Genomic DNA, 72,089 nt, shown 5'->3' with positions numbered 1-72,089 from the left:
ATGACCCCCCCCCCCCTTTTTTCTGATCATTTTTATTTCTCTTCGGACAGAAGTTCGTAGGGGATGCAAGGGCCGGTCTCTGCAAGTTGTACCATTTCCAATATACGACTAGTTGATTTATTTGTAATGTGCAACAACTAAGCAATGCCATGATATTGGCGTTAAGAATGCAACTACTTTATAAAAGCTCGGAACGTATAAAAAGTTGTTGCTGAGGTTCACACCGCTGCTTTCAAGTAAAACATTGCTTCTCTCAGAACACCTGGCGCTGATTGAGAACTTTTTAATACTGGGAACATATATCTACTGATGCGCTTAAGCTGCCAGCACTAATTTTTCACCAAGCCTACTCAGCATTCTGAATCAACTAACGTGAACGCGACGGGAAGGTTTCTGGCACAATATGTATAGCACTAAAGCCCAAGCCTCAGTGAGAGCCCCGTCATTCTCTACAAATGAAACACATCAGTCCTCCTAATGTAAGCGGATAAACTGCGCAGGCATTCACTTTTTTCTCTAATGGAAACTTCTCCTGTATTCTGAGCTCACTTAGGTTGCAATATGCTTTCTAGTAGGATACCTGCCGATAAAGATGAATGTCCTTTCGCTGAAAAAAATGCACAAGGATTTTCCCAGTGTAAGGAACGGCGGTCGCTACCGTCCAAAAGAGTGCACCTCCAGAAATCGGGTTGCTATCATTGCACCGTATCGAGATCACGCAGATAATTTCTAAGTGTTCATCGACAACATGCACCGATTTCTGTCGATGCAGCAGATCGACTATAGTATTTTCATTGCCGAGCAGGTAAGTTGCCTTTCTTGCTCATACTTTAGGATTTCACCTAAGCAAAGAGGAGCTTCAGCTTTTTAATTCGGCCCATCCTAATAACACCTTACGTACTGCTTCTATTAGAGCGTATTTGGTGCGAAAAAGTTGCCCGGAAATAAAAAGTCACAGTTTTTGCTTGACCCGCAGAACTGGTTGAACCTTAAGAAATTAGGAGAATACAGATGAAGTTTCTGTTCGGACAAATAAAAAGGTGGCCTCAAAACTTAATGCGCCCGCCCACACCACTTGAAAAGTCTCGAAAAAAAATAGAAGACAAAGATTTATTTCCCGATGAGCTTCGCACTTAGGCGCTATATAAAGATAGAAGTGTCAAATCCTTACTTCAGCATCATGACGCTTGCGGGCACAGTGAAAGTCTAGTTAGTCGCTTGACGGGGGCAGCGCAATCGGTATATGGCAATGTAAGGAGGCGAACCTTAGTGCTTGGATGTTTAATAATGCAAAAAGCAAGCAAAGCCAGCAAGCCGTTTGCAAAGGTTTGAAAAATAACAGATCTAATATGTACAAGAGCACTTACCATACCATACTTTTGAGTACATAGTTTCATTCGTTTTCTAAAATCGAGAACATATATACATGATTCGCAAGTTCAAACTAAAAACGAGAGCTTCAAAAATAAATGTTCAGAAAGTAAGAAGGAAAAAAAACATATGGAATAACATATTGATCTCTAAGAAATTGATACCACGGTGGCATAGATGCTTGAGCATCCACCTTGCATGCGGAGGGTGCAGTGTTCGATCCCCAGTGCAGCCGGTTTCTAATCGATGATACAATGGGTACAAGCTTTCGCTCGGGCTGGCGCTCAGCTTATCAGGGATGAAATGCTTCAAAAATGGGTCTTTAATACCACCTTGTGACAACGTACATACCTTGGGCCATGGCTATCTTCGGCCAATGATGACCTTGCACCATAAAAATTAATTTTCGTCTGTAAGAGATGATTTGCCGTGTGAGGTGAGCGTGATGAACTGGTAATATTCCGGTTCATCATGTGACGATTTTGATACCGAAGCACCAGTTTGCCGTAATCAGTGAGAGTACGGGGCACGCACCATAATTATTTCGTACCAACTGTGCAACAATTAATTTTTAAGGTCAATTCAGTCAGTACATGATACCGCATGATACATTAAGATACCGACGCAATAATATTTCATGTTATGATTTCCATGGTGGCTGTATTTGGAGTGCGCAGAAGATATGTCCGGAGTGAGTGTTAACAAGTAGTTCAGTAATAACACGAACCGCTTATTTTGTAATTCTTGCAATTTATCATGGCTTGTGAATGTGATGGTAACCCATACTAGGCGACAGCAAACAATGTGAGAAACGAATCGCCAGTTATAAATTATCTGTTTAATAGGAACGGGCACCAAAGAGTGAAATTTTGACAGCATTCCAATGGAGCTTGAAGGTAAACTGCAGAGATTATTGGCACAAAAATCTCAAGGCGTATTTTCTCGTATTATGACTCCAAGGCTTTAATACTGGCGGAATTATTTCTACTTTTTGCTGTAAACTGAACTGACTAAGCATTTTTTTTTCTTTATTTTTAGTAGCAAAGCTATACTGCGCACAATTATCCCTTCCAGATCCTCATTTGATATAGCGTTGATTGCGAAGCAAATCTTGTACAGAAAATAGGCTGCTATCATCCGCATAAATTAAAAATGTAGAACTGTGGCTAGTTCGTACTGTCGACGGAGCTCGTTGCGTTTATTGGTGGTCGGGCATCCCGTGAGGGGGGCCGCACCATTGGGCAATCTTGACTCCTTCCCTGTCCTGGCCAGGCCGGCCAGCAATGGAGTCGAGACATTCGAAGGATCAGAGCGAAAAATTCGCTGTCCCCATTCCCATCCCCATTCCCATCCCAATTCCCATAGCCCTATTTACCCATCCTCTCCGCTACGTCCAAAGGGAGATCAGGGGAGTCTCCCCGGGCCCACTCCCCCGGCTGTGGGTCGTAATGCAGCTCGCCCCCCCCCCCCCCCTCATTTTTTCCATTTTTCCATCCTGCGGGCGGTAAAATTACCATTGCCTTCGGGCCTTTTCATTTATTTTCAAATTGAATTAAGCCTGTTATACGTAAGTGGTGCAGGCAGGGGCCAATTATTTTTTAATCTTTTAGGTTGCCCCAACCTGATATTTTTCATTTGTGTATTTAGTGGCACTTTGTTTTTCATTCTTTTTACAGACCCACAATAATTTTTGTCATTTGTGTATAGGTTAAACGAATGCTGGCCTTAGATGCTCCCCTCAGGAACACCAGAAAATATTAGGGATATATCTAACAAATAATCATTAACAACCTCATTTTGCCATCGATGTTCTGATTAATGCTTCAGAATTGCAATAAAATTATTCTGAAATCATATTTATGAAGTTTCTGCAGTAAATGTTTATAATGAATCTCATCGAAATTTTTTCAAATTTCGGTTTCGTAAAGATGCTTCTGTTGACATACCTTTCAGAAAACCAAACTTAGAGTATACTATTCTGTAAACTGAATAACAAAACTACTCACGCCTTAGTTTTTAAGTTTTCAAAACACCGACTGCCTAAATATGATTGGCTTCGTTGTAGAAAGCATAAATTACGTGCGTACTCAGATATCCTACGCCATTACTCGTCGTTCTGGTGGACGGCGTATAAGCCAACCACAGCGAAATTATGGAGCAACAGTGCGTTTACTAAGAACGCAGGGTGCTAAATGGCAGCGGAAACACGAAGTAGGAGGCATGCATTCCGGCCGTGGGGTTGGCCAGGCACCACAACTTTTGAAGCGAAAAGCTTCACTACACTAGTCAACACTGCGCTTCGCGCGAGCCGGCGTATGTCGGAGCGCGAGTGACGTCACGCACGGCGCAGGTGGCCGCCGCCGACTCCGTCGCCTGACCTTTCGCCGCTGCCGCGCGTGACGTCACGCATGGCGCAGGTGGCCACTGCCGCGCGCTATGCGTCATCTTTCTCTCTCTCTCGCTCCCTAGTCACTACTGCGCATGCGCCACTAGTAGCACCGAGCCACAGGTGTTCCGCCGTTGCGTAGCGCCGCGCCTTTCCTCAAAATCCAAATTTCATTTTAATAATAATAATTGGTTTTGGGGGGAAAGGAAATGGCGCAGTATCTGTCTCATATATCGTTGGACACCTGAACAGCGCCGTAAGGGAAAGGTAAAGGAGGGAGTGAAAGAAGAAAGGAAGAGAGAGGTGCCGTAGTGGAGGGCTCCGGAATAATTTCGACCACCTGGGGATCTTTAACGTGCACTGACATCGCACAGCACACGGGCGCCTTAGCGTTTTTCCTCCATAAAAACGCAGCCGCCGCGGTGGGGTTCGAACCCGGGAACTCCGGATCAGTAGTCGAGCGCCCTAACCACTGAGCCATCCGCGGCGGGGCCCAAATTTCATTTTCAGCGGGTTCGAACCCGACCGCGGCGGCTGCGTTTTTATGGAGGAAAAACGTTAAGGCGCCCGTGTGCTGTGCGATGTCAGTGCACGTTAAAGATCCCCAGGTGGTCGAAATTATTCCGGAGCCCTCCACTACGGCACACCTCTCTTCCTTTCTTCTTTCACTCCCACCTTTACCCTTCCCTTACGGCGCGGTTCAGGTGTCCAACGATATATGAGACAGATACTGCGCCATTTCCTTTCCCTCCAAAACCAATTATTATTCTCTCTTTCCTCTTTCCCTCCCTCCTTTATCCCTTCCTTTACGGCGCGGTTCGGGATTCCACCGAAATATGTGAGACGGTTACTGTGCCATTTCCTTTCCTCAAAAACCGCAAAGACCGTTCATTTTTTACGAAAGGAAAGGCGCACAACCAGCCCCATGGGTCCGTGGAGACCTATATCTCGATTTCGCTTTGTATATCCTGGATTAGCTGGGCTAATAAAAACAAGTACCATTTTTTGAAGCTTGCTAATGGGCTTCTATATTGTCATTAAATATAATGGTGATAGGAGCACAGTCATTCATTCCTTAAAAGTAGCCGCCGCGGTGGCTGAGTGGTTATGGCGCTCGGCTGCTGGCCCGAAAGACGCGGGTTCGATCCCGGCCGCGGCGGTCGAATTTCGATGGAGGCGAAATTCTAGAGGCCCGTGTACTGTGCGATGTCAGTGCCCGTTAAAGAACACCAGGTAGTCGAAATTCCCGGAGCCCTTCACTACGGCGTCCCCCATAGTCTGAGTCGCTTTGGGACGTTAAACCACCATAAACCAACCATTCATTCCTCAATAGAAAAAAAAAAGGTTTTAGTTTCGCTTTCTCCGCAAGATTAGTCCGAAACAAACCTAAAAGCCTTTAAGATGTAATATTTAAAATAGAATATAAATTGTGCGAATACAGTACTTCAGAAAGAGACGTAACCGTAGAACATTATCGAGTGAAGTTCATAACGTTTAAAAAAGTATATAGTGAATGAAGACTAATTTAGAAACTATCTTTAGGCACTGGGAAGGTGTGGTGGTCATATATGAAAGAGGGACTATTAAGTAGAACAAATCATCTGTGGTGTAATATTTGAAAATGGAACACGGCGTTATTGAAGCGCGGCCGCCTCAAATTTGTTTCTTGGTTTAATCGGCTTGAAGGTAGGAAGACGAAACCTTTTGAGCGGAAAATAGCCTTGGCTAACAACTGGCTTCTTGCTTTATATATATATATATATATATATATATATATATATATATATATATATATATATATATATATATATATATATATATATATATATATAAACTACCATTAGTGTAGTACTAGGAAACCGTACTTCTGAATGAACTTTTCTCTTGGCAGCATTTATTTCCCCGGGATATTCGGCAGTGTGAGCACCCTTACAAAGAAACACATGTTGCGAGTGAACGGCTTCTCAAATACTTACTGGGGATGGGGAGGTGAGGACGACGATATGTCTCTTCACTGAGTGCTTGTTTTAAGCGTGACCCAGTAAATGGCCATTGACAGTCGTGCCCATACAACGAGCAGCAGTAATCCGCGTTTTCATCTCAAAAGAAAACAACATGCAAGCTTTTTCTATGGAAATAATTATAGTGTATTCTGGACGGTAATGGTCCAATTTGCATGCTGCATAAATGTGCTTCAGTATATTTAAACGTTTACATCTAGCGATGTCTTATTATCTTTGGAACCAATGAAAAGTATTCCTCTGAGACCGGTGTAACGCACCAACTCGTAGGTCTTTATCCCTGCTGATGTCGACATACATCAAGTAAATTAAATTCAGTGATATGCTCTAAACTTAGCGGCATTACCTTTTCAGTAGCCAAAAAAACAAACCTTTTTTAATTTCCGAACTTATTACTAATTGGAAAGCGATAGAACTTCGTTAATATTTTAACATCTGTCTTCTTCCAACCTTAGGCTCCAAAGAGTGGGTTTGAGAATCTCCAGGCGGTCTCCAGATATTGCACGATACGTCTCGCTGCCCCATGGCAGAACTGAGAGGGGCAGCGAAACAAAGTAAGCCATTGAAAAGCAGAGTATTATACTGCACAGCAATATTATAAAATGTTTGTCTGATATGATAAAAAATTTCCTCAACCTCGAAAATGTTATGAAAGAACCTCAAATCAGCGGTAGACAAAATATGAGCGAAAGATTCTCTTGGGACTGGCAGAGGTAACAAGCCAGAGAATTCTTAGTATTGTGGTGCTATAAAACAATGTAGTTATTTGCCTCATTCGCACAATCCTCGCTGTTTGTCCTATTGCTGGCATGATATGCTTATTGGCAGATTACTGCTGGATAGTTCGAGACAGTTGTCAGGTTTGAAAAAAAAGAGAGTTCGTACATGTGCACCATTTTGGTGCGGCAGCTGGCGTCTATGAAAAGCTGTAACATTAGAGGCAAGTGGTAGTTTACAGATGACACTTACTGAAAAAAGTGCTGCCGGTAATTGTCCCCATCATTGATTCCTACAAGAGCAGAATGCTATTCCCACTTATGTTCTTTTCTGGCGCAGCGTAAGGCCTTTGCCAGACTAAGATCTGTAGGCATCTATTTTTGATTCCGGCACCTTCGTTATGAGGCTGTGTGTATTCAAATATGAGATGATAAGTGAGCGTTTAGGCGCACTTTGGGCATAGAAATTCCATTGGCAGTGTAGGTTAACCAGTCAGAATTCCTTCATTTTATTCCTTTACTCCGAAGGAGCGGCTCACCTCCTTGTAAGCACGTTTCTGGTGCTCTTCGTGCATTTTAATAAACTGCACATCTTTAACCAAAAACTTTAATCTAAAACCCAACGTTTCGAAGGCGACTCGGCTCCTTCATCAGGGGTGACTGAGAGCAGTAGCTGGCATCTTTAAGTATAGAGGGGAGGAGGAGAGGGGTCAAATGAAAAGCTGGGATGCGAAAGGCGTGAGGGAGGGTGAGGTTTCAGTGTAACGGTGAAAATTCAAGCAAAAATAAAGCAACATACTTTGCACGTTTGAACAAGTGAGTAAGCTTTCTACGCTTCTCAAAACCTTTCATATCTAAAGAACAAGAAGCGGTAGTTATTAAATAAATAAATATATAAATAAAGTTGACTAATTAATTAATTAGTAGTTTATTTATGTATACTGCAACCCATTTTCTTTCTGGTTTATGCAGGAGAGGGTATACAGGTTTAAGGTATAAGTCTCCAGTCACCTACAAGGGAACACCAAAAAACGTTAACAAGCAAATGCCACAGCACGCAACACCAAAACACGCACGCAGACATTCAAACGGTCAACAAAATTATTTAGTGGAGTGCACGGTTGCTACCAGAAAGCGAGTCCCAGAAAGCGAGTCATCACAGCGAGGATGATGTGATTTTCCTGCAAATAAAAACTGACTGACTGACTGACTGAAAAAATCACGTATTGCTCGAAGGAAAATAAATAAGTTAGTCCGCGCGTAGAAATTTCCAATTTTTAGAGGGTGGTAGCTTCCTGATGAGGTTGATTGAGAGAACGTTAGCTAAGTCTTTTGCGAGAGTCGATAATGAGAAATAATAATGCAATGCAAACACTTTAAAAGTACAGTGCGGCGACATTCTGAGAGAGGAGCTAAATTTACTGATAAAAGTGTGGAAGAGGGAGAAAAATTAAGGTCATATCATCAAAACATGAAACGAACTGCTTGCCTCTGCATATCTTCAACCTTCCAGATTTCGGTTGCCAATTTCGGGCTCAAGATCACAGACGCATATCAAGGAGAGGGCGGACTACAGATTTGTACATGAGAAATTTTGTTACTTTAGCGGCCTGAGACAGCGTACGACGTAGATCCCCAAGTTTTTTCAAGGCGTAGATCGGATCAAGGTTTTCACCCCATGACATGTTATTCGTAAAAGTTACTCAACAGTACTTGAAATTTGAGACGCTGCTTAGTAACGAACGATTTAAACTGTAATTGAAAGCTGAAGGAGTCTGTTTGTTGGTGATAGAGAGAACATCAGTTTTCTGGAGGTTTACACTCATCTGCCTCTTGTAGCACCAAGCACAGAATTTTCAGAAAGAATCAGTAAGGTGGCAGTAGTCCTAATTGCAATGAATGGGACAACACGAGACGCAGTCATCGGCGTACAGACGAATTTGAGATGTGATTTTACACGGACGGTCGTTTATATAGAGAAAAAATAGTAGAGGGCCAATAACAGAGTTTTGGGGAACTCGGGAACTTATATCGATGGAAGAAGATATGACTGCCCAACGACAACAAGAGAGCGCTTGTTTCCGTGATTATGAGAACAATTTTGGGAATTGAATATTTAATAGATTAGTCATTCTGCAGTGGTCCAGGCATGGTTTATATTCATATAAAGGCGTCTGGACGTCTGCACTAGAGAAGTATGAGGCTTACGATTAAGACTAAGGGTTTTATTTTCAAACAGGAAACAAAGTTGCAAGGTAATGCTGTATTCTAAACGCACTCAGGGAGAAAGATGAACCAAAGCCACGGGCGCTTGATGCTGGCGTGAGTGCCTTCCAATGAAGTTAGAACTTACAGGGTTGGCCAATCCAACTTTAATGGCGAAGCGTTCAGAAAATCATGAGCGGCTCTGTGCGTCCATTAGAACACAAACAAAAATTAGTCGAGGCGTTTCTAGCTCTTATGCCGGTGTTTATCGTTGGTATGGTTAAGTTTGAGCAGCTGCACAGAGAAATCGATAGCATATTCTTGTCGTTCCGCCATTTCAGGTCAAGTTTTCCAACTACAGCCTTATATAATAAAATCATAAGCAAGAAAATACGATCATATGTCAAGGTTTGTTTAGCTCTCCAGAACGAGTAACGTTTGAACAGTTGTGAAATGGCAAAAAGCTCATTTCTGTGAGGCGTCCATGCGACAAAATATTATGGACGGATACGATTGTTACTCGTTCAGCGCAATCCCTGTCGCGGTACCTGAGAATGATCGAGGTGCCACGTGACAGCATCGTTCCCTTCGTGGCCCCCACTGTAGCTAAATTCTTTTCGTACTCTTCAGAAGGGAGTAGCGTGCTGGGGCGTTGGTGATATAACGCCGTCGTTTCGAGCGGAAGGCATAGGCGGAGTGAGTTATCTGAAAGCAGCGCAAAACTAATACCTGCTCTACGACACCACGTCTAGCGAGATGTACGGTAGAGCTCTGTACTGCCTACGCTATTATAGATATAGCTCACTCGAGCATCAAAATTGGCTGAACATGCTTTCTCTATGGGGATAATCTCTGCATGGTTGCCATACGCACTAATAAACTGCCTATTCATAGAACCGGTAAATTTTTGTTTTGCGCCCACCCATAGAGTGCAGGCTCTCCACTTTTTGATCGCTGCTTGAATAACAGAGACTTGCTAGGAACAGCACAGTAGGCATGTTGGCAGATGCGCCTGGCGCTATTATGAAGGAGAGAGTAAATCGAGGTAGGCTTGGAGGGTTCTGAAAAGGGGTGATTATAAAGTACAGGCTTCCTGGCTCCTCAGGAAGTTCGAGCGAGTGCTTTTGAAGCGTTTGAATTTCAGACTGGTGGGTTTTTCTGGAACGACGGCATACAATTCAGGACTGAAGAATCGTGATTACACTACAAATAAAACAAAGCTTGGCGAGAGTTTTCATAGGTGCTGAATAAACTTAAGAAACTTTAACGTCTTTCAATCTTATCCGATTTGCATGGTCCCTCTTATCAGTTGGTGCATTGAATAAACTTGCAAGGCAATCATGGATGTTTTGGCGTTGAACTGTTTTGGTCCAAAACCAAACGTTCGCTTCAAAACCCAATCCGAAATAGTTACAGACTACGTGCTGTATAGCACTCGAGCGCAGTGTGCAACAATGGGGACTGCGGTTCAGCCCAAACGGAACCGGCAGTACCCCGGAAATGTTCCTTCTTGCCTCTGACGATATCCGCTAATCGCTGGCCCACGCACACTCTCGCCACTCAGTACACACCATCGCTCAGCTTGGTCTCAGACGCAAGGTCTCCGGCGAGCTTTACCGGTCCATCGGAGAAGGGCTCTCCTTGTCGCCGGCAGTTTCACCTCGGCCACCACTGTCTTTTTTTGCGGGCTGCTCTACACTTCCCCGCCACTGTAATAAAGAAGCACGAAGAAGCCTGAAGGTACGCTGCGTACGCTCAAGTTTGCATTTCACTCCATGCAGGTAATTTATGGCGCGCTTCAAAATTGGCGCTCATATTGTCCTCGGGGCATCTCGCCTGACCTTTAGAAATTAGAATTACCTTCCGTTCTCGGAGAATAAGCTGCTCCCCCGATTTGGTGCCTGCTTTTATTCGTTTCGTCCAGTGCACAACGCTTTCCACTGAGCCTTTCAGACTTGCATATCTCGTGTACGGTTGGCCAGTCGCCTTGATATTTCGAGTAGATTAATTTGCCAAGACTATGACTTCGACCTTCGTGCCACCGAACTTAATCACTTCGCGACCCATGCTTTCTGTTGCAGCCGCCCGTGCGTCATCTGTCTCACTGTTTTTTTGTTGTCTCCTTCGCTCCAGACGCAGATTTTTTATTGCGAGAACATATTGTTCTGCATCCTTCTCTTCATTCGCAATCTTCAGTTTCAGTTGCCTGATCTACTGCTGCAAAGCCGTCTTTGGCAAGGCATTACTACTGCTTCCTATCAAATATCTGTGCGGCCAGCTCCCTTTCTCCCATCTGAACGACGACCATCTGCCCCGTTACGGTTTTTCAAGCGCTATCGGTCCTCAAAACTTCAAAGCTTTGACGTTACATGTGTACGGCGGAAACCAAACGCGTACGCGCCTTGCTGCCGAAGCCTTGCAGTGTGCCCCGCGGTGCCCCGGCTGGAACAGATTAGCCCCAGGAAGGTCTGCTGCCTCTTCACGGTGGCTCTTGGGGTCGCTCTCTTCACCACTGTCGTTGTTATTGCTTTTATCAGACGAAAGTCTACAGCTCAGCCTAAACGAATCCTGTTGGCTGCGCTCGTTATGATTATGAAATTCCTTTAGTTGTTGACTTATGAATTTTGAAATACTTTGTTCCTATTGGACTTCAACGGTTTCTTCTATCTTTTGGAATTTAAATGACACGTTCCAGATAAGCCTACAGATCACAGGGTGAAATTATTTGGTTGAAACAAAACGTCTGATCCAAAATTTGATCCAAAATCGTTAAATAGCACGCTATTAAATAGCACTCACACGCAAAATCCACTAAAATTGGCCCCTGGTTCCGGCCATCCCCCCGCAATGTTGCTCCCTGCCATCGATGATGGCACCGAGTCAGTGACCAAGACACTCTTGCCACTCATCGCACACCATCGCGTAGCCTGGCCTTTGACGCGCGTTCTGAGGTGAGCCGAACAGGTCGATCGAATTCCCTGAAGGGCTCTCCTTGTCCAGGGTGGTAAAGCGCGGTGAGGAGGTTGTCATACGCTCGGGCAGCGCCATCTTGCTACTCCCATAGTTTCCGGTACTTATTAGTTGCTTGCGCTACTGAAAATTAAACGAATATTTTCAATATAGTTACCGAGAACACATTAAATATAGACCTCTAAAACTTTAAATATCCAAGAAGATGTTTGAGCATTACACCAAACTCTTTTTGTTCTTTCAAAATTTGAAATATGCAAACGTGTACAAGAAAACTTGGGAAAGTTTCGTTTTCGTTTCGTCTGCTCTAGCAGCTGTAGGTTACCGACGTATGCTAGTTTATTACTACTTACGGCGTAGACTGCAGGACAGAATTAAGATACGGCAGTTTCATACGCCCAATCCGCTCTGCATTACACACCTCTCCACCCCATGTGTCTGCTCAAGGCACTCCCTTGCATAGTCCACTGAGAGCGGTCTCCCTCTTTTTCGACCGTGCGTTCTAGCCACTCTTCGCACTTTGGACTCATTCACTCCCGCCGCTCGATTTGCTGTCTTTCGCACTAATGTTGCCTTCTCTGCTGGTTTTGGTTTTGGATGTCTGATTCGGTGCCAGGAAAGCGCTGCACACGCAAGTCGTTTCCCGTGCGCACTTTGGCCGATCGTATCTCTTGAACGCACGGCGGTCGGTCGATCGCACACAAGAATCTGGACTCTGGACCCGTCGGCAGCGTTCAGAGCGACACTCGAAACTACCATAGCAGTCGACCGGGTGAATAATTCCGCCTTCGCTCAAAAGCATAAGAACAAAGATAACAGACAAGATAACACAGAGAACAGAACCGTCCGCTTATACACGCTCGCCTGTCAGTTGCTCAGTAGATGCCGTAAGCACGCAGCGCGCTGAGGCTCCGCGCGTCGCGATCTACCGCCTTGTCTCGCTCGTGCACAGAGTTTCAGCAGAATGCCGCCATCCTGCTTCATGTGTGAGTAGTTCTTCTCTGAAAAATTCATAACGGCACTGTCGCGTGTTTTTCTTTTAAAGATTTTCCGCTGCAGTGATGAGCAAGGGCACAAAAACGTTGACCGTTTGGCCATACAGTCCTTCCAGCAGTTCTGCCAACGACATGAGCAGAGCTTGAAGGAAGTAGAACATTACAGAGCCAAGCACATGTAATTGGAGTGATAAATTTCGTTTTGAAGAAATATGTGACACTCAGACTGAGAGAGGAGGCTAGAAGGATAACAGAGAAGGCTAGAGGGGCATATGTTAGAGCACTGTTTACAAAGCAATTCTTGTTTCAGCATCAATAACAACCATTTCCAATTGCACTAATCAACTTAACGACATATACATGAAGGAATCCAAAGTTAATGAACAGTCAGTGTATATGTCATAATGAGCCCCTCGATTATCTCCCTTTGTCTGCACCGCAACTTAATGACATTTAGTGCAAAGCAAGGAATGAAGGAAACAGGAATAAACTAATAATATTAAATTTTTACAAGCCAAAGTCGCACTTGTGTTATGCAGCACGCTGCAGAAGAGGATTCTTCAATAATTTTGATACCTGGGGGTCTTACACACGCCGAAAATTTATTACAAAATACAGAGTACCTGCGGTTCCAACTAGCCGCATTGCATAATATCTTAAATACTCCTGATTTTACATTATGAAAAGTTGGCGTTCAACAACTGTTGATACGGTGAAAGTAGTGGGGTAGCTTCACCAGTGCATTGTAGGAATGAACCTGGCCAATGTGCATGTTTATAAAGTAGTATCACAGTGTAAAATTCAGGACTGCGTTTCATTACCTTGCAAAGATCTCGTGTCGCGCCTTATGTCAGATAAATGGCAATGATGGATGACACGCAAGGTAAATATGTCGGTTGATTGTAGTAGAAGAAATAAGAATCCTTTTGTTGAAGTTCCTTAAAACTCACCTTATATGTGTAATGCAACAACTCTTCACCAGTGCAATGTTCAGTGCAGAAAATGTTTCCGAAGCTAAGATCACTGAAGTGTTCAGCAAGTACTCAAACATTTATTCGCGTTAAAGAAATCTAAATGCAAAACAGTTGCACATGTCAGCTTTTACACAGACGCTCATGTGCATTTCTGAAGGTTCTATTTTTTTAGTTTCGTGGGGTTTAACATCCCAGAGTGGCACAAGCTATGAGGGATACTATTTCTGAAGGGATCTGCACCAGATGCACAGTCCTGCTATAGATAACATGTATGATGAAGAGTGACATCGAAAATTTATTCGAACATTGTTCATGCAAAATCACTGTACTGATACTGTGCTGAACATGTGTTTTTTTTTACAAATTCCCCTTAGTACTGCATCAAGGCTGTCCTATTAGGTGTTCAACAAATGAGAGCAGAGGTCTTGGTACAGTTTTTATTTTTTTTTTCATGTGCATTCTTTGAGTGTGTGAAAAGATGTGCAAAGTATTGAATGGTACATTGTGTATGACTGCGACATTATTTACAAGCTGTGATACCTTTATTTTCTAGTGTGTACAACAGTAACATCAGTGAATTTATGGCAGAAATAAAAAGCATTCATTCACAAACATAACTGCTGAAGTTAAATGACTGTCAACTATGAAACCAGCTGTAACTTTGCAGTGGCAGGTTGCATAATAATCTCACATGCTTGTAATTGTGCAGATACACCGATTGTAAATTTTTTTGTTACACATTATGGCCTGAATTTTTAATATTTACAAAGCTGCATGCAAGCAAACCGCATTCCAACGTTTCTCTTTACTATCATCATCTTGCACAATACTCTGTTAGTGCTCTCCGAGTGCGACTTATCCCACATGTCTCTTGCATAAAGTTCTTCCATGTATGTACGCTTTGGTGCTTCGTTGCAAGCAGATTAAACCTTTCGGAACGGAGTCTGTTACAGATCTTCCGCTGTATTCAAACAGAATTCGCATCTTAACAGGCAGCGGTACAGAAGGCATGCGCTGCACTCTGCGCGAGTGTCGTCTCCCTTCTGCCTCGTCTCCTGTATGGAACACCAACGAGATCTGACCGCCGGAGAAGACAGGAGGTGGCGATGGCAGGTTACGCCAAAAGGCACGGGGCATGCATGCTTTATAATACCCGTACATCAAAACAAACCTTGCTGAACCTCGCCAACCGTCCTCGTTGATCTCGGCTCACACAAACGCACATCTTCCGTAATGAGCGGCACAAGATTCGCCACCACCTGGAAGTATCTTCGTGCGCGCACCATCGCGAACATTTTGCGCATGAGCTAGACAGAAATTCAACACAGTACGTAAGCAAGCCGCAGCACCATTCCTCGTACAACTTTTTGACGCGCACTACGAAGCGTGCGGCCATGCTGGGGGAAGTTGTGAGGTTGCCAGGTTAGTACGCTGCAATTCCTGTTAAATCGTTAAACTTGGTCTAGGTCGCCTGGACCATGCAGGGAACCATACGCTGAATAACAAGATGACTGTCGTCCACGGTTATAAAAAAAGTGGAGAGGGTTTACTTGGGAGTGCTGCCGCCGCTTTCGCTCTATTGTTGTTAGTAGTAGCTATATGTCCTTGTCGCCGTCGATGTTGGCCGCCACATATTGTTTTCTGCTGACGAGGGAGTACTTGCACAATGGATGAGTCAGTGCCGCCATCTGTGCCGTCTTCGCCGCATGTCACCTTGCCGGCCGCCGCCACTGACACGAGGCGCCGCCACTGTACCGAAGAAGAAAGCGACCGCCAGAGAATAATAGCACAGGAACAAAGCCAGCGGGGCTTCACACATGCGACTTGTTTCCGCGCGTTAAACCGAGAAGCTGAAGGTTAGCTCGCAGCGCGACAACCGCGCTAATGACTTTTCTTCACCGCCTCTTTCTGGTTTTGCCGCTCCGTGGCGCTTGGCTATCCGCTTGAAAATGAATTAGTACGCACTCACCGTCGTCCGTGCAATGACAGGACTGACTGTACACACTGCTGACGCTCCGCTCACGCGAGCGCGCCTCACACTAACTTTCGTTAATGAACGGCTCTAAATCAGAAGAAACGTTGATTTTTAAATCGACCTGTCATCCTGTCTTGACAGTGATGCCCCTCTTGCCGCATGGAGACGACGTGGCATTTTAGTAGAGATTGTTTGATGAAGTCGCTCAGTTTTTCTTCGCAGGGATATCTTTCCCCTGATGTAGGCGCCGAGCACACCTTAACCATGAGCGATGATATTTAAGTGTAGTACGCGGGAAGTTAGCTTATGATTTGGTGTGGCGCGTGACCTAAATTAAAAGAGACCTGAACGCGTGCTGTTGATGCATTCGCTTAGGCATTTCGGTTTGGTATCCTCTTATAATGTACAAGCACTGTTACTGTACACTGCCCCCCCTCTCAGAACCTGCTTCAGTGTGAAGTAAAACATCGTACCACAAGCACGGATATATCTTTGGTGAACTCAATGCAAAGGTTTATTTTCTAGTACCTCGTGAGCTCGTGAGCATGTCATATTTAGCAGTGCTCAAGAACCTTTAATTTTAGTCGTAATTTTCATTTACATCTTAACAACTGGCTAGTCTTTTCCTCATCGGCACAAAAAATTTCGAAATTGTAACCCTAACACACTGCACAAATATGAAATATGCCTTGATCATAGCATCTTTTGTGTATATATGCACATTCCAGTCAATTATGACATAGACTGAGCAAGAGAGAATGAAATATTTTTTAGGTTGAACTGAAAACTACGAAGAAAGGGCCTAGACAAAAATGGACCACGACCAGCAGCTGGTCGGTACGGACCGCCGACGCCAATCACATCCGCCAGTGGCATGTGCGGGTTTAGGGTGATGACAGAATCGTAGAGCTTTAGGATAGCAGAAAGTGATGTCGAGCACCTCCATAGCCTTTAAAAATTTAGGCAGCGCGATTTTTACGAACGAGAAAGAAATGCTGACTATCTCATCATCGCACAGTTTATGTCTGGCTTTCTCACCTCTTAAAGATTCAAGTACGTAAACATAAGTAGCAGCGATCGCCGTTGAAAAAGGTTCAAAATTCTGAAGACCAAATGCCTTGTCATGTGGACAAAAGACGAAGGACACGAATGTCTGGGAAAAACATAAAAGCGTTTACGTCTATCCAAAAAACTTCAACATGAAGCGCTTGGAAAGGTTGGATAGATTACGTAAGTGTACGCGACACATTTTCCTCCAAAGCAATCAAGGAAGGAAAAAAAAAGCTCGGAGGTATTTCCCGACGCGGGTGCTTTTGTGTACTGCGCTCGCTGCCAAGCGGCTCACAAAAGTGCCTTGGTGTTACGCAAGGAAAAAGCAAGGGGGGGGGGGGGGGGGATGTGCAAAGCCGCGAGCTCTACCCACAGTTGGTTGTTTGCTTTAGATGTTTAAAAATTGACGTATGAGCCTGCTGCCTTTTTGGCGCCGCATTTTCTCACGAAGCAGGATTTAAGGGCAAAGGCAGCGGAAAAGCTCGCATATTAAGCGCCGCATGTACATCAGCAGAGCTGTGTCGCCAGAGAAAAGAAGCTTGGCTAAGTCGAAATGACGTCTTAACCTACTCGCATGATTGATAGCCTCTGAAGACTGCGTGTGGAAGGCGCGTTCGTTGTTACTCGTTCGGAAGATCTAGCTGGCTTTCTTGAAAAAGGCAACCAATCCAGTGCGTTTTATCGCTATAGCGAAATATGTATTTACACCGTTATTAAAAACAAAATAAACGTCGATATTTGCACCATGCAGCGTAGAGGTGAGTTAAATTCAGGTCTACCATTATCTTTTTTATTGTTTATTTAAATAAATTGCTAACCTTAGATCGTGACAACGCAGCTCTAGCGATGGCAGCATAATAATTTTGACGTAGTGCAAAGGACCAATAACCTGACAGACAACTGATACCCTTCGCACTGAGAGCAGTGGCGAGAGAGCATAAATCAACCCTTACTATTCTTTTGGCACAAAGATCTCAGATGTCGCCAAAACAACTTGCTGGGCAAATAGGTTTCAGGTTACCATTGCTACAGCGAAAATGATATAACACAGCAAGGGAGACACAACACAGCGATTTCCCCGTTTACAACAGCCCTGCTGATACTGCTATGGTAATGCTGGCGTTAACATTCGCGGAGAGGCATGCAGTTTCATCTTATCAGGTAATCGCCTTAAGTATGCGTCGACTTTGGGGATAATGATCACTTTTTTATCGTTTCCTCAGTTTCTGATTTTCTGTTGGCTTTTCTTATGATGCAGTTGCTCAACGTGCATATTTACAGTCGCCACAAAAACCTCCGTCGAGGGCAATGTCCCACTGGCTCCTGTCCTCCTGTGTGTAGTTTTCCACTGTGGTCTTTTCAAATGAATTCCGGTACCACGTGTGGTCAGACGGCAGTCAGAGAGGAGCAAGTAGCTACATGCTTGAACACTTTTCTGGAAATCCCTCTCCAGTCGCGCATTCTTTAGAAACATGAGAGCAATTAATTCTATGCGTCAGCGCACCACCAGTGTCCTACCACCATGGCTTGACCCTTTAAAGTTCTACGGCTTGTAGAACTACCAGAACGGCTTGCGCAGCTGTTGAAGTGCCACATCAACTGCTGTTGAAATTTGCAATTGCTTCTGAAGAGTGACATTTCGGCCTGATGTTTTCCGGAGTGACATATGCTTCATCTGGAATGCCAAGCAAGTAAGACTTGCTCCGCGTGTTGATGAGAATGTCAGCTAGGAGGCTGTCTGGGAAGGGATTTAGTCACTGGACGTACATTGTGGAGTTCATGTTAGAAAATCTGGATTCTGGTGTGAAATAGTGAGGCTCAGCAATGGCTATGCCCAACGTATATATTAATCTCGCTTTTTGTAGTTGCATAGTGACCTAACATAAGTATATGTTTTGGAAAGAAAGGAAAGCTCACCTCAAAAAAGGGGCTAGAACTGCTCTTTCTGCTTATAGGCGACCCCGGAAGTGAGGCACCGAGGGACCTTCGTTGTGATTTTCTAGCGTCTTCCACATTTTCATTGGGTCCCGTCGATCCATTCGAAAGTGATTATTGTAGTATCTAGAGCTAAAGAAATCAACCGAAAAGGACATACGCATGAAAGAAGCTAGATGAGAAGAGGAGTGCTCAAGCTGTCGAAAAGCTATGAACAATAACTAGAGGTAAGTCGATTCGTCGTGAATGGAGTTGGTTGCTGCACTCTCTACAGACATAACAGCAAGTGTTATTTAAAAATCACCCACGTACTCAAAAAATATGAATGCATGAAACTTCAGTGATAAGCTGCCTTGATAAGAAAGCCGTCTTGTGAGAAAATTCCCGCGGTATGCACCGTAGCCACGTAAGGATGTCGGGTCGTGTTGAACACTTTGATGAGCATCGAAATGTTTACTACGTTGACAGGCGGGCAAAAGATGTAAAGGATATATTCGGCTACTTTCTTGACACTGTGATCGATAATTTATTCATTCAGTGCACAGCATCTCGTGAAGCAAAAGCCGTCAACTTCATGCAATTCAAGTTTATGCATGGGCGTGGGACATATGTACCTGTTCCCACGTTACAATGAGAGGCTTCATTTGCACTCGGAAGGCATTGCAGGAGTGCAAAGTCTCAACTGCCGTTCTGGAATGCCAACAAATAATTTATTCACTCAAATGCTTTAGCTGGTACATAATAAAGGATTAATGAGTTAGTTTATGCACTCGGACAGTTTGCATTGGCTGAAATGATGGCAATATCTCGCCTTCATCTTTGCCCTGAATTTTAAACTTAGAAGCTGTAAAAAACACAACCAGTTATTTGGAATTTATATGCGAAATACTGAACACGTCCGTTAAAATGAACTAACGTGGACTTGTCGGTGGTCGTTCAAGTTTCAAAAGTGGTAGCGAGTTTGCTTTCGGTGCGGTCATCGCAGAAGCTCCCCTTTATAATGAATAAATATGAAGACCGATGTAGTCCTTCTGGGCCTTCAAACGCTGCCCTGGGCTGCTGGCGGTCGCATGAGCAACCGCTGGATACGCAAGTAGCCTTCTTTAGAAACACTTGTAATTTGGGCCTGAGATTGGAGTGACGCGGCTCTTTTGTAGCACTCATCCCAAACGCTTTCTATGGGGCTTTTCACCCCAGCCCCTCTTTCATATCTTCTTTGCCAGAACTATTGGTCGCATCAAACTTTTGACGCAACATGTTCTTAATTGAGCAGCATCCGTGAGTTAGGACTCATAGGAACTGTTCTTATCCAAGCCCCTGTGAAATTCTGAGCAGGTGGGGGGCGTCATTCTGCTAGATAATTTCTCGATCATCCAAGGAACGAGCCAAGTGTACGAAGTACACTTGTACGTGCACGCACAGTCGTGAGTGTCCCCGGATGTCCCCAGTGCGGTGAAAATCGCACCGCGCGGTTTGCGCGTCGCTGTACTTTGCGAACACAGCTGGCGCTTTTCTTATCGGCGTGTTCGCAACCGCGGCGCCGAGCATTGCTGCCTACCGCTCCTGTGGCACGTCACTAGTGCTAATCTCTTTAACTCGCGACTGCTCGTGTACGTGTACGTGCACGAAGGGCTTTACACAGCGCGCGATGGTATCTAAATTCATAAGCATCAGCTTAACTACGTCCACCGAAGGACAAAGACACCTTTCATATATGCCCCAATCAACCCTGTCCTGGGCAAATGGTGTCCATCTTCTCTCCTCAAAATTTATTATCTCATCTGCCCGCATGACGCACTGACACCCCCTTCTGGGCTAACCTACCTCGAATACACTCCGTTATGTTAAAGGACCATCGGTACTCTTGCCTTGTTATCTTTGTCGTGCCAATTTCTTCTTTATTACAAACATGATATCCTTAACTCGAGTTTGTTCCCGGACCCATTCGACTGTCCTTCTTTCTCTGAACGTTGCACCTATCATCTCCCTTTCCTAGGCAGCTGCACTGTTTTCAGTTTAAGTTCTACCTTTTGCTTTAGTCTCCATGTTTCTGCCCCTTAAGTGAATCGTTCAATTAGTGGCGCCCTATAGTGGAGCATGAAGTCTGGAAACACACTATTTCATCTGTGACCACGGCCTCTTTTTGCTCGGAAGCTCGTACGTCAATTAGAGCTAAGTGCTGCCAGTGCTGTGAAAAATAAAGGGTGCATTAAGATCTTGTATGAAGACCACAGTGTTTCGTCAACCTTTCACCGATTAATTCCTCCATCACTGTGCGAACTGACCTGAAAAGACCTATTGGCGATTTACACTTAATCGACGCGACGATGCGGTGGCACTTCGAACCAGTCCATGAAGGATAGGGGCATGCCATCGCGCTATTTGCTGCGCTACTAGTGCTACGCCAGCACATTCAGACGTTGATGTCACAGACTGACATAGAGTATACCTAAGGCAGGCAGTTACGTAGATATTGACATACAGTATACCTGAGGCAGGCAGTTAGGTAGATATTTGGACGTTAACGAGATGAAAGCGCCTGTGAGTGCCATTGCATGATTATTCTAGTGCCACTCGTACAAGAAAAGCATTGGGAGAGTTAGTTCTCTTGTCATAATTGAAAGCATGCAGGACCATGGCAGCACAGATCTTATCATATTTCTCTAAAAATGACTTGCTTCGCCTCCAAAGGCCTAATTAAATACAAGGCTCCATTTGTCAGCAAGCATCCCTGATTACATATAGCTAACGGCCGCATTTCAAACGCAAAGAGTTTTGCGCAGGACTGATTCTATAACGAGAACCTTTAAAAAGCCATCAGTAAATGCTGGCATGGCTATTCATTATGCACGGAAAAACGGGGAGGGGGCGGGGGGCGGAAAGAGTACCAATACGACCATTACCACATAATACAATTTTGTTATCATTTTTGGCAATTTGTTAGCGTTCGTGACTTTTCTATAGCTGAAAGCTGTACACCAGTCGGGTGCATGTTAAGATTTGAATGAAATCGAGCGCAAAGAACTGTGTCACAGCAGCTTTGCATCCACCACATCCCTTCCACCTATTGCTCGTGAACAAATTGAGAACTGTTGGGATTCAGGTAGCGTGACTGGGCCGGAGAAGAGATGAGGACGATCGGAGGAAGAAAATTTGGAAAACTTTATACAAAGACAATTTACATAATGTACAAGTAAGGGCAACTGAGAGTGCTTTTCAGTAAAGAGAGCTTCTTAGCAGTCGGGAGTCTCTCCCAGCAAAGGGTTTTTCTCATGAGGGTGGCTCTCCTCTGGTACAAAACCAGCAGCTCGTTAAATACTCTTCGTATTCCCCAGATCCCTAGCTGGGGAATACAGTTCGAAGAATGATGTCCAATCAAACGATGGCACTTATGGTACCACCCACGGTCGAGCGGTCCTGATGTTCTCTCGCAGCTCGGTCGATGGAAAGGGAGCAGGACCCGGTCACGTTGTCGTCCACACGGCCTCCAGGTGGGCGCGCACGTGGGTCCGGACTGCGCCCATGTGGAACAGGAAGGCGCCTGCGTGATACAGGAATGCGGGCTGTTTCCCAGCAGGGGTTGAAAGATCTTGTACTGATGATCGGAACGTGGAACCTCTGTCGAAGGCGCAGCTCTCGGGCAAATTGTTCAACCCCAGCGTGACGGAAGAGGACGACACTCCGTGCGTCGACCCGATGGCATGTTCGAACACATGGGGACGCTATTATCGTAGCTGCTTCCGACATTCCTGCAGCCACGTTTCTTCCAGAAAGCTCATTCACCTTCGCGGTGGTTTTCAGGGAATCCTCCCCCGTGTCTAAATTCGCCGAGCTCAATAGCAGGAAGGGAGCGCGAGCACAACAGCGCCCCCGCCTCCAGATATTGCGCCCGGAAGATGAACTGCTCGCACGTAGCTCGGATGACTGGGCGTGCCAGGAACCAGATGCCCACTGGAAGCCTACGGATTACCTTCAGTGCCGAAGCTCGGCATCGCTTCCTTTCGTCAGGTGGCCGTTTTGGGAAATTCTTTGCAATCCTAGCCAACAGCGATCACAGACGCCTAACCACACCTGACAAAAGCAAGCGCCCTCAGAACCCACTCATCCTGCCAGACCAAAACTCAGGGCCAAAACTACACTTAGCTAGAAACTACAACTAAAACTTGAAGAGATCAAATGTTTTGCCTGAATGAACACATGGTGTCTCCCGACGAGGAGTTTAGACATGGCACCTGTCCATGGCAGGCGTGTGCTTCCGCTCGAGGTGCACTCGGAAGAAAAGAAAATTCGCTAAATGAAATCAGGTTGGTGCTAAGAGGACATGCGGTAAGGGAATAGGTGACTGGTTTGGGCATTCAATTTTGCCCGCCCCAATACCTCAGAGTCAAGGTTCGTTACACCACTCGCTCTTATCCTTGGCCGAAAGAATGAAAACGTACACCTAGGTATGTTACCTGATTATGAACAACATTACTGCAAGGAGAGTGGGAGATATACCATCTCCATTAAGAAGAGAATATGAAATAAATCTCCAAATCTAGAAATTTGGGGGACATCCCCTTTTGGTAAAATCTTTACAAGCTAAAAGGCTCGGCTTAGCCCGCCGGAATTTGTGTGGAGCTTGGCTTTCTTGTAGTGAACCTCGAAGCTGTGGTGCTGGAGTGCGAGGCTCCACCTCAGTAGACGACCATTTTCGGGCGACATATTGTACAGCCAAGTCAAAGGGTGATGGTCCGTTTCTACTGTGAAACGGGACCCGGAGACGTAGCATGCCAGTTTGTCTATAGCCCAAACGAGGCATGCGAATTCTTTTTCAGACGTGTCATACGCCTCTTCCCGCGTGCTAAAGGACAGGCCGTCTGTACCTGCCATCCCTTTCCTGGCAAAGAATAGCACCTAACCCGCCATCGCTGGCATCACATTGTATGATAAAGGGTTTCGAAAAATCTGGCACTGCCAGTATTGGGCGCTCGCTTAGGGCCATTTTCAGACTCTGAAATACTTTCTCTTTCTTTTGGTCCCAAGAAAGATTGATAGGCTCACTTTTCCTCAGCGCGTCGGTCAGGGGGCTGGCTAAATCAGAGTAGTCCTTTACATAATGTTGATAATAGCCTGCTAGGCCAAGGAAAGGCCTGAGCTCCGATTTTGCGGTTGGGCGACGGTACTCCACCACGGCAGCCGCTTTAAGTTCTGCAGGTCTGCGTTGGCGTCGTCCAACCACGTGCCCAAGATAGTTCCCTTCGGTGCACCTCAGGTGGCATTTTCCCGCCCTTACCGTTAAATCAGCCTCAATCAGTCGGCTCAACACAATACGCAGGTGTTTAATGTGCTCCTCTCAGTACGGAGCATTTTCCAATCCGAAGCTCAAAATAACAGGGCGAAACGTGCCCGCGGGGGACACGAATGCTGCGTACCTGCTGGCGCGCTCAGTGAGTGACACCTGCCAGTAACCACGAACTAAATACAGTGTAGATATATATTCTGATTTAGCGACTGTTTCAACCCTCTCCTCGATGTTCGGAATGGGGTATGTCTGGTCCACAGTGATTGAATTCAGTCTCCGGTTGTCCTCGCAAGGTCTCGGATTCTTGCCTGGAACCTCTACAATAATGATTGGTGACGCATATAGTCACTTTTGCAGGACCATATGACGCCAAGTTCGCACATATGGCGGATCTCTGTCTCAATGATTTCTTTTTGTCATGGAGAGACACGGTAAGATTTGCTCCTGAGCGGCTGTTCGCTGGACAGCTGAATGTCGTGACGAGGGTTGTTTTTCCTGGCTTCTTCGAAAACACCGCCTCAAAGTCGCGGACGACGTTTTTCATGTCTCCTCGTGGACTTTCCGTCAAACGTGGCTCTCTCTGTCGATTGAATTTAGCAGCTCATTCGCTGCTTGCTCGTCCTCATGAGGGACATAAGGTATGTCTGAGATCTGTTCCTCTCGCATGCTCAGCGCCATGTTATCCATGGCCTGACGCTGTACATTAGGCTTCATCAAATTACTGTGGATTATCCGATTGTGTTTGTTCTTAAATTTTACCTCATAGTTGGTGTCCAAAAGCTTGGACACTAGCTTAGCTGGCCCTTTCCATTGCACCTCAAGCTTGTTCTATTTTGACGGACGCAGAGACATCACCTGGTCGCCAGGTTGAAAGGTGCGCTTGCGTGCAGATTTGTCGTAGTACACTTTAGAGAGTGACTGAGCTGCTCTGACATTTGCTTCCACGAGGTCTCTGATTTTCGCATGCCTTTCCAGTAGTTTCAGGACGAATTCCACTACACAGGGATCCTCTCCATAAACCTCCCATGCATGCGCAACGGGGTCCTCAAATCACGCCCGTAGACTAGTTCAGTGGGACTAAATCCTGTGCTTTCGTGGGGGACGGATCTCATTGAAAAGAGTGCTGCTGGAATGCAGCCTTCCCAATCTCCCTTAAGCTCAAAACACAGAGACCTAAGTATCGGCTTTAGCACTGAGTGCATGCGCTCGACTGGATTTGACTGAGGGTGGTGAATGGAACTGCGGATTATTTCAATCCCACACCGTCCAAAAAACGTTGTTGTCAATCAACTTGTGAACACGCTCTCGTTATCGCTTTGTATCTCTGCAGGGAACCCCACGCAAGAGAAAATTGACAAAAGGGCGTCTGCAACACACGCGGAACTTAGCTCCTTCAAGGGAATGGCCTCAGGAAATTCGGTTGCCACGCACAGTGAGGTCAGAATGTAGCGACAACCAGAGTTAGACGCTGGCAGCGGGCCGACAGTATCTATTACAAGACGCCGAAAGGGCTCTGTAATGATGGAAACTAGTGTCATGGGCGCTTTCCATTTATTCGTCGACTTGCCGACCTGCTGGAAGGTGTCGCAAGATCTAACAAGCTGTTCCACATCTTTCAAGCAGCCAGGCCAGTAATATTCGAGGGCTAATCTGGCTTTTGTTTTCTTTATGCCCAGGTGGCCCTCCCATGCATTTCCGTGTGCGAGCTCTAGAAGCTGCCGCCGGTACTTCTCAGGCACCAGGAGTTGCCCATATGCGCGTCCCTTTGAGTCGCAGTATTTCTGGTACTGAAGGCCTGATTTTTCATGAAAGCTGATGTTCTTTCTGGCGGCTCCCTCTCTCACATTATTGCTTAGAGCTTTTAACGATGGGTCGCTTTTCTGCTCTGCAATAAGTGCTTTCCTATCAACCTTAGTCAACTCCTCCCAACAAGTCGAAGCAGGCGTTAATGTTGATTCCTTCGCGTTGGTTCATGTTGCCCCATTATCTACGGAATCGTCAGTTCCTTAGATTTCATAAGCGACCGCTGGTTCGGTAACACCTTCATGGTCATGCTCATGCGGTTTAGACGGATCAGATTTCTTGCAAGAATGCCCCGGCTGGTCGGGAGAATGGTTCGGTACCTGCTAATTTATCGCTGCACAGTCGAGTTTCCTTGCGAGCTCTCGCGCTCGAGAACGTGTTAGCGCCATGCAAGCCAAGCCCGAGGTGAAAGAGAGACCTTTCTCTTTCAGCAGCTGCTCGTATTTGGTCGCGAACAGGTAGGGCAAGTGTGTCGGCAAGTTTGCGCTAACTCCCGCTTCTGTGTCTAGCCTGCCAAATGTCCCCTCTATAGTCACCGCTATAGGCAAGCATGCACTCTTTTCTTTGGCGACCTGCTTAATTCAGGCGCATTCGCCGGTGTAGTCCGTGGAGGAAACACAGGACGGGTGAGCAACATCCATGGTAGCCGCTGAATCTCGTAGTGCTCTGAATTTCTTGCCATTTATCACCACGTCCCGCATGTATGGCTCCAGCAATTTACGGTTCTTCTCCGACTCTCGCATGCACGCGAACGCCATCTTTTGCTGTTTGCAGTTCAATGAGGTGTGATCCTCCTTGTTGCAATTATAGCAGACGATGGGCTTTCGCGCTTCAAACGCGCGAGCTCCAGTTGCCTGCTGTTTCGGTGAATCGGCAGATTTAGGTGACTGAATCTTTTTTTCGGTACCTCCTCCTTTTGATCCCGCATCCTCTGCTCTGTGATCCCGGCGTGCTGGTGGCACTCTTCGGTCGGGGATTCTCTTTAACTAGGTTTCTCCCTTTCCTAACCTGTTATCGTACCCTGCCTTGCTTTGGAGATATCGGCGAACGTAATACTCGTCTGCGAGCTGTGCCGTTTTGTCTAGGTCTATATCTGTTAGCCTATCTTGCTGCCATATCCTAGATCTTCAGGAATCGCGTTATATTATTGCTCTAGTGCGATGCACTCCAGTACCTTGTCATGACTTCCGTCCACCTCAGCGGTCTTAAGCCACTCGTTTAAGTTGACTTTAAGCCGGTACGCGAAGTCAGTATGCGACTCTCCGCCTTTCCTTGCCTGCCTTAATCGCTGCCTAAAGGCTTCACCAGAAAGCCGGTACTTTCCAAGCAGTGCGCTCTTTACCTTCTCGTAGTCATCACACTCTTCCCGTGAGAGGCGAGGCACCACTTCGGCCACCTCGCACGGAAGGAGAGGAAGTAACTTCTCCGACCAAGCGCTTTTGTCGATGTACACCTTCCCGCATGCACGTTTTAAATTTACCAAAAAGAGTGCAATATCGCCTCCCATGTGGTATATTGAGACGCGATCCTGCAATCTCTGCCTCCCTTGCTCCTCTACAGAGGCTACAGGGCTAAGACGTGCCATATTCCCTCCGTTCGACGCGATTTCGAGCTTCTTCATTTTTCGAGCATGTTCTCTCGCTTTTTCCTCTACCTCACGGACCTCCCGTCTCTCTTGAGCCAACCGATGCTCTTTTTCTTTCTGCTCGCACAACTCCCCTATTTTCTGCTCTTCTTTGCGTCCAACAATCGTTTCCCAAGCCTCGACGACCTCCTCAGCAGTCACCTCCTCGTGCCGCATAACCTCGAGAATTTCTTTTTTTATTCTAGCAGAACGTAGCGAAATCCCCAGCTTCTGGCAAATTGGAGCAGCTCCTGCACTTTTAACTTCTCCATCGTGACTTCCACCATGCGTTAGCAAGCCCACTAAAACAAAACCTCTAGCATGCAGTGGACAGAACAGTTTCCCTAAATCAATTTCCCAGACATCAGGAATCCGCACCTAGCACCTGCCTTTGCTAGTACGGTCTGGCGAAATGAACGGAAAACATTGGGCACTCACCCTGCCAAGGTATAGCTGACGCCCGTAAGTCCCGTAGCTGCCGAGGTCCGTTGGAGCCGGTAACTTCACGTGGATATCGCACAGCTGCCATCCAGTTGTTGGGATTCAGGTAGCGTGATTGGGCCGGAGAAGAGACGAGGACGATCAGAGGAAGAAAACTTGGAAAACTTTATACAAATACTATTTACATAATATACAAGGGCAACTGAGAGTGCTTCTTAGTAAAGAGAGCTTCTTAGCAGTCGGCAATCTCTCCCAGCCAACGGTATCTCTCAAGAGGGGGGCTCTCCTCTGGTACCAAACCAGTGGCTCGTTAAATACTCTTCGTATTCCCTAGATCCGTAGATGGGAATACAGTTCGAAGATGTCCAATCGAACGATGGCACTGATGGTACCACCCACGGCAGGGCGCTCCTGATGTTCTCTCGCAGCTCGGTCGACGGAAAAGGAACAGGACCCGGTCAAGTTGTTGTCCACACGGCCTCCAGGTGGGCGCGCACGTGGGTCCGGACTGCGCCCATGTGGAACAGGAAGGCGCCTGCGTGAGCCAGGAATGCGGGCTGTCTCCCAGCAGGGGTTGAAAGATCTTGTAGTGATGACCAAAACGTGGAACCTCTGTCGAAGGCGCAGCTCTCGGGCAAATTTTTAACCCCAGCGTGACTGAAGAGGACAACGCTCCGTTCGTCGACCCGATGGCATGCTCGAACACGTGGGGATGCTATTATCGTCGCCGCTTCCGACATTCCTGCAGCCACGTCTCTTCCAGAGGGCTCATTCACCTTCGCGGTGGTTTTAAAGGAATCCTCCCCCATGTCTAAATTCACCGAACTCAAAAGCAGGAAGGGAGCGCGAGCACAACAGAACGCAAGTAGTGGTTCCGCGAAAACAGCGCGAGGGATAGGGGACCTCATTGTGGCAACTCTCTGGCTCTGCGCAACGTTAGAATTATGTTTTCATATTATGTGAAACGCACGTGGGTAATAAAATTTTTGAACTGCAAGAAACTGAAACGGGCGCATTATTATCAGTCAGGACGGAAGGAGTCCTCGCTGCTGACTTTTCTGGCTTTGCTTTCCGCGCATGTCAGTAGACGAATAATGCTTACGTGCAGAAATAAATACATTAAGTTAAACTTCTACTTTATGCCATTCACCCTTTGTACGCTGGTTTTCATCGTCGCTGTCATTTATTTTAAGTTATCCCTAAAGCGGGCTTCGACCACGTTGCGTTGCGCTTTCACACCGGCCGCTTCCGAATGCGAGAAAACAATTTCTCGCTCGTCTCGCTTTTACTCCTGTACGCAGTCGAGAAACGAAAGACTTGTCACACGAAAGCTGCCACGATTTGCAGAGAAGCGGGAGTTTATTTTAAAACTAGAGCAAAAGCGCGATTATACCTCTGCTAAACGCATTTGTTCTTCGTACCGCCGCCATTCTGGAATACTTGAGGCGCCTTCCCCTCCGAATGCAAATCGCCAATAGTTAGTTTTTACCCTTCAAACGCTTTCAGGGCCTTCGTCTGCCGTTAGGAATAATTAGGAAGTGGACAAATTGTGGTGTTGCTTTTGGGAAAGTCGGTATGGTACCTCAGTTATTTCTTTTCAACAGATTTAAGAACGTCAACTTCAGGGGCTCAACGAAGATGACAACATATTCATAATTGTGGTCACTCCTCGACAGCTTGCAGCATATTAAATAACGAAATCACTCTACTTGTATAATTTTACACGTCGACGTACTTGTAGCGTGGACGCCTCTGAAAGAGGCGCCGTACGCAGCCGACAAAGTCAAATACACCTCGATTCCAGTGAATAGAGGCATATTAAATGCGACTTCTGGCGACGAATGCGACTTTCCGCTCTCTTAGAAGAATTATTCTTACGAGGCTCCAGAAGTGTAAAGGCCAGCATAACATTTAAACAGTGGCTGAGGACAGCGTAGCAAGTGGCGGAGAAGAGAGTGAAGTGTAATTTCATGGCTGCCGCAGCAGCAGAATAATTCAGAGAGAAACCGAAAGTCGATAATAATCTTAAGTGAAATGAACTGAAAACTTCCAGAGCGATTCGTTTAGGCTGAATCTAGATTGCTGCAGGAATCTTTGTCTGACATGTCTCGGAACGTGTACTTCTAGCTGTTATAGACACCCGCTCATTAGCCCATCAAAGTAACGGAAAAGCAATTATTGGCTGGGTAATTACATCTTTAAATAGCGAAAACAGACAACTTTATGGAGATACTAACCAGAAGCCCTCGTGAGTGCATTGTACATACAGTGCTGAAATTTTTGATTTCAATATGCGGAAACCTCGAGGAAGCAGCCCTTAAATGTATCCTCAACCTCATGATCATCAGCCTGAGTAGGCCCCCTACGTCCTCTCAAATATATCTGCAATTAACGCGGTCGTGTGGCAGCTGCGGCCCCTTTTTCCCTGCAAGCTTCCTAATCGCATCCGTCCGCCAAACTTTCTGCAGCCCCCTGCTACGCTGACCTTCCCTTGGTATCCAGTCAGCTACTTTTAACGACCTTCAGTTATACTGCTTTCGCATTAAGTGGCCTTTCCACGCCCATTTATTCTTGATTTAAACTAGGATGCTATTTAAATGCGTTTTTCCTTTGACCCACCCTGCTCTTTTGCAGACTCTGAACGTTAGTTACATCCATGATTTTCGTTTTCATAGCTTGCTGCGTTGTGCTCAATTTAAGTTCAGCTCTTTTCGTTAGCCCTAAATGCATCCTACGTTAAAAAAAAAGCTTTGGAAAGCGCATGCAGTTTCCATAAATAGTAAGCGTGTTGCGTTAGGAAACCAGGTAGATAACTGAATAAAATTAGATGTCCTGCAGAGGCCAGCACGTTTCCAGAGGTGCCGTCATGGCAACCAGTGCAAGAGCGACGCTCTATCAGTTATCTCTCGAAGTAGTCTCTGCAACTTTCTTTTTTAACGGGCTAAGCTCGAGATGTAATTTTTTTGACATACTGAAGAAAATTATGGCACAAAGGGATGACTTCAAGTGGGCTTCAGGATGGGTGCGCGCGTCTTACAAGAAATAAAAATAAAAAGCGCGAGTTCGGAAGACTGCTAGTGCTCACACACGCATGGCGTTGTCGGTGGATAGTGCGCAGGCGTTTGCTGACAGATGACCTTTCTTTTGCATGCTAGCTCATGTCGGGTGGCATGGCAGAGAGCACGCTTTCTCTGGCTGGTTTTAGGCCTTTTTCGAGAAATTAGAGGCCTCGGATCTACAGCATTGTTCTTAATTGAACTATTCCCGCCGAAGTGAATCTCACATAGAGGGAACAGTGCAGGTCGAGTCGTCGTAAAAAAAAAAACTGCGTGTTGATTGCTGAATGACCACTGGCATCTATAAAGTCTATAAAGTGTGCTTCACGATATTAAACGCTGTAAGAAATGCGACCGTGTCTCTTCTCTTTCATAGCAAGAAACCGGCTTGACTCAACGCAAGGCGGCCTATTCTTGACTGCTGTGTAGTTCTGAGGGAGTTCTTTAGAGCTACACTAAACCAACAAGATATATTTTGATGCTCGCATACTAAAACCGAAGCAAGTGCACTCGCAGGCTTGGCATTTAGACAGTTGAATGAACTCCATCTTTCAGAGACTCTATATTACAATGCGTCCGCTCTGTTTCGTGGAATTTTTTTTTATATTGAGCATCCGGAGTAGGCAGACCAGTACATCTAATGCACCGGATACAAATAGTTCGGTTTCACGAGAGTTTAACGTCCCAAAGCAACTTACGTTATGATAGATGCCGTGGGAGAGGGCTCTGAAAATTTCGACCACCTGGGGTTCTTTAACGTGCAGTAACATCGCACAGCACACGGGCCTCTAGAATTTCGCCTCCATTGAAATTTGACCGCCGCGGCCGGGATAGAATCCGCGTCTTTCGGGTCAGCAGCCGAGCGCCATAACCACTGATCCACCGCGGCCGCTGGATACAAATGGCAGCAAACGTCTTTTGTCCAGTGAAGCAATAGGAGTGCAGCAGTTTTTGCGACCGTACAATTTCAAGCCAACGTAACTGAAACAATTATATAAGTCTTGGATCATTAGCTGGCCACAAGTTTGATATCCGCTTACTTGGCACATGAAGAGCCAGTTTAACATATCACATTTAAAACAGTATTTTGCATGTGGCACGATCGAATGACAAGCGTGCAAGAGATGTTTTAGCAGGCGGAAAGATAAAATACTAAGACTTCATTCATATGTACAGTCTTGGTCAAAAGTCTTAAGGCCAAAGGCCTTTCGCTTCAGCCGCATAACAGAGCCATTACGGCACTATTAAAGACCAAATGGCCCTGAAATGCTAGCAGAAGGTTTCTTCTTGCACTAGAGAAGCTTGCTGCTTGTCTTGTGTTTCGAATGATCCGCTAAACGGAGTATTCTAGGAACATTCATTCCGCTGCAGCCGAACGCTGTACCCTTAAGGGTTTTGACCAAGAATGTATGTACATAATGTTAACTTTCATTCTAATCTCATAATTCCCCTAAACTGACAATTCTTTTCAGCGCCTTTGCAACTTTGAAGCGCTAATAACAATATATTAAATATGGAGTGCGACCTAAGAGTTGTTCTTTAAATTGCTTGCGTCCGCACGTGTGAACGGCTACAAGCCGTTTAGATGTGAGAACACGTAGATTTTAAGCAATACGACAATGGTTCTCGGCTGTAGGTTGAAGCGCAAGCACGCTGTCTAGTGCTCGATCATAGAATACATCTGAAAGCAAAAACATTTTTTAGGGTGCGCGCTCGCGATAAAAGGTCTTAGCAGAAAGCAGAGAGAGGGCGAGAGAGAGAGAGGGAGAATGTGAACGCGTACATAGACAGAAGCTAAACATCTGCTCGCTACTTCAAACATCTGCAGGAAATCGGGACATCGCAGAAAAGAGCGTCGGAAGGAAATCAAGACAGGAGGTCGAGGTATGCTGGCGATGAGCTTTCGTACGTGGCGTTTTCGCAGCTAGCTTCTCAATATTTTGTTCTTTGTGAGCTTACGTTTCGTTGACAGGTGCGCCCCTGGTATTTTTTAAAGTAACTTTTGCTTGGGGGCAAGGATGAGAGTTACGCTGAAGGTCCTTTTTTTCTTTGCCTCTTTCTTTTCTTAGTATTTTTAATATAGTGCATTAGGCCGCCTGGTACGGGTCTTTGGCTTCTGTAGTACTTCTCAGCGGTGCAAAATTAAAAAAAAATACAATAATGATAAGTACGGGTGCCTTTACATCGAGTTAGGAACCAGCGCCACTCGATCTCTAGTGAACAAACTTCTGAGTTGCTCACTCCTTATCATTATCATCCCATTTCAGGTCACCTCAGCCCACGCAACACAGCCGCTTGTTTTAATTAACCCGAAGCGCGTCCAAATCCCACCGAATCAACGAAAGTGACACTTTATAGAATAGCCCATGCATTTGACGGTACCGGACGAGGTGGCCGAACTATCCAATATTTCGATCAAACTAGGGTCGAGCTGACGAGGATTCACTATGCCAGCTGATCGCTAAAGTTGGTTGAGGATTGCATCGTTTCGCCAGGGTGGACTATTTCAGGGTAGAATCTGCGGAAGTAGTTCGCGTTAAAATTAACCGGAATATGGTTCGGGCTAAATATATCGGTAAAGTCGAGTCGCCGTTATATCATATGATTAGTCGTGCTTATTCCAGTGTGTGTTTTGCGATAAATCTGCCCGCTGCCAGAACAACAAAGAATGTGTTTCTACATTCGCTTCCCAAAGCTAACCGTTCCCACTTTGCTGTGAGTACACTCATACTGCTCTATAGCCGGCCTCAGGCACTGATAACTACCTGCCAAAACGTCTGAGGTAGCTCCTACTACTATTAAACAGCTGATGAGTCAATGCTGAATACACTTATGACGACTTGCTCTAAACATCGGGAAAGCACGCGACAGATGAGTCCATAGGGGGGAAAAATTGATCGCTGCTGGGTAGTTTGTTATACATATCTCTGAAAACCGTTAAATTTTTAGGCACAAATAATGCACGGTATTTCTCATGTGAAGGAGGCTGAACAAATGGAATTTCAATATTTCAGTCCTCCTCGAAGAAGAATACCTAACAAAGGCAGCTTTAAGCGTCGTCGCTTCCGCTCCAGCCTAAAGCATGTGCTTACAGAAGACCCTAACTCGAGAGCGCTTACTTTTCTTGCCTCATAGAAAACATCTTCATGGAGCCGCATGAGAAGGAGGAAGCTTGCGCTTGCAAAATATTGCGATGTCAATTCCCACTGCGGTGGATTTTACAAAAGAGGAAATTTTACAAACAGCTCTTTTTGCTACTAAGATACCATCATCTTGTATGTGGCACTGAAGGCTTGCTTAGACATACAGACGTGCTTTTGCAGTGGAAACTCTTTAGCGCCTGTCACCAGCTCTAGCAGTGTCCGCTGCGGTTGTCCATTGCAGCAGTATGTTTTCAGTGGAAACTATCTGCTTTCAACTGCTTTCAACTGTGTGGACGTTGGTGACGTAAATATTGTTCGCGGCGTATTGAGTTGGAAAGCATTGGCAAGAGGGGGGGGGGGGGGGGGGTCAGTTGTTTTATTTCTTCTTAGGTGAGAGAAATTAAGTATTTTTCTTTACGCCCAAATAAGCAAACCAAAGTAACATACGTCGATGGCAGACTTCACTACTCAGTGCACCCTTGAACTTTAAAAAAAGGAAGAATATGTTAGCATGAGGCACTTTACTCTCGAACGCTAATGGAAAACAATATAAAGGGCATCACAAATCTATATTTCCGACACAGCGTTTCTCGTACTGAGTTCTTCTTTGCTCACGAGCTGTTCTCTGTAGTAGGGGTGGCATACCATCGATTGATGCACTCAAGAAGGACTAAGAGAGTCCGCAAGGTGGACATTTCAACTGCAGTGTTTGAATCATCCTGGCCCAGTTCTCCTCATTTCATTATAAATGACGTACTTCCTTGGGAAAGCGTCCGTGCTGCTCCCAGTCTCCGTCAAAATTGAATAGGTCCTTCGACTTTTTGACGCCGCATTCATTTCATTTAGCGCAAAGGAAATGACAACAGAAAGGAGACAGAAAAGCACGGACATGGTCGCTAAATAAATAAAATGAGTATGACATCAAACTGCTACCTAACTATACAGTTAACTCTCAATGATTTGTGACAGTGTCATGAGCAAGTTGGGCATGAGCAAGTTGTCATGAGCAATTTGCGAGTGGCTCCTAGACTATGGAGACCAGAGGGGAAAAAATGCTGGCTGGGAAGCGGGAGGACGGAGGTAGCGACCTGCAGTGGCGTTTGCAATTGACCTTCGCTCCGAGCTCTGTCGAAGCTAAATAAACCAAAAGACGAGTCAATTTATTCTCCTACAGCAGCACTTCATACTCGACATGCCATGAAAATTCTGCTTTCTGGAATACCGAGCGGGGCATTCCACTTTGATAAATACGTTTACAAGCGTTTATTCTAATGTTTTTTTAGAGGGGCACTTGTAAGAATAAGAGAAAATTTGGAGACGTATTAAATAGGACCAACCTAGAGATGTCACACGCAGATTGCTTGACGACCATGCGTCAATGACCTTATTTTCACGGAATGCCCTGTTATTAACAATTTTACAGGAAAAAATGACTATCAAAAGTGGCCCATAATAATGTGAACAACGCCTCACGAACAGTGCAATCAGGAGGCAGCTCCATCAAAAGAAATTCAGTGGGGTTTGCTCTCCTATTACTTCCTGATGAAAGTGCTGTGGGCATCTAAGCTTCTTCCTTAGACACAGATTGTCTTCTTACCGTGTTCATTATTTAGTTACTGTGCCAGCTGCCAGTTACTGATTGAAAGACGGTTATATTGCTCGCCCACTATGCGGATGTGCTTGTCTTCTAAGTGGGGCTTTGAAAAATTGTTCCGCAGTCAAGAATCTCTGTTCTTCAGCTCAGCCTTCTACGTCCTTCTAAGCGTCACACCCAGCACATGTTTTCCTGCTCCGTTGCAGCTGTCGGTGTTTGGCGGCGAACGACAAAAGAGAGGTCATGTCTGTCGACATTTCGCTTAGCGGTGGTTTGTCATTGGTCAGCACGCATCGCTTAGCAATAGGCGCGTTAAGTTCACTGCGCGCCGAAAAAGAAGTGGCATTCTAAATCGCCGTCTCCCGCAACGGCTCATCACAGCCTGGCTGCAGCTTGCCACGTTTGTTACGTTAGCGGCTTCTGCGGCTACTTTGTGCTCGTTTTTTGCTCACTACGCTGATAGTCGCCTCACAATGGGAAGAGTGGATGGCGCGATCAATCAACTGGGGTCGCGCCTGCGCGGAAAGCGACGCTAGCGGTTTAGTGCGTGACATTTTGTGTCGTTGAAAAGTACTGAGCTGTCTCGACCTCCCCCCCCCCCCCACTCTCCGTCCCTACCAATAGAAAATGGAGGCTTAAGGAGCTCTAACTTGCGACGAGTGCCTTACTTAAAGATAGCACCCAAACCGCTACGTGTAAGACGGAATACTATGAGTGAACAGGAGAAGGAAGAGGCAAAAAGAATGGAACAGCGTAAAGGTAGAGACCATCCCTGCATAATTTGATCTGGGTGGGCCTAACCGATTGGTGGGCAGATCTGTGATATCGTATTATATGAAACGTCTGCGCACTGTAGAAACATCCAGCGTGGTACTAAATTACACTGGAGCTCTAAGCACGCCAATTAAGATATATGTACTATGAAACCCAATTCACCCTGGAAGTATGCTCGAATTTCGCCCTATTTAGCAGTCCTATAACCTGCTACTGGAAGCTCTAAGCTGCTTATTGTTAGAGTGAAGGACTCGAAGGATTAAACAAAAATGCTGTTATCGATGCGGACGAATGTCTTCCCCCAAATTTACACGGCTAAAGTGTGGTTTCCTGTGTTGCTACATTGTGTTTGATGTGGTAGAGTGCGCGTTGTCATACCTGGGACGCCTACATATACTCTTGCATAGCCTCGATTGTGAATTCTTGATGAAACTTGCGTACGCTACCTTATAGAGCCAAACTAGTACAAATTGTTTCGAGACACTGTGATGCAATGGCGAATGTGGCATGTTATTTGCACAGTCCAATACTTATAGAGTATAATGCGTGCCCTGCATATAACAAAATTTGCAGAATATCTTACGCTTGCCCTCTTTGTGTGGACATAGTCACTGGCAGCTTACTAACCACTCACTAGAAAGCAGCTTCCTCGATCAGTTAGACGTATTCTGTGGTCTAAAGGAGATTACAGGCCTGTATGCATGAAACATACGTAAACTCGAGAACAAAAAGAAATATACAAGCGGTAACTGTCAAATTGTAAAAAAAATATTCCTTCTGTTTGCCCGTTAGGTCTCTTCCGGTGTTCACTGGTTATTATTTGCGTGCAGTACAGTGTGCTCATATTTAGTACCAAGAAGGCACACATACGCTTCGCAAGGTGAGATATTTTCTTAACGGCGAGGCCTTACAGCCGAGCTCTATCTGCGGAACTGAACTCAACCTCGTTGCAGATACAACGCCTCATTATGCCCATTAAATCGGATACGCAGGTTTCCGTAGATCATTTTTACCTACACGTCCAACATTCTCGGACAAAAATTTTGAAAACTGAGAAATTGTAGGATAATGTTATGGAAATGTTGAAGGTAATGGTCCATTGCTCTGATATGTAGCAAAACCTTTCTTTTAAAGTGCTTCCATTCGATGGCGTCGAACAGTTATTACTGTCATAGAAAACCAATGGGGAATGCGTTTGACGAGAGCAAGAACGTTAACTGAATAAATTCAAGACTGCCATCAGGTGATCTGCGGATATATTGATAGTTGTACTGAAATCTTACATTTTTATGAAAAATTCCGTTGATAACTGGTTTACTCCTCAAAAATGCTTTTGTGCAGTATTCTTGAGTATGAGTTAATTATTTCAAGACGTGGAGTGTTACTGACGACTTCGCGACAATTCTAATTTCGCTTCGTTTAATCAAGAGCAGTTTTAGATGCTCAGGAATGTACGGATTTTTTAACCAACCCTTTTTAATGCACTTCCTTTTGCATGTATAGCTGTGTAGTTCTCCTGTCCATTAGAAGCCAATGTTTAAAAATAACTTTCCCTCGAAAAAAAAACATTACAAGCAGTACACAAATATAAAAAGAAAAATAAATCTTAATCGCCAGGTCGCTGTGAAAGTTTCCGGAAACTGGTATTTTAATCAATAAAGAAAAGAAAATGGTCGCGATGTCGGCTTGCTACAGCTGCAGCGGCTTCCAGAAATGTTCGGATTGCAGTTTCGATGCAGTGTTTACCGGCATAGGAAAAAAATCTTCCACGTCGGTGGAAATGTAGTGGTTTCTCGTCGTCTGCAATGCACGGCTGCGTTTTGAAGCATTTTGTCATTCAGAGTCTGTGTACTGACCGAAGTGAATGAATCGGTCAATAATACTGAAAATTCTCGGAAGTGAGCCAGGCACTCTTCGAAATAGGGAAGACGTTCCCAAAATCACTGGAGCGAACTTAAGGTATGTGGCAACTCTGCATTCGCTGAAAAGAATAGTCTGCATCCCCTCAGGTAATTTCTACCGGAGCCAAATTATTATAATAAGGGAGTAATTACTCATTGGCATCCACCCAAACGCAGCCATACGGCTACAAAGGAAAGCTATACAGCTTTCTTAGAAACTTCGCAGTTAAAGAAAAATTCGTCCTGGTCCGGGCTTCGAACCCGGGACCACCGCTTGACCGGAGCAGTCGCTCTACCAACTGTGCTAACCGGGACAGCAAGCTTATGGCAGGGCGAGAGCGAATTGACCAGTAACTCGAGGTGGGAACAGCATTATAATATGGGAGAAATTACGCTCCCTTAATACAAATTTACTCCACCTAGGTGGTTTCGATCAAAATGCTTTTGAGAGCCAGAGCATTGTTCGTTTTTTTCTATTGGAAAATACGGAGCTATTCTTTAAGCATCCTGTTCATGTTATGAAGTTATTTTCATAACGCCTGAGTCGGGTACCCAAAATTGCGTAATTCGAGGTCTTCTTCAGCTACAGTGCCAACAAATTACGAGCGAAAAAGTTGGTAAGGCATTGATCTCAGATAATGAGTACGGAAAATTTAGAGAAGATACCGAAATTGGAAATTCATTCTCTAACGTTAGCTATACAATGACGCCAACAATGTAAGGTTATCTTAGTACTGGGCACGCACTGAGAAGTGCAGAAGTGGAGCTTGGAATATCACTTTTTATGGCAGACATGCTGTCAGTACTCAGAAATAAGCTCATGTAACAAACCGTTTGAAAAGGCCTACTGTTTCTAAGCTCTACAACAAAGTTTCGTGCAAAACAGTAGTGATCGGTGCACATGCTTGCACCACTGTACATAGACAACATAAATGTACACACAAGTCTGCTTCCAGATGCTACCTTGGAGCCAGATTACGCAACTGTCACAAATTCTGTCAAAAGTTATTGACAGTTACGTCAAAATGACGAAACGAAGAGACGTCATCGCATGACGCAACGAGGAATCAGCCAATTACAGTAAGACGGTGCCCCGAGAGCATTTTTTTTCAGGACGAGGGGCCGTCTGCCAAATTTTTGTAAAAAGACTTAAGAAATACGCAGCTATAAAAGTAACTAATATTTTATTTTACCAAAACATTGTGTTTAAAGGTGGAAAATATTAAGCAAAAGAAAAGGCGTTCGAAGTTGTACTATTCAATGTGCTGATGGGTAACTTTTCCTGCCGCGAGGATGCGCTGACGGCAGTAAAACGTCAAGCCGCTTTGCACGAAAGCAGCCGATTCTACGCCGTGTTATTGTTTGTTACGCGGCGTCTGAAATCAAGCTATTGTGCGGCGGACCTAAGTGTGCAGAAAAATTTGAACGAATGTAGTGAAGGCTACGTGCCTACCGAGCGAACTTGCAAGAAGCACTTGGTAAGAAAAAAAGACACCTTGTTGAAATCTGTTTTTCGGCTCTTTCGATCGATGACAGAAATGCCAAAAGGTGAGGTGTTGCAGTATGTCATCTGTGGTTGTCTGTTTCTTTTCCCTTAGGAAACAGAAGACGACCACGAAGAGTTATTTTCTGGGCAAAATAAAGTGCTTTGCCAGCATAAGCGTGCTTTATTTATGTGGCACAGAGGTGACCGCGGGAACCTATTCCTTCGGCGCGCTAACTTTGCAGATTGCCTCCAACACCTGCCGCACGCATTTGCTTATCATAGGTCGTGCGATGCCGACGTGCGCCTCGTTACCAACGGCAGCTAGAAAGCCGCCGGTAGCAAATAACCGCATGCACACAGCACCTGCTGCCGCACAGACAGCGCACTCGCATGCGAATTTCCTCCCAGTTAATCGGCGACTTATCCGCATAGCCACTCCACAGTCTGCTTTTCCAGTCGAAAAAGGCGTCGAAAGAGCTCGTCCGGCCAGTCAAACGCGTCTTCGTGCGCCCTCCTTCGCCGTTCGCTCCAGCGCAGCCGCCTCAGTGGTATCGCCACGTACACCGCCGCCATTTTCTGTCAAAAACGCAACGGTCAAATTGACCGCCTCAAAACTGTCACAAAAAGTGTCAATTTCCGCCTGCATTATTAGGTGTGCAACGTCACCACTTCTGCCACATCCGTGACGTAATGTGCAGCCACCCATGACGCAAAAAAGCAAACTGGCCGCCGGCCACGACCGACCAATTGGAGCGAGGCTTATTGACACCTTTTTGACAAGTTTTTGACAATTTTCCTTATTGACAGTTGCGTAATTTGGCCCCTGATGTGCATTGCAAGCTTACGTCAATGTTCTGCACCTTTTGACGATTCATTTGTCACAAAAATAGTGTATAACTGCGTTTAAACGATACTAAACAGATTGCGGCCCAGAAAACGTTCATTGAAATCTTCAACTTAGGGGTCCAGTTTAGCCAAAATTGCGATGTTAAGCCGATAAACAAGATATATGGCGATGTATGAGCATATTCTTTTGTTAAAACCAACTTGAAAAATGCTGAAATTCCTGCGCGCAAAACCAGCTAAAGGCAGTTTAACACCCTGCAGTAGCTCGTGAGGCGTTATTTTCGACACTGCAAAACTCTTAGGCGGTTCTATTCCGCGTTGCCACGCGAGAAGTCAAAATATCTAGTGGTTAAAGAGCTTCCTTCTCATGTGCTTTGTGAGAGACACATGAGCGAAGCAGCACGAATGGGCAACACAAATTCGATGCGTGGTAGCCAGGTGTGATACAGGTGATCCTAACATAGCGCGAGACTAGGTATTCATTCACATCCAAATTTAAGACGTTTCCTCAGATATGGCTAGCGTTGTAAAAAAAATTTATTTCGTCAAAGTGTGTTAGAACTACATAAGTTGCTTGAGATTAATCGACAAGCGCGCATTAAATCTTTTACTAAGAATTAAATTTAGTTTGATGGGTTTATTAGAACTCGCATTTGGTAAGATGCCTTAGTAAGAGATTTGATGAAGTGACAGAGCTATTCCACATAGCGATAACAGCTGTAACTAAGATGCAAAAAATACTGCGCACATTATACGCAAATATTTTCAAACCAACGCTATTGGAAATGAATTATTTTAGACCATTTCGGAACTGATGCCAGCAAAAACGTTCACCTTAAGAAAAGATAGAGCTTCCCACAACCGCCGGAAGACAGTAATCGGTTACTGCCCAGCATGCATAAATTGGCCAGTACACAGTTGAAATATTTCTGTTCAATGCACGAGTGGAGATATCCAATGTGCTCGATAAAACAGGCAGTATATCTCTTCACCACACACTGTTAGAACTCCAGTGTGGAGTGCACATTATCAATAGATTCGTGGTCGGTATTCCAAATTTGGGTAGATTAGTTCAAGTCGACAATTATGGTTTATGTTCTGTTCCTGCTTTTTTCAGCCGTTTTAACACTCCTGCATATCAGCAAATCAAGCAATATCTTATGCTGGTTGACTTGTTCTGCGCCTTAGATATGACGACCGTAAACAAGTATGCATTGACACTGCCAGCAAGGAATATATATGCCGGCGAGCAGGCTTCCTAGCCAGGCTACAGCGGAACATACATACTTTCTCTTTTAATTTAGAAAATTTTTGTGAGGAGATGCCTGATCTTTTTACTTTTAACCTATTTTCAAACAAGGCACGGCTTTGAGCAGAAATGAAGTGTCGAGAGAAATACCATTTAATTGCGTCACTTTATTTTTACAAAGTTTAAATAGACGACGATATTGAATGGCATTTTCCTATCGGTCAAACGATCACACCCGCCGTGGTGGCTCAGCCACTTTGGCGTTCTGCTTCTGATTCAAGGTCTCAGGTTTGATCCGGAGATGGCGTCCATATTACGATGGATATGAAATACAAAAAAGCCTGTGCGCCGTGCAATACCACTGATCGGACTTCACTGGGTTTAAATAATCTGGAGCCTTCTACTACGGCCGTCCCTCATAGTTGATGTGTCGCTTCGGAACGTTAAACCCCGCAATTTGCATTAAAAGTAAATTTAAGTGAAGAAGTTATATACCCAGGGTTTCAGAGGCCCTTTTCGAATATTATTTAGAACAGGATCTTCGGAAATAAAATTAACTTCAAGAAAAACTGTCAATCGCTGTGGAGATCAATTGTTGTTCTAATATGTTGAATTAACTAATCAATTTTTAAAATTATGCGGCCTAATGGTTACGGCAAATGGCGAAATAATCGTCGAGGACAAGACGATGGCGTAAAAGATTTTGAAATTTACAAAAGTACATCCTCTAAAAAGCCCTGCAGCATGTTCAAACCCAGTGCTCATTAATTAAAAAACAAACTGATACTAAACCTGTGAGGCTCGTAGCAAATGGAGTGCAAACACAGTGCAAGTTGAAGTGTTGCTACGCCTGCAGTACCAAATTGAAACGGCCCGAGTTAATATAGCGCGGAATGCGCTTTCTGTTGTTTCGTCGCTCTTCATAATAACGGCTGCGTAGTTCACGCTGTACTCTTTGTTACATGAAGCAACGAAGCAGTTTTCGTGTGCACGCAAAGCAAGGCTCAATACACCCAACTTTTTTTAGGGGTTTGCTAGACTGACGGGTATTTCTGTCTTGTTTTATATTGCAGACCCGGAGAAAGTTGTCTGCGATATGGAAAGTAGAGCTGCCATCAATTCATGCCGAAAAGGCTTTGAGCGAAGCATACGTGCATCACTGAGATGAAACTCGTCACTGCTACAAACAAGGGCCTGACTGTAGACGGCCGTGACACTGCAGCGATGATGTGCCGATTTGCAGGCCGTATCCTGGTCAAGCTTCTCGTGGGCGTGGCGCTGGCCGTCGTTCTGGCCCATGTGTGCTTCGACATGACCCGGTTTAAGGATGCTACTTACGAAGTACGTTTACTTCCGGCACATTAATGTGACAGTGTTGCGTGATTTGTTAAGTCCAGGTGCTTTAATTGTGCCATGCTTATCTTTTTCTCGTGACGTCGCAGGCTTTTTTTGTTAACCTGACGTCTCTCGTGCAAGCACCCTCAGCTGCTGACAAAGGAAAACCAAGCTTGAGACCCCAGACCACGGCTGCCTTTACAGACATTCCGAAAGATGTTCTGAGCGATGGGAACCGAACAAATGCATCCGCTCAAAATCTTTGTCCCTTGATACCTCCAAATCTGGGTGAGCCTTATAGAACTCCTAAATTCCTCCCTAGGGGCCAGGAAATTTCATCCCTTAAGCCTCTGGGTGCGTGAGTTATGCTATTCTTTCGACCAAACTGAAATAATGCATGCATGCCAATTTCGCATACAGCTCACGCCCTGTCGAGCAGTATGATATACAGATCGCATTAGCATTGCTACACAACGCACTGTATGCATGAAGTTATAAAAAGAAGGTAGAATAAGTGGCCGTCACAATACGCTGCGCAAGCAGGAAATGAAACCTGCATAAAATCATTTTTAGATTATTGGCAATGAAGACCTGCGGTAAGATACTCTTTAGGGAGACATTAATAGTGGAAAACTCTTGTCTACAAAAGAAAATAGCAGTTAGGTAAGAGGTGAGATTCTGGAAATAGTCGGGAGCTTCAGATCATGATATAGGACAACTGTTCTCAGAATTGGTCCATGCAGCGCCCATTAACAAGACTACCGATGAAAAGTCATTAACGATGAAAACTTTGACGTTGTAGCAGCCTATTTCGTAGCCTTTTCCGGTTTCATCCTGTAACATCTATATATCCTTGCTAAGGTCAGCAAAGCTGTTGCTAGTTTTAGCGTCACCATGCATGTTGCTTCCTAGTCTGTTCTGTAAATTTACGGTTTGACGTAAAGTTATTTGAGTACAGTATATGTAGCGTCAGTTGCAGAGGGAGAGGCTAACCGTTTTTAAAAGACTTTTAAGCTGGCGCTTCATTCGATATGGTCCTACATCTACGTTCAGGATTGCATATAATCGAACAGAGCTCAACTATGCAGTGAAGCTCGGCATAGTCGATTTATGAACGTCACGCACTGCGTTTCTCGTCCAAGGAGTTAGTTCATTGTTGAAGTTTTCTTTGTTACCTGAGAAAAAGCTAATAGCCAGGAAAAGTTGTACGCGTGAGAAATGTGGCTCCTGTTACTTTTTTTATAGACTGAAACGTTAAATTGGTGATTCTGTTTTCTACTGTGATTGGTTAGAAGAATAATATAATAAACTGTGCCGATGGGACGTTGTTCCCAGCTGCTGTTTTTTTTTATTTGTTTCTTACCGCTGCACCATTAATAATGCAGGACGAATGCAACAGCTGTACTAATGGCAGTCTAGCTGGTGTGAGTAGAATTTTCTTATGTAGAAAAATGAACGGTGTATTGTGTGCAGTCACGGGTTCGATTTTCGGGGCTTTTAAATGAGCCTGGGGGGTACATATAGGCTGCTGCATTCATTGGGTGACCAACCTCTCGCGATCAACCAATGATATAACTGCCACCTGCCGGGGTGGCAGGGTGGGGCGCGTTGCCTATCCAGTGTGCGGAACGCACTCATCGTTACAGACGCCAAACCGCGTCTACTTGCCCGATACACCACAGCTTTCCTCTCTCTAACCAGGTAACGCAGTAATTAAACCGCAGCTAATTTTTGCGCACGGAAGAAAGTTGAAGAAGACGACGACGTGCAGTGCACAGCGTGAGAGTGTGTTGCAGTTCTAAACGAGGCGTGATCGGGAAGAGACAGTAGCATGGGTGCTCTCGGGCAGTCGCCAGCGAAGCTGATCTGTTCGCGCCGCCGTGGGGTCGAAAACCCCAAGTCGCGGCAATATTTATTTTTATCCCTGCACGTACCTGAGAGGTTTAAGACATATATCGCGTTTTCCTCGATTGCTAGTGAAGTATAGCGCTTTCGCACTAGAATCTACACCGAGGCCATATACGCGCATATTTCTTGTTACATTATCAACTGAAAAGAGAAAAATCCAGTGACACCAACATTAATATAAAGATTGAAAAGTTTCAAGAACATCTACATATTAATATGAACGCCGCTCGTCGGGGAGTATAGCAGGGTCGCAAGAACGCGAAATGTTTGGTGTAAGCCTATTATAAAGCTAAGTGGAGGGGACATAACAATTGCCTGCCTGCCCCACTTTCTCTTGTCTTCTCTATCGCGCGTCTTATATTCGTCATAAGCAAATATGAAGCCGCTAGCTTATAAGCAAACGCTATTCGCTAGGTTTCACAGCTGGTGAGTGTGTTTGCTCAATGTAGGTCAACACATGACTTATCAAAGAGAAAGTAAAAAAAAAAGTAGCAGACAAAACGCAGAAAAGTAGAACAAGAAGAGAAAAAAACTGGACAAAGTGCCGGTTTGCAAATGTTGCTAGTTTATTACGTGGTTGCACGGCACATATTTAAATTGCCGTGCAAATAAACAAGCAATAAACGGCCCCAAACAAGGAAGCAGTTATGCGCGCTTATAGGGAGACACTGCAGGTCTCTTTTCTAAACAGCATAGCTTAAGGAACGCTCACGCAGGCGTTCCCCTATGACGCATTGTAAAAAAATTGAAGGGGACACTCAAGCTCCGGCCTTGAGGGTATGACGCGATAGCGTAATGGGTTAATTCCCATATATGCAGAAGGTCAGAAGCGCTGCCAGGCGCCTTGCCGAAACGCGCGGGACATAAGTTGCAGTCGTAGTTCGTCGGGCACATCAGTTCTCGACAAACCCCGATGCCATGAACGCCAGCATAGCTTTCGCGCCGAACAAACGGGCAACAAGCCTCAAGCTTCGTAGTGAACGCACCTTGGATGTGCGCTGCGCTGTTCGGCGCTCACCCGCATGATTCCTGGGTCCTCGCACGGCCCCACTGCGCCCGAACGAGACGAGCGGTAGGCGCTAAAGGAGGCGCTGCCGTCGCGCGCTATCTGTTGGGGCAGTGGCTAAATTGCGAGGATGAGGAGGAGGGAGTGGTTTTAGAGGGCGCCGCCTGATGGCGCTACTTGCGCGCCAAGAGAAGAGCAAAAGTAGCGGAAACGTACTTTGCTACTCGCTTAACTGCGATTTCTGTAGTTTCCATGCTCGTAATTACCAATATACACCACAGCACATGCCTCTAAAGCACCCTTCTAAGACAACACCGTATTCACTAGACGCGCCTTGGTTCATTACAAACCATCGAGCTGGCTTGGCGGTTTCAGAGAACACAACTTTCCGATCAAATCTCGTCCGCTATTGATGCTTGAGAATGTAGCGCAGAACATGTTTGTGATCTGTTGTAAACCATCGAAACAGGAAATAAAGACAAAAAGATAAAGCTGGCGTGGCGCAGTGGTTAGCGTGCTCGCCTCGCACTCCGAAGGCTCTAGTTCGATTCCCCAGCTCGACCAATTTCCTATTCGGTTTTATTTATTAATGCTTCTGGGATCTTCGCTCGCGGCCAACGCCGACGACACCGGATATTCTGCTACGCCGGGCCGTTAACGCTCTCGTCTTAAAAGCGTCATAACACTGATGACCTTTTTTTATGTGCTGCTAATTCGTTACACAGCACTTTAAGAAATCTGCTGGCGTCCTAATTTTTTATGAGAACGAAGGTGGCTGCCATAAACAACACAGCACGCATGCGTCCTCGCGTAGTCATTAAAATATAATACACCTTCACATTTTTTGAAACTTGTTTCCTCTTACCCTTCACGTCGAGCTTTATTTTTTTTTTACTGCTGTCTAAACACATGTCTCTCTTTTTGCAGTTGGTTATATCGCCACGAAAAAGGATGTACCGTCCTTAGAAGCGGTAGAAGACGAATTCCCTGACGTCATGATGGGCGGCCGCTTCCGACCAAAGAACTGTACTTCAAGGCATAGAGTGGCGATCCTCATTCCTTACAGAGACCGCGCCCAGCATCTCAAAGTTTTCATCTACAATATTCATCGGGTACTGGCAAGGCAGCAGATTGACTACGGCGTCTTTGTCATCGAGCAGGTTAGTTTCGAAAACTTTTTGGATATGACTACTAACAGCAAGATAAATGGGTACACATGCAGTGTTTTGCTCCTTTCGGTAAATATCCATTAACGCAACTTAGTGTCCGCGCAGAAGTTCCGAAATAATGCAGTATGCGCATTCATCGCACTTCAACAAGTACGAGGACCGCACAGACATGGTAAAAAGTTTGCGAGCCTATGGGTTCGCGGAAAAAAATTCTGGGTTGCCTCGCTAGTCTGTCGGCTCCTATTTTCATGTGAACGGAGCGTGCATGAGCCACCAAAATTCAGTACTTTTTCACGGACCTGCTTTTTTTGACCACATAGAAACAATATCTTTGTCCGCGAGCCCGCCTCCCGAAAAATTTTGCCCCTGACTTAACATATTGATTTTCACTTTTTGTATCTCCCGCTCGTACCTTATCGTCGGCCGTGTCGTTTCTTATGCCTGCCATTATTAGTGTGGACTGCGCTCCACCATTAAGCGGAAGCAATAGTCGGAGACATATATTTAGTGGTTGCCAGTGGACTTCCTTCAAGTGCATGTCCGCAGCCGAGTGGACAGCGTGGAGCGTGGATAGCGACCTCAAAAGGAAAGTTTTTGACGATATGGCTCTTGCGGAAGGAGGATTCAAGCACTCTGGATACTAACCGACAACTTGTGGCAGTTTGTAACGAGCAGGCTGCATCGCGGAGAACCCTCTTCTATTAGGTGGAAATCTGGGGAGACTTACCTTTGACCCATGCGTCGCTGGCAAACCTAATCGAAGTCCGCAGCCGCCCAGGGCTGGTCCCCTTAACTGTTCACGTGCGGCTTGCTTTCCAGCTTTCAACCCATTAGCACACGGTTCGCCTAAAAGCTGTCTGCTCGCCGCACACTGCCACAATTCACCCGCGATCTCTAGAGATCTCACACCCGCGTCCCACAAAATCATAGGTCGCCCACCGCTGCCCTTGCAGGTCCCTATTCAAGGTGCTTGCTCGAGGAGTGACGTTTACAGGCAGAAGATGCGCTGGAAACCACAAGAGTGTCTAAGGGTGGAAGGCAGTCGTAACTCTTAATGGCAGGCGCAACAAACAATAAGGCGGACTATAAGGTTCGGGAGACAAAACTGTATACCAATATGGTACGGCCTTCGTACATTGGCACGTGGCAGCCCTTGAACTGAGAGGCTAGTTGTATTTCCTTCTTTGGTTCTCTAACTTCAGCGGTGGATTGCGCCTGGGACTCTGGGAGAGGTTTCTGGGTATTGTGCCTACTTTTAACTCAAGTACTCACCGTTTACATTGCTACTACCATATTTTTAGTGGACAAGAAATTGAAGCAGGCACAAAAAGGCGCCTAACAAACCTTTCGCCTTTCTTAATAGGGGTTGTACTAGAACGAAGCGTCAGCCGCCGGCGATCCACGTTGCTTACAGAGGCGGTAAATTTGTGCGCGACAAGGAAATATCTGAATGGTCCCGGAATCAGTGAGCGTAGAACACAAGTGAGAGCGGGTGTGAAGAACAAGCGGGTCGCACCCGCCCTAATCGCACCGTAGAGCAGGTGACAAATACATTCATTTTAAAAATATACAGGTCACTTGGTTGGATTCCTAGCCATGCATTGGAGCTTTGGTGCATTGCCAGTGTTCGAGATTTCTCGAAGTTGGGAGGGACTGACGTAATAGCCTCTTCCAAGCTTGACACTTTAAGGAGTGCTAGATATCATCATACCAAGTGTGATGCATATTTCTCAGAAGGGCTCTACGTGCACGTCTTTCACTTTCACCCTTTTTAAAATTCCATCCCTTTTTTCAATGCACTGCTCAGTGTCCACCTAGAGTGAGAAAGTTACGGCTCCCTTAACTGTCCTAATAACCTAACCAATGTAGGTAACCTTGCCGAGTTCACACCGGTTAGGAACGAAAACAAAAGCACCATCAATGCTACTCACCGGATGACTTGCACTGTATGGTAGAAGATAAAAACAAAACAAAGCGTTTGAATTGCAGCAATAAAAATAAATATCCTTAGAAAGCAAAGAAAACACTGCCTAGCTGATAAAACCAGAACCTGTCATGTCTCTGCTGGAACCGTGTTTTGCTGAAACAACGCGAAAACCATAGCAGTACGTTTCTTCCTTTACAGTTGCACGGCATGCTCGACGTTTATTGCAAAAAATGTTTCAGGAAGTTTTTTAGCATATTCCTGTACATTATGTTTCTTGCAGCAATGCTATGTACTCGAATTTAGTGATTTACATCTTTACATTGATTTTTTTGCCATGCGCTACACAGCCTGTGATATATTTAGCATATATGGGACTTTTAGAGGATAAATTTCTAGTCGTTCTTTTAGGGGTAAGGTTCAGTAAAGCCTAATTATTAAGAGACAAATTATTACATATTTGACACCACGAAACATGCGTAAAACTATACACGCCCTATGAAGCTGTGCTCGAAGGCTTTTATGCTGAGTGCAACGCCTCTCTCAGGAGGATTAATAGTAATTCTCCAAGTTGAATACTTATAATAAGTGTGCATTTTGTATTCATAGTCTCTCAAATTATCCCCTTGCATTACGTGCTCTCGAAGCTATATAAATGCCCTCTATATTCTTTTTTACTTCTTTGTCCTTAAAAAATTGACGGACGGGTTTATTTATCTACCAAGCCTTTTTGCACCTGGGATTTCAATGCAAGGCCAGCGCACTATCTTCACAAAAAGTGCACTATATAAGCAGTGATGTGCATGCCGTCTAAACAGAAGAGATCGATGTCCAGTGCCGCTAGACAGATTTTTCTTTGATATTTTCTTTCTAGGATATATTTCTTAGATAAGCAGATAATTTCTTATTCAGCGGAAATTGGTTCTGAGAAAAAACTTTGGAGTTGAGCTCAACACTGTATTTTTGCTTCAGCAGCAAATGCATTCAAATAACCTTGGAAGAACCCTGTTTAGTGATTTACAGGCAAAAACGGAATACATGATCGTACGTGATTTTTCTGTTTTAGGGTGACAATGAGCAATTCAATAGAGCCAAGCTTTTAAATGTGGGCTACCTGGAAGCCACTGCTCTCTACGACTATCAGTGTGTTGTGTTCCACGACATTGACTTGGTTCCGGCCGATGACCGCAATATTTACACCTGTCCCCAGCAGCCGCGACACATGTCCGTGAGAATAGACCAACGTTCGGGGTAAGAGATATTTTGGTCTCTCCAAAAATAGCCGGTGCCAATTAGTCTGCGTTTGTATTCCTCCGGAGCTTATACCCGCAGAGAACTGTGTCCAAAATGGTGCCTAAATTTATCAGAAAACGCATGACAAAATTTTAACTTCTTAGCGCAAAATAAAGACCGCTGTTCAAAATGATAGATGATCAAAACTTACGAAAAATATCTCCGTTCGGCAGTATATAAGCTACGAGAAATTATGCGGTACGTGGCCATGTGCTGTGCATGTTCAAGGTGAATGCAGTGTGTCTAGTAAGCATGCTCACTAGGTTACACTTGGATGCTTTATATAAGTAATTGTAATGTTTCTGTCTCGCGACCTGGTTTATTGAGCTGTTTTCTTATTGTACCGCCTACACTGGTGCCATTTTGGTTCCCTCATACCTGCTGAAGGCGGGTAACAAAATAGGTTAATTTTAATTTTTGAGCATCACAGATAGAAAAACGTCCTCTTATCTATAGGACTTCAAGAATAACAAAAATGCTAAGGCTCAAATGCTTCACATCATACACCCGAACACACCATACACCCCAACAATAGCTTTCCTGATTAAGCACCGTTAGAACTGATGTTCGGTCGACAGGAGCCGTCCTCTAAATTGCTAATATTTCTTGTTTTTTCAAACCATTGACTAAATTGGCGGTCACTGTGAAGCATGAATGAATGAATAAAGCCCTTATTGCAAGGAAGGGATGCACTCGACCGCGGTTGGGGATAAAGATAAATAATGCTTTAATGTCCACTGGTGTGTGCTGTTATCCCGGACCAGGCACGGCCGATTAGGAGAAGGGATGAAGGTGTAGGGGCGAAACCAACTTCTAGTCGGTCGTCTTCATAATCTTCAAAGCTGCGCGTCGTAATCCCGTCGACCACCCCTCTTACACTACTCAAAGCAGGCCGCTCACACTACCCCATGTCTCGATGGAATATTGTGCTGCTGTGCCCGATCGTATCCGATCTTCTAGGCTGGCCGTGTAGTCATGTGGTTTTTTAAATTCTGTGTCACCTTCGCCAGAAGGATGGGCAAGTTCATATAAGATAGCGTAGATCTGCTCCTCAGTGTTCTTGACAGTGGGTGCATCTTTTGTGCACAGGTCCGTCGTGTCTGGCAAGAGACCACTTGTGGAGCGCGTACGGGGTGTGCACTGCATTAGCAATATAGGAATAACTTTAAGAACGACTGGCAAGAGACCACTTGTGGAGTGCGTACGGGGTGTGCGCTGCATTAGCAATATAGGAATAACTTTAAGATCGACTCTTGTGCCCGAATGAGTGATCCCGTAGTGTCAATCACCGGTGCCTGTGTTCCTTTCTGTAACCGGCGCCTGCAGTTTGCTGTTATTTTGGGCCAACGTAGTGTGTAAGTGCTCTGTCCGCGGAGCCTTCATTCAAGAGTTTTAAGTAGGGATTTGGTTCTACCGGGCTTGGCAGGAAGTTGGGGTGTGGGGCGTGGTATATTTGATCAAGCCCACCCTCTTGCTGGGCAGCCGCATGCACGGCTGCGTTACCCCGTCCGTGCCATTGTGACCCTGTGTCCATATAATTCGGATGCTTGTTCCCACGTCCCGCAGCCGTTTCAATCTCTTCCTGATGTCGTTGACCACCGCGTCCTCTGTCGTTGGCGCTGCTGTCGCTGCGTGTGAGTCAGTTTGGATTCGATAAATATTTGCATTCTCTGTTCAGCAGTATCGCCTGTGGCGATCGTAACGGTGCTGACGGCTCCCCATATGGCAAGCAGTGAAGAAAACACCTGCTGAAAGGGCGTTTAATCAGGACTGGTATTTTTGAGGTGTGAAGATATGAGCTACATACTTTTTAAACCCCCATTCAGAGCGAAAGTATCCCTTAAGTGGACTAACTGAGGTAGTAAACCAAAGATATAGGTTCTGACTGACTTCATCGTTAAGAAACAAAGGAAATAAAAGTGCAGAGCTTCAGCTTGCGGCACACTTCAACTAGCTGACACCAAGGCGCCTTCTGTCGGCTATGTTGCTGGGCGTCAATAGAACTCGCACTTAGTTCGCGCTCTTAAACGCTTCATCCTCAAGGTAAGCATTTACATTGTTTCTTATTGTGCTTTTTTGTGAGTAGTGACTTTCAGCTTGGGGTCTATGGCAGTTATAACGGCTTTCGCGAAGGAGGCCATGACGTCTAGCTAACGATATATGGCGCGAAATGCCAAAGCGGCTAATTAGTTTTTACAGGCCCAAGATATGCGCGCAAGGTTACGCGACCCTGTGACGTCATCGCCCCATCGACAAAGGTGGTTTTGTGACTGACTCGGGACGCGAAGCCGCCGCGGTGGATCAGTGCTTATTGTGCTCGGCTGCTGACCTGAAATGACAGGGTTCAATCCCGGCCTCGGCGCCCTATTCAGATTTATGTCTTGTTCTCCGTATACTTTCCATGTTAATCTCAAATTTCTGAGTAATATCCTAAAGCCTAATAAGGGCTCTGAAAAACAGTGAGTTAAAAAAAAAAACTGCAAAACTTCACCGTCTGAACTCCGAACAGAAAAAAACAAGAAAGCAAAAAAAGTGGGAACAAAGAAAGCGGCAACGTTCTGTACCTCTGGGTAAGAAAGACAGAAAGCAACAAGCAAGCACTTAAAATGCATAATGCTCCAGTATGCCGGGAAGAAATAAATGGCTTGCAACCTCTCGTTTAGAAGGAAGCTCGAAGTGCATGATTCCCGAAACAGACTGCGTACGTGTCGTGGAGTTTGTTGTGGTGGCTGAAAACAGCAAGTTTATGCTTCGCTTCAGGGTTTAAATTGATGAAGAAAACCTTCAAACATGTACAGTGTGGTGTTGCAGCAACATATTTAGTTCCTCCCAATTCAATGTATGTATGGTTGATGCATTGCGATGGTATTGGCCTCAAAATATAGGGGCTCAATTTTTGATAGACTTCTAGTCTGACAGCGCACTATTTCTCTCCTTGCCTTACCTCACGACTGATGCAAGTAAATTTAAAAGCAGGGCTATACGAAAGTTTTCCGAAACGCTCCTCTCAAACGATAGAAAAAATTTGGAAGAGGAAAAATCAGTCAGTTGTATTTTCCCTCTTACAGGGTTCCCTACGTTTTGATGTTTGGCGGTGTGAGCGCGCTGAGCAAGGAACACATGCTTCTCGTCAACGGTTACTCGAATCTCTACTGGGGCTGGGGAGGAGAAGACGACGACATATCTTTCAGGTTTGTATGCAGTGTTGTTTAAAGTAACACCCGTGGGCTAAAAAAAGGAAGCTAAAGAAAACATGCTGCTTTGTTCCGGTGTACAGACTTGAATATCGTATCTTCAACTGTTATCATTGTTTATTGTTTAAGGTCACCACTCACCAAGTTATTCGTCCGTGTTGTAGTTTCTTGTACACCAGGTTACAGCACCAATGACAGGCTGCATTCCAAGTCCTTATATGGCAGAGAAAAAAAAATATCATGAAGTCGAGTGGACTTGAACATTCGGTGCATGCCACTGTGAAAGTCGCATACTACGTTTAAAAACTTGGAGTAGAGAATAAATGTTGGGCCTACAGGAGAACCATGTTTTTATTGCGAACTCCGCCGTGGTTACTTGCTGAAAGCTGACGGAGCTCGATTCCCTTGCGCTCATTCAGATGGTGTTATCACTTTGCCCGTTCATAAGGCGTTTTATCTATATCTGGCATGAGAAACAAAATACCCGCCGGAGCTGTTGGCGCCATGCTGACACAGCTAATCGACAGCATTCTACAATTAAAAAGGCCCAGTGGTTCTGGTGCTCGCAGGCTGAACTGAAAAACGCGGGTTTCATTTCGGTCGCGGCGGTCGCGTTTCGATGGAGGCGAAATCCTAGATGCTCCTGTACTGTGCAATGCCAGTGCATGTTGAAGAACCCCAGGTGTTCGAAATTATCCGAAGCCCTCCACTACAGTGTCCATCATTGCGTGAGTGGTTTTGGGACGTTAAATCCCATAAAACCAATAACAAACCATTAAAAAAGTGGCCGTAGCTACGCCGTCGAACACATAGTGCGTTGGGTGCATCTTGACGTATCCAGATTGTAACACCCATCGATTCCCACACATGTAGCCACCCAGAAAAAAAAAAAAACAAGCCATGTCGGGCCTTTGAGCCCATCACAAAGGTAGAGGGCCTCGGTGGAAGTTATCACCAATTTGACAAATACTGCCAAGTATTCATTGAACGACACGCAAGCTGAGTGATTTTGACACTTAATGTTGATTGAACCTTTAATAAACAGCTGCTTGAAAGAACACTTGTGTAGACCTGCTAAAGGAGCTGTTTTCATAGCTGCTGAGCAGAGACTTAAATTATTTCCAGCGCATATTTACTTTTGCCATTCAAGAAAGAGATGCCTCCCGCAGCAACACTCTCTCTTGCACCTACTATATTCATTCAACTAGGACTCACGTAGGCGAATGCTATCTTGGAAGATTAAAAAGGCGCTTCAAATCAGATTGACAGTGTCGAAGCTACGTTTTGAAAAGTCTTGACAGGGATAAAATTAAACCACGAAAAGAGATAGCGTAGACAAAAATACTGCGAGCTAATTACATCCTAGCTGCTACCTAGACGGAGATAAGACTTGCATAGAATATGAACTCTGAAGAACTCATAACTGCTGGCCTGTTTGGGTGATATATTGAACGCGAATTGAACTGAAGAGTACGCAAGACCATGGCAGTGCCAAGCAGAGACAGAAGGTGAGGGTAGCATTAGGATGTTTACCGAGAGAGGGCATTTGTCACTGGAGAGATCTAATTGAAGCCCGACGGGACTGGTATTTGTGAGCACTGGGATCTTGTTGCCTAACAATATTCGGGACGCCACAATCTTAACTGATGCAGCAGAGGCAGCATACGCAATGGTAGAAATGGAACCTGTGTTCGTAACAGTAAAACAAGTAGGAGCAAAGGTCGCGCCTAAAATGTTGAATAGCAGAGACAAAGAAGGGGAGAATGGGTCAGAAATGCAGTTTCCATCAGTTCGCAGTACAGGTGGAATAAATATCCGCGAGAAAAGCCTCTAATTATTTTAAATTATAAGCAGAGAGAAAGTTCTTGCTGCAGCATTGTTTCACATTACGCCCAAAGTTATGTACATGGGCAGATCGTTTTGTGTGCTTATCGAGCTCTCCTATTCTCCTATTGTCGAGCTCCTATTGTATTGTCTGTCATTAATTATTGCAAACATGCCTCGGTGTGTTAGCTGTAACCGGAGGCTACCCTCGAAGCTAATACATGGGGAATGTATACGGGTAACACGCTGCATCGCCTTCCCTGCAGCACTGATGAATATTTTCGCGTGTTATGAATACAGCGTCTCACATTGCTGTCGGAAGGCAAAGCGGAGATTCTTATCATGCTATAATTTCCACGTGATTGATTCCTGCTTTGGGATTACAGGTTAAAAAATTTTAATCTTACCATACTAAGGCGACCTGCCGAAATTGCAAGGTACACATCTCTCGGTCACGCCAAAAGCAAGCCCAGTCCGCATAGGTGAGTGCTTGCTGACAGTCATGATACGCAAATAAGTGCTTTGCTACCGCTTAGTTGTCATCGTCACTAGATTGCTTGTGTGTGGAAGCTATAAAATACGGATCAGTATTTCGCATTTTTTATGTTCTGGGAAAAAATTACCATACTGCTGTAAAAAACTTCGGGGGTTATGACCCATCTGTACGCTGTAGCTTGTATAACTGTAGGACCTTTTTAAATAACGGTGATATAGATTTCATTTAGATTTCCTTCATTTCGATTAAGCTAGTGCTGAAATGCTCTTCATCTCTGAACATTGCGGAGCAAATTTTGCTTGATATCTTTGGGAATTAAGAGGTAAAGATCGAATAAGGTATCACACAAGCAGCACATATAATCACTCATTTATTTCGCAGGGGCTATTACGGCGCGGTGGTTTTGTAGCGATAGCTACATTACGGTAGCATTTCAAGCCTTCGGCGTGGTGGCGCGCCACCCTGTGGCTGCGCCGCCACGCTGTCACGTCGTCGGTCACGTGGTGCGGAGCATCTGCCGCGGCGCGGCACCGTGGCTGATCACGTGGTTAGTCACGTGGTTGGTCACGTGACCAAGTTTCACTCAGCCAGCTGTAGCTTTCGCGTCACTCCAGGTTTAACCAGAGGTAAACCACCGCCAATTTTTCAAGTGCCTGCACATATAGTGAGGCGCCGCACATAGGAGTGGCGTGTGAATACCTGGTATACACACGTGTCGCTTGAAGTGGTCGTTCCAAAATGGGATCTTGCAGATTAGAATTCCCATCTGGGATATATGAAGCTAGAGTTATTTTTTTACTGGAGAACATTCGAAGATAAAGTAACATTTCTGATAATTCCCCCATCATGTTGGGCTTAATGTTCGCACTTATTTTTGCCTTTATATCAGGCTTCAGATTCGCCCTGGCTTTCGCACGGTGGTCTGCTTGGATTGTAGAGACTAGGGGTAGAAGCACTTTGTCCGTTAAACCTTGACATTGGGCCTAATGTTTAGGCTGATTCTTTCATAAGCGAATATCAACCATACTGTGCCGAAATACAGTACAATTGTGCTGTCATAAGTTAAATACTAGCCAACAGGCCTCATATTTGCACCCTTTAGCATGTTTCAACCCTTGCTTAGGCTAAAATTCTAGTGGTTGCTGTTTTCATCTTTTTATCGTATAGGTTTCTTAAACTGAAAATAGTGTGAAGTTCAGCAAAGAGAGCGATTGAGACAGAAAACTTCAAACACAGGGAAGACGCAGAGTTCCGTGATTGTAAACGTGACCCTAGCCTGTCGCTCTAGTACCTGAAGTGATAGGGAAGCGAATGTGATAGCGTAAATGAAAGACGATGATCTCTTAATGAGCGCCATGACCTGCCCCCAGAGATAAACATGTATAAGTATAAACCAGACTGCACACGTCTCTCACATGAAGTCAAACATGTAATGAGGCGAGTAGGCACACATCACATGCATCTTAGAAAGTCCACATGTATTAGCACACACATGCATGCGCATGGCGCATGCCTTTTAGACAAACTAGACCCGCACTCGCCAAATGCACGCGCACCCACAGGTGAGGCACACGTGCTTCTGAGAAGGGTGTTTAGGCTTCCCACACAAACGCTGCAAAGCGGCCTTCCTGGCGCAAGAACCTGGAATAGCTCGCAACTCCTTCGAGAAGAGTCATTTCGGAGATGGAGGTGAATTCCAACTATTTAGCGAAGGTCTGAAGTACCCTCCTTCTTCAGGCGTAGTGAGGAGACTCGGAAAGGTTGTGATAAATAGTATTTAAGGTATTATAGTGTGTAATATTGGGGCTTATTGCACACCGAGGTTTCTGAGGAATCGTTTTGTGACCTCTGTGCCAAGCCTTAAGAGTTTCTGCTGGGAGGACTGTGAGGCTGGACCTTAAATGAAAGCTGGAATTGTAAACCGGCGTCCAGTCTGGAGCCGCAGTTCTGTAGACGGCTTTCACCACTCCAGTTTAGTTCCTTGGCACCCTGTATCGAATGCGACAAAGAGGTTGTGAGGTTGTAACGACATTTATGAAGAATCCCGCATTGAATAAAGGGCCATTCGCATGAACCTGCTTTCACTATCACTGTTTTTATTCCCATCAATTCTACAGTAGGTTGGTATCCATTCTAGCTTTACTTTGTGACAAAGGTGAAGTGCATCGACCAGAAAAAAAGGGCAATTTCACTGAATAGCTTATCGCATGTTCCTGATTTCGTGTTTCTTCTTGTTAGTTCGAATTCTGGTATTGAATGACAAAATATCTACTGATTTTTTGCGCGTTCACCGATACTGCAGAGACCCCTATGGTATGCCAGCCAAATCTTTCCAACGGAAGGGTTGTTGTGAATGAAGTTAGAACTCAGATGCAGATATTGTTTAGCTTAGGCTCTTATGTCTTAGATATAGCTGCCTTATGATTCCTACTTATAGCCGCTTTAATTCTTAGTATTAACTGTGACAGCAAGCGGTCATGAGGATATCTTGAAAGATAAAATAGCAAAATCGTTTGGTTGCGTATTAAAATTGATGCTACAGTTACAGCATTTTCGTGAAATTTTATCGAAACGAAGCAAAGTTGAAGTGCACAATACGTCACCACGAAAATCATACTGAGCGTTAATATATTGATGTTTAAAGAAAACACATGCTCCGAATTCTGTGTGACGCCATAAAATGAGCAGACACAAGGCCACCTTCATGCGGCCGAGTCTCCTACTGAGAAACCTCTCCATCATGGGTCGCGATTTCAGCATTAAGTTGCGTTCCTAATGTAGGAAGCAATATTTCATCCGAAGTCGCAGCGGAATGGCATATTGTGGGTAGCTGGTTCAGAAATTCTTCGTTGTGAACATCTATGCGAATCTTTTAAACAAAAGCCAGTTAACGTTCCCTTTATGTTACTGAGGAACCGGGTAAACACTGCACAATTACAATGCCGCAGTAAATGTCCGAGCACACAAGCATGCAATCTATTCGTTGTCTCAGAGAGTGTTCTCTGTATTTGCAGACTCAGGATCCTGGCAAAATGGAAAGATCGCTACAAGAAAGATGGCCTGAACAGTGTGAAGTACAAGCGATTGGACATACAGTTCAAGAAACTTTACACCTGGATACTGGTCGACCTTAGGGAACTAGAGGAGCACACATAGCATGGGATTGTGTTCTGTGTTTTTGTGCGCCTATTCGGGAACTGAAAATAAGCATGAGAAGAGAAAGATGCATGATGCCGTGGCTGCCGTTACAGGCGTGCAAAAAGGGAAATGAAAACCGGAATCACAAATGCAGAAGAGTGTACTAATGGTCGAAGTGACGATTTTGCTCTCCAGCGAGTGCTTTCGAGGTATTCAGTGGATGCGAACATTCGAGAGCATGGTGCATCAATGTCATGAGTGTCGCCATGAAACAGTAACTGGCAGCACCCACCGCTTAGCAACGTTTGCATTCGGAACAGCTTCTGTAGCCACAGAGTTCCGAAGAAAGGTAACCAGGTGTCACGGATTACCTGTTGAACGACTCACGGCAGCATTATCTACCGGTGATCCTTGGACTATGCAACATGTGGATCACAAGAGTTAAAAATTCGAGCTTCTGCGCATGAGTGGCTTCTTCTGCACATGGAAGAAGCCAGAGAGGATGAGAATCAGCATCCAAGTCATTATCATCTACGGTCCATGAACATGATTCTATGGAAGAAAAGGCAGAGGTGCAAGACTCCACTGAAAGGATGCGGGGCGACCAGATGGAGTGGTTAGGAGACGAGACCAACGCAGGAAGGCAAAAAGAAAGGAAGTTGGAGCTACGCATCGTTGGACTGAAAGACGGAGCGACGAGGTACGCGCGAATTTTGGTGCGGCTAGAACAATGGACCACTCCAAAGAAGACGTTCGTTCAAGTTCTAGAGTACTTGTGTCTCATTCGCTAAGTGACTGTATGTGTGTTCCAGCCTCCGCACCACTGTGCACGCGTGTAGTTTATAATCGATGCTGGCTGACTGCGTGTGCTTGGCCAACTTATGTACTGACCTTTTGGGTATACGTGCGTAATGATGTAGAGACTAGTGTTTGGTTATTAGAAGTAATCTGACGAGGCGTACCCTCGCTATCACTGATGAGCACGTCCTGCGTTCAGCTAGCGTTCTCAAGAAAAAACACGAGCGTCGGTGTGTTCAGCCAGTCGTCTTCTTCATTGAAGGCCAGTCGCTCCGGCTTCCGGAAACGACGGTCATTTCAACATAAGCTTTAATGATTTGTGGTATCACTTGATGTATTATCTGCACGTAGCATTGTAACAGCGCCATACCGACAAAAACAAATGGCAAGTTCTACGTGATCTCATGGGAGGGTAACTCCAGGAGGACCTGTTTTTGGAGTGATATTCTATTTTTTGCGCAGGGAAAGATGAGTGTGCTTGGCACGGTGAAAGGCGAAACTGATGATTTGCAGCGTGTATTTCCTATCCAACATCTATATCTGTTTGCTACCATTGAAAGAAAAAGAGTCTGAAATAAAGTAAGGACGTCATCAACCTTCTGTACTGAGGAGCCAAGCGAGATTGTTACAAACTCAGTTTTATGTAAGGGTGCATCGTGCTGCTCCTCATCGGGATGCGAAAAGATTTTGCGTTGTATTACATTTGAGACTGTCAGGTGCACAAAGATCCTCAGAAGATTTGTAAACGTTCCTCCGAGGATCTTTTGTGCACCTCACAGTCTCAAATGCAATATGTGTAGCGTCGGACAGCGGATCGCTGCGCGTGCCAGCCCAGCGTTGCGCGTAGGCGCGTGCGAAGGGTGTGTGCGCGGCGACGGCGTCAAAGAGCGTGGCGAGCACGAGGAGCGGAGAGTTGACGCGCCAGAAAACCGAGGTGTGAAGAGAGACAGCGCAGCGGAGGTGGTGTTCAAGCGTGGAGGCGGCAGCCGTTGGACGTTGGGTCCGTGTTGCCGTGCCCTCTGTTGAATCACCGACGCAAGCTTACTGCGTTCTTTGCAAGCGTGGAGGTGGCAGTGGATGGACAGAGGGGCCGTGCTGCCGTAAGGCACTCTTGGATAGCCTGCTTTAAGCCTCCGGCGTTTCGTGACGCCGTCGACGGGACCTGGATACGCTCGTTCTTTCTGCTGCTGCCAAGCTCTTCGGGCTCTTGACGAGAGACCACCGGCGTCTCCCTGTGTTCCTCTCCGCTCCTAATACCACCTGGCTCCCTTCCGTCGCTTCCTTCGGCGCAGCGCCAGAGAAGCGTCGCACTACATCTACCCGCGTCCGCCCTGCCTGCAAGGTAACTCCGCTTCACCTGGGACGTTCAGTACCTGGTGAACACTTTTCTTTATTCTGTGGTGTTGTACGCGTTTTGAGTGTGTCTTTTTCTTGGTGTTTTCCTTTCTTACTGGCTCTTTTTGTTTAAATTATAAATACGGCTCCGTTTTGTTCAGTTTGATCTCTTTGTTCTCTTCTTTTGTTCTAAGCTGCACGCGATAGCGTTCCCCTTGGGAAAGTCGGGACGCACTACCAATTCGCGACAATTGGCGTCCGCGACAGGACGAAGCCGTTTAAACTATACTGGGGAATTTTTTTAAGAATAAGGAAACGATGAGCACGCTAAAGGAGTTGAGTTAGGGAAAGAGTTGGGGTTGAAAGACGCTGAGCTGCGCACGTGGGTGGCTGCCGAGCAAGAGAAGGAACGTGCAGCACGTGCAGCCGAACGGGAGGCTCGACGCGAGCGTGAAAAGGTCCTAGAAGCCGAACGCGAGCATGCAAAGTAGTTAGCAGGAGGCGAACGAGATTGGTTGTGAAACTTTATTTCCAGCGGATATAGAGGAGCGACACGAAGTCGCCCCCCGCTTAAACGGCGGCCGCTATCCCTTGGGCAGCGGCGGCGTCTTCAGCCAGCTGGAGGAGCTTGATCTGTATCCCCGGGTCGGGGCTGAGCAATAGAGCCTCCCAATGAGCAGAGTCGGTAATGAAGTGACTCGCGGGTAGGGACTGCGGGCAGTTCCAGATCATATGATTTAGATCGGCTTTCGCATCACAATTTTTGCATTTGTTTGAGTAGAGTCCTTCCGAATAGAAGCTACACAATTGGGGATTTGGATAGGTGTTAGTTTGAAGTTTACGCCAGGCTTTGGCCTGTTGCTTGGAGAGCGTTTTATCTGCTGGGGGGAATCTGAGTCTTGCAAGCCTGTAGTGCTGCAGGATTTCTCTGTAAGAAAACAACCTCTCCTTGCCAGAGTATAGGGCGGGTGGGCTGCACGACCCAGCTCGGCGGGACAGTTTTCGAGCTAGGTTATGAGCCGCCTCATTACCAGCAAGGGAAGCACGAGCAGGCGTCCAGATTAGGCGAATGCGCCGCGTGGGCTGATAATTTAGCAGAATCCGTGCTGCTTGTGGGGAGATTCTTCCAAACGTGTAGTTACGTACAGCCAATTTTGAGTCGCTGACAATGGTTTCTGCCGAGGATCCCACAATGGCTAGAGCAATGGCTGTTTCTTCTCCAACATGTGTGTGCTGAGTGCGTATAGTGCCCCCAGTTATGAGTGTACCACGTTCCGTGGTGACCACAGCTACCATCTTGTCAGCTGAAGAATCTGCCGCATCTACATATACCACAGAGGTATCATTAAGAAAGCGTTTGCCTAATGATTTGGCTCTCTCTGTACGCCGTTCAGCGTGGAAATCTGGGTGCATGTTCCGAGGTAGTGGAGGAATGACCAGAAGCTGGCGTATATGTTTGGGAAGGTCAGTTGTGGGTCCGCCTTGTCGTTCGTATGTTATGCCTAGTGTGGACAGAATGTGTCTGCCAGTTGGTGTGGCCGATAGTCGTTCGTACTGCGAGACGGTTACCGCTTCAATAATCTCGCTTAGGGTGTTATGAAGACCTAGACCTAACACTTTCTCAGTCGCTGTGTGCATGGGTAGCCCAACTGCCTGTTTGACGCATTTTCTGATTATGGCCTCCACTTTTTCTTTTTCAGCTGACTTGGGATGTAGGTAAGGGCATACGTAGCTATGCGGCTTATCACAAAGGCTTGTACTAAACGGAGAGTATTGCTTTCCTTGAAGCCCGAGTGGCGGTTACTAATGCGGCGAATGAGTCGCATAATTTGCTGCGAGGTTCCCTGAAGCTTCCGAATTACGTCACCATTGAAGCCGTGTTCTTGTAGAATTAGGCCCAAGATTTTAATTTTGGGCACTCGAGGAATGGGGACTCCGCGAATACTGAGTTCGATGGCCGGTGGGGTTTGCGCAAGGGATCTGATGTTGCGGAATATGAGAAATTCAGATTTGGCTGGAGAGCACCGCAGCCCCCTAGGGTCTACATAGTTCCCCACGATATCTATTGCATGCTGTAGTCTCTCCTCGATTTCGGCATCATTGCCCTCGGCGGTCCACAAGGTGATATCGTCAGCATAGAGGCTGTGGTGGAGTTGCGGAACCTGCGCTAATAGGTGTGGAAGTTTCAACATTGCAACGTTGAAGAGAAATGGATATAGGACCGATCCCTGCGGGGTGCCCTTGTTGCCGAGGGGAAAGTCATGCGAGTGGAAACCTCCTACTTGAAAATGCGCCTTTCTACCTGAAAGAAAGTCGCGGATATAGTTGAAGGTGCGGGCTCCCACCCCGAGTTCATGAAGGTTCTCCAAGATCGCATCATGTCTGACATTGTCAAAGGCCTTTTCCAGGTCAAGTCCAAGAATTATTCTGGTGTCCCGCGTTTTTGCCTCAATAATCTGATGCTTGAGCTGAAGCATTACATCCTGCGTAGAAAGTTTTGGTCGAAATCCAATCATGGTTGGAGGGTACAGCTCGTTCTCCTCCATAAACCGGTTGAGGCGGGTATGAACTACGTGCTCCATGAGCTTACCTACACAAGACGTGAGCGAAATCGGCCTGAGGTTCTCAAGGCTGAGTGCCTTCCCTGGCTTTGGGATGAGAATGATCTCTGCCGTTTTCTATATTTGTGGGATGGAGCCCTCCGACCAACATTTCTGCATATACTCAGTTAGTGATTGTAGCGACACTTCATCCAGGTTGCGGAGGATCTTGTTGGATACTGCATCGGGGCCAGTGGCGGATTTGCAGTTTAGCCTGGCAATCTCTGCCCTAACCTCATCCACAGTAATGGGGGAGTCGAGCTGCGTGTTTTCCGGACCAGCATAATCTGGGAAGGCTTGGATAGGAGCATTGCCAATATATCTATCTTTAAGTTCAAGGAAAAGGTCCTCTGGTGGGCCTGCATACTCATGCACAAGCTTCTGCACGTTCTGCCTCTGGATGGTTCTGCTACCTGTAGGGTCAAGTAAATGACGGAGCAAGTGCCAAGTCTTAGAGACTCCCATATTGCGATCCATTTGGTTGCATATGTCATCCCAGTTTTGTTGAGTAAGTTTAGCTGCATGATCCTCGATCTCCTTGTTTAGCCTAGCTATTCTTCTGCGCAGATTGCGGTTCCACCGCTGTCGTTTGAGTCGGTTCTCGAGTCCACTCTTTGCCTCCCATAGGTGAAGAAGCCGGCTGTCCGCAATCTCTAGGTGGTCAGCCTGGTCTAACGTATGGGTGACTGCTTTGGCATCTTGACAAAGATCCTGTGGCCAGATATCTATGTCTAGTATTTCGGGGGTATCAGATTCTCGGGCGGCTCTTTTAGCGCGGAACGTGTCCCAATCGACAAGGGCGGGGGCTCGAGCGCTACGACGTTTGGGGCCAGTTGAGGTCACTATTTCCAATATGTAGTGATCGCTGCCGAAATTTTGTTGAGTGTTTATCCATGTTGGAGTGCCCGAATTTTTAGCAAAAGTCAGATCGGGAGACGTATCCCTGGAAACACTGTTACCGCAGCGGGTGGGGACTAGTGGATCTGTAAGAAGAGTCAACCCACACTGTTGTGCGGTGAGCCACAGTTTTCTACCTTTAATGTCCTCCTGTGCGTAACCCCAAGCCGGGTGTTGGGCATTAAAGTCTCCCGTGAAAATGACGGGGTGATTGCCTGCGAGCTTCAGGGTCGCCTGATAAAGCGGGCCGAAGCTTGCTTTCCGTAACTTTGGGCTGCTATAGACATTCAGCACAAACAGACTGTGGTCGGGTTTCCTAGGCGGAATTAATTCGACTAGCACGTGTGTGACATTTGTGACTGGGGTATCGTGCTGTACTACCGCAATATTTCGTTTGACAAGAGTCGTGACTCCAAGCGTTCTACCCCCCGATGAAAAGGATTGATACCCAGCTAGCTTGCTATTAGTTTGTGTCTCTTGTAGTGCGATTAAGTCCGGTCCGTCCCTATTGTTGAGGAATTGTTGGAGTACAGCTCGTTTGCGGCTAAATCCTCGGCAGTTACACTGCAAGATGGTGTAATTGGGTTGTGGCGCCATGTTGTTGCTAGTCGGATACCGCTTCAGAAGAAGCGGGTTTGCGAATTTTGTGAGGAAGGAGCCTGCTCTCTGCTTCCTGCTGCCAGCTGCCTAAGTTAATTAATTCCTGCCGGTGTCTGCATAATTCTTCCATGATGGAAGTCATTGTAAGCTGCACTTGAATGAGGGTGTTGTTAGTCTGCGTTTGCGCTTCTTCAATTTTGTGAATGGTGTCGACTAGTGTTTGGCCTTCGGACAGGGTATCGCCTGCTTTTCGCTTAGGCGGGGGTGCCCGCGTTGATTCAGCATGCATGTCCGCTCCGGCGGAGGTAGAGGGGGTAGCTTTATTGGCGCCATCGGTCGTAGGCGGTGACCCAGCCTGCATTTGTTGCTGTTTTAGAGCGGCATTTTCTTTATTTAGGTCCTCGACCTCACGAAGGAATTTCCCTACCAGCACTTTCAGGTCTGCTAGCTCAGAGGGGTTGGAGTTAGATTTCTGGGAGGCTTTATCTGCCCAGCCTACCTTTTGCATGCCGACGGCGTCCTGGTTCAAACCGGGGTTTCCGTGGCTGGTGTGAAGGAGTCCTGGATTTGGAGGCGGACCGGCCTCTCGGTTCCAGTCGTGGAAAGGAGCTGGATCGATGTCTATAATTTGTTCGTCCCCTGCTTTTGGAGCGGCTGCGTCGCTCTTTAGACTGCGGCGACTCTTGGCTATGCTGGGTCAGATGTTGGCGTTCCTGTTCCCAGCGGCGTTTGATGACAATGTATGGAGTGCGGTAGATTTCGCGGCACTTGTTGCTGCCCAGTTCATGGCCCTTACCGCACAAGGCACACTCTGGCTCGCAGCTATGTGTCTCAGGAGGATTGGCCACGCCGCATCCGCGGCAGCGAGCGTTTTTCGGGTCCGGGCAAACGTCTGTGCGATGTCCGAGTTGTCCGCACAAAGAACACACTTCGTATTTTTTTTTGTAGAGGCAGCAGCGAATCATGCCACCACCGAAGCTGATCCAACGGGGAACTCGCTCACCGTTGAAGAGAATGAGGACCGTCTGCGACTGCGCACCCATGCGCCGGACTCCACATATTGGAGGATTCCTTGGATGCTGAAGGTTCGCAATGATGTCAGCGTCCGATAGATGTTTAGGAACGCCTTGGATCACTCCTTTACCACTGCCATCCGGCGTGGCGACATACGAGGTGATGGCGATCTTGTTCGCGCCGTAGATGAGCTCCTTGATGTTTAAGTAGCGTTCCACTCGTACCGCGGAATGGGTGGCCACCAGTATGGTGTGTTGCTTGAAGTTGAGTAGCATGCAGTCTTCAGATGATTCTGCCAAGGTGAGGCCCGCGGCGTCCCGTATGAGTTGAAAGATGCCGAGTTGGCCACAGCTCTCGAGTATACGGAGGCCGCCCGATGGCCGGAATATCACCTTGGTTAGGCCCTTGGGTAGGCGAGGTAGGTTCGACGCCACCGATTGTCGAGCAAGTCGTCGGCCAAGCTTTTTCGCAGAGGAGTCGGCAGAGTGCCGCATGCTGCCCTGTCCCTGGGCGCGATCGGTTCCATTGTGTGCCGCGGGGTTATTCCTTTGGCGTTCGTGACCGGAGCGTTTCGATTCACCGACGGTGAACCAACCATATTGGTGCGAAACTTCTTCGGGGCTAATGTCAGCCCCCTCCACGGTGACTTCCATGTCCAGTGTTGGAGGAAGATCCCACTCAGATAATGCGGCACAGCCCCATCAGAGCGGGGTCGCTAGGCCTGGCGTGGGCCTAGCGGGCCGTGCGTACCGGCGAGAGCCGAAACGCAGAAAAGTCCGCAGAAACAGGCAAAAAGAGACTTGCCGATGCGTCCGACGGCGTTATCCGAGCTTCGAAGACGAAATCCCAGGCGAACGAGAGCATGCAATGTCACTAGCGGAAGCTGAAGAGCGTAGATTGCAGCTCCAATCAAGGCTCGCAGAAGCTGGTGGGGGTAATTGTGAACCCAAATCGTGGCCCTCAGCAGCGGTTAGCCCATACAAATTGATCCCGCCTTTCGACGATCGTAGGGATGACTTGGATGCATACCTCAAACGTTTTGAGCGTATCGCAGAAGGGCACAGCTGGCGCAAGGAAAAAAAACCAGCTGAGGATAAAGTGTTGGTCGGACTTATCCGGAAAAGCCCTGCAGACGCCCAATACATGCCTGTACTAGAGGGCGAGCTCCGAGGCCTACCCGTACGTGTTTTACGGGATACAGTGGTGGTGCTGAGAGCCCTAGTTCCTGACTCAGCTCTCACTCGAGATCCGCGGTGTTCCTTGTTTATGGCAGCAGTCTGGAAATTCCCTAGGCAGAAGTCTATATCTCTTCCCCTTATTTCACTGGCATGGCCCTGGCAAAGTGCATGGAGACACCATTGTACAATGCCGTAATTGGAAATATGCCAGGTGCCCGTGAGCCCTCAATTCCAGATATCAGTTGGAAGAAATAAGACGGCGTTGCTAAATTGAGTACTGGCATAGTCAATGACGAGGTCGCCAGGGAAAATGGTGGGCGCGAGGGCACAAATGTGGTGCTGGCCGGAAAAGAAGTTTCTGGATGAAGGAGGGAAAGTACTTCTTCGAGCGTTGGTCCCATGAGGTTCACCAAGGAAATGTTAGAAGCAGAGCAAAGAGACGATGATTGAGGCGTGTTGGGTGAAAGTAGGGAAGGTGTTCCATGGCAAGCACGGCACTTCACACTCGTATTCTGTTGAATAGGGTTTGCTGTACCGTCTCTATCATCTCGCCTCCGGTAGAGGGGTTCGACAGGTAGTACTTCCCAAGTCTTGCCGATCATAGGTGTTAAGGCTTGCCCACTATAGCGCATTGGAGCGGAATCGGGGCATTAAGAAGACTACAGATCGACTTCTGGAAGAATTCTACTGGCCGGGAGTGCAGGAGAAGATTAAGGGATATGTCAGATCGTGCGACATCTGCCAAGGGAGGTGCCCGAAAGGCAAAGTAGGGAAAGCTCCGTTGGGACGCATGCCTCTTTTCAGCACTCCATTTGATCGGGTCGCTGTTGATATTGTCGGTCCGCTGTCGCCCACATCGGTGAAAGGGAATAGATATATTCTCACTCTCGTCGATTTTTCAACGCGGTATCTCGACGCCGTGGCTCTGCCAAAGATAGATTCAGCAGCCGTGGCAGATTGTTTGGTGAAGATGTTCTCTCGTATAGGCTTTCCGAGAGAGATCCTTTGTGACCAGGGCTCCTGGTTCACTTCCAAAATGATGAGAGAGCTCAATGATCTCTTGGCGGTGAAACATCTCAGCACGGCCCCTCACCATCTAAAGTGCAATGGGATGGTGGAGAAATTTAACGGCACACTCAAGTAGATGCTGCGGAAGCTCAGTCAGGAGGAGCCCAAAACTTGGGATCATTATATCGCTCCGCTTCTGTTCACATATAGAGAGGTGCCGCAGGCGAGACTGAGGTTTTCTCAGTTTAAGTTGATATTTGGACGACATATGCGAGGACCGCTCGCAGTCCTCAGAGACCTCTGGACAAGGAAAGATCTGGGAGAAGACATGAAGACGACATATGGTTACATTCTCGATCTAAGAGAATGTCTCGAGCAAACTGCGAGAGTGGCACATCAAAATCTGTTGTGTGCCCAACAGTCTCAGAAGAGATACTATGACAGGATCAGCAAGAAGCGGTAGTTAAGGGTTGGAGATCGTGCTCTCATTCTTTTGCCGAGCAGCCACAATAAACTGCTAATACAGTGGAAAGGTCCATTTGTGCTTTGTGAAAAAAAGAACGACGTGGATTATTGGATCGACTTGGGCCACACTAGAAGCATTTCCACATCAATGTGTTGAAAAGATACGAAGAGCGTGCGTCCCAAGAGACCATGCAGGCGTCATCTTTTGTTGTAGTCGAAAAAGGTGACAGGTTCGCAAAACGTGAGCATTGATTGCACGAGTCGTTTATCAAGTGCCGGAGGTGGATACCCAACGTAAAGTGCTACTGTCTGGTGTTTGCAATTGTTACCTGTGCAAATGTAGCCTGGCAGTGTTAGTGCGTCATTTTTTCCCCTCGTTCTACGGTTAGGTGTTGCTCAGTGTGCACATGTTCACCTTTATGGTACAGTCGTGTTTAAAGATTGTGTCTGATGTTTTGAATGGTTTTTATTTTTCCTTTTTCTAGATGTATTATGCTTGAGCACATGTTTCCTCTGTGCGCGTTTCCATGTGCCTCCATGTGTCACTGTGTAAAGCGCCTTCGGCGACTTCGGGAGCGTTTAAATTGTCTGTTTACAACATGAACATAAGTGTTATGTACAGCAACGGCAGTATTTTGTATGTGAAAAAACTTTTTAGAAGAAGGGGGGGGGGCATTTGTGAGGTGCACAAAAGATCCTCTGAGGATTAGTGAACGTGGTGCGTCGGCAGTGGTGCGTCGGACAGCGGAGCGCTGGGCGTGCGAAGGGTGTGTGCGAGGCGACGGCGACAAGGAGCGCGGCGAGCACGAGGAGCGGAGAGCTGACGGGTCAGAAAACCGAGGTGTTAAGGGAGACAGCGCAGCGGAGGTGGTGCGATTCAAGCGTGGAGGTGGCAGCCGTAGAACGTTGGGTCCGTGTTGCCGTGCCCTTCCTTGGAACACCGACGCAAGCTTACTGCATTCCTTGCAAGCGTGGAGGTGGCAGCCGATGGACTGAGGGTCTGTGCTGCCGTAAGGCACTCTTGGATAGCCCGCTTTAAGCCTCCAGCGTTTCGTGACGCCGTCGACGGGACCTGGATACGCTCGTTCTTTCTGCTGCTGCCAAGCTCTTCGGGCTCTTGATGAGAGACCACCGGCGTCTCCCTGTGTTCCTCTCCGCTCCTAATACCACCTGGCTCCCTTCCGCCGCTTCCGTCGACGCATCGCCAGCGCTGCGTCACATGCATCCACCCGCGTTCGCCCTGTCTGCAAGGCATCTCCGCTTCACCTGGCACGCTCAGTACCTGGTGAACACTTTTCTTTATTCTGTAGTGTTGTACGCGTGTTGAGTGTGTGTTTTCTTGGTGTATTCCTTTCTTATTGGCTCCTTTTCCTTTAAATTATAAATATGGCTTCGTTTTTTTTGTTTTATCTCTTTGTTCTCTTCTTTTGTTCGAACCGGCACGCGACAGCGTTCCCCTTCGGAAAGACAGGGACGCACTATCAATTCGCGACAATGACACTAAGAAGAACACCGGTGAGCTAGTGAAGTTTGTTGCCTATTACGAGTTAAAAAAGGAATTGGTTAATTCAGCTAATAAGGATGGAGATAGAAGTGTCTTTAGACGTTCCAGATTATGATGCGACCTTAAACTCTGTAAATCAATTCCTGCCTGTAAAGTTAGCTTCTGAAACGTATTGCGCTGTCGTATTGCCTTTGATCACACATTTGCAACAGCGTTCACTTTGCAGACGAATGGTAAGAATGTTGATCATTTGATGCACTGTTTGTATCAGTTCATTTTCAGTAGTTTTCGCTGCAAGTTTTCAAGTGTACACAGATATAAGTGTTTGTGTAGGTGAACTTGCTCATTAATTGTCAGCTGCTTCAAGCAATGTCCACAAAGAGACGAAGACACACAATTATCACCGAAAGGCCACAATCGATGCATGGTGCAGAACCGTGAAATACTTGTGTGCTCGCTAATGTGGAGCCTGTCGGCCAATCTGCTATGATGCACTATATTTACTACAGCAATACATTTGCGATGTCTGAACCTTAACACATTGCGTATGTCGTAACAGTGAAACGCAGCACCCGCTAGAGAAAGCTATCCGATTTTGAGCTTTGAAATGCTAAGAGCTGAAGGGTATTAAAAACGCCTTCTCCCTGAACAGCTTTCAGGTGGAGGACACCGTGGTACTGCGAAGGATGCAGCGTTATTTTATAGTGCTCAACCTGTCGAACTAAGTGAAACTGGGTACCAAATATTAGCTACCTTTAACCTTAATAGATGCGCTTCCTACGAATCGGATTAATCAGGTCAAAAACCCTTCTTTACATGAAATTAAACATGTCCTATATCTTGAAAATCAGCGCGCACCCAAACACCTATATCAGGAGCGTTCGCAAAGATTACTGTGTGGTGACCACCATAGCAAGGCCATCTCAGAGCAAAGTTGTTTTTTCTGACTCGTTGAAGTATGTCGTACCTAATTTTATTTCGATTTAATGTGAATAACGCGCTACACACTCACAAAAACGGCAACTGAAACGGCGGACACAGAACAAGCCCTTGTCCTGTGTCCGCCGTTAATAATAATAAAAATTGGTTTTTTGGGGAAAGGAAATGGCGCAGTATCTGTCTCATATATCGTTGGACACCTGAACCGCGCCGTAAGGGAAGGGATAAGAGAGGGAGTGAATGAAGAAAGGAAGAATTAGGTGCCGTAGTGGAGGGCTCCGGAATAATTTCGACCACCTGGGGATCATTAACGTGCACTGACATCGCACAGCACACGGGCACCTTACCGTTTTTCCTCCATAAAAACGCAGCCACCGCGGTCGGGTTCGAACCCGGGAACTCCGGATCAGTAGTCGAGCGCCCTAACCACTGAGCCACCGCGGCGGGTTGTTACCAGATGTCGTTTTTGTCAGTGTGTAGCGCGTTATTCACATCAAATGTACAGCCAACTAGCCCATATTGCTGCCTTGTTTATTTCGATATTTTATGTTGAAATTTCTCGAAAAACTTTTTTTTAGCAGTAACGATGCACAATATGCACGCCGTATATTCTGGCCAGGTTATCAAACACTAAAACGTTTTTAATTTTCTCGATGCAATGCCTA

General features: G+C 46.1%; 1 protein-coding gene across 10 annotated transcripts; it reads left to right on the top strand.

Moving 5' to 3' along the window:
- Positions 1 to 12,533: 12,533 nt before the first annotated feature.
- Positions 12,534 to 70,389, top strand: LOC144121308 (beta-1,4-N-acetylgalactosaminyltransferase bre-4-like). Of its 10 annotated transcripts, XM_077654456.1 has the most exons (9): positions 32,594 to 32,690; positions 36,168 to 36,302; positions 42,873 to 43,140; positions 43,242 to 43,422; positions 46,976 to 47,208; positions 50,208 to 50,392; positions 53,503 to 53,625; positions 55,839 to 55,934; positions 58,963 to 70,389. In XM_077654456.1, exons 3-9 carry the CDS (start codon positions 42,964 to 42,966, stop codon positions 59,102 to 59,104), a joined length of 1,137 nt encoding a protein of 378 aa, XP_077510582.1. In that variant the 5' UTR covers positions 32,594 to 32,690; positions 36,168 to 36,302; positions 42,873 to 42,963; the 3' UTR covers positions 59,105 to 70,389. The 10 variants fall into 10 exon arrangements, 9 of the variants coding, with proteins under 9 accessions (XP_077510581.1, XP_077510580.1, XP_077510586.1 ...); XM_077654455.1 differs by lacking the exons at positions 32,594 to 32,690; positions 36,168 to 36,302 and adding an exon at positions 12,534 to 12,655; XM_077654454.1 differs by lacking the exon at positions 36,168 to 36,302 and having other exon boundaries at positions 32,580 to 32,690.
- Positions 70,390 to 72,089: the final 1,700 nt, after the last annotated feature.

This window comes from Amblyomma americanum, chromosome 2 (assembly GCF_052857255.1).
Source record: "Amblyomma americanum isolate KBUSLIRL-KWMA chromosome 2, ASM5285725v1, whole genome shotgun sequence".
NCBI classification, from domain to species: domain Eukaryota; kingdom Metazoa; phylum Arthropoda; class Arachnida; order Ixodida; family Ixodidae; genus Amblyomma; species Amblyomma americanum.
The sequence above is the reverse complement of the archived record's forward strand: the minus strand, read 5'-3'. Positions and strand labels throughout refer to the sequence as shown.

Bases quoted from the DNA above. Each gene is read 5' to 3' on its own strand.
- LOC144121308 (XM_077654455.1), top strand. From the start codon at position 42,964: ATGAAACTCGTCACTGCTACAAACAAGGGCCTGACTGTAGACGGCCGT. The intron at 47,209-50,207 runs GTTAGTTTCGAA...TTTCTGTTTTAG, and splicing joins GCGTCTTTGTCATCGAGCAG to GGTGACAATGAGCAATTCAA. The intron at 55,935-58,962 runs GTGAGTGCTTGC...CTGTATTTGCAG, and splicing joins AGCAAGCCCAGTCCGCATAG to ACTCAGGATCCTGGCAAAAT.